The sequence below is a fragment of the Salvelinus alpinus genome, chromosome 7, assembly GCF_045679555.1.
Source record: "Salvelinus alpinus chromosome 7, SLU_Salpinus.1, whole genome shotgun sequence".
NCBI classification, from domain to species: Eukaryota; Metazoa; Chordata; class Actinopteri; order Salmoniformes; family Salmonidae; genus Salvelinus; species Salvelinus alpinus.
The window spans coordinates 35513466-35574413 of record NC_092092.1 but is presented as its reverse complement, the minus strand read 5'-3'; the positions used below and the strand labels follow the sequence as shown (position 1 = coordinate 35574413).

At 41.8% G+C, this 60948-nt stretch overlaps 3 protein-coding genes and 1 long non-coding RNA gene across 12 annotated transcripts; 1 reads left to right on the top strand and 3 right to left on the bottom strand.

Moving 5' to 3' along the window:
• Positions 1-1563: 1563 nt before the first annotated feature.
• Positions 1564-16091, bottom strand: LOC139580894 (phosphatidylinositol 3,4,5-trisphosphate 3-phosphatase and dual-specificity protein phosphatase PTEN-like). 8 transcript variants are annotated; one of them, XM_071410027.1, is made up of 10 exons: positions 13537-14261; positions 10674-10758; positions 7610-7654; positions 6204-6247; positions 5837-6075; positions 5360-5501; positions 3824-3892; positions 3249-3415; positions 2809-3024; positions 1564-2586 (listed from the first exon to the last, which is right to left on the bottom strand). In XM_071410027.1, the coding sequence occupies exons 1-10, from the start codon at positions 13613-13615 to the stop codon at positions 2401-2403; spliced, it is 1272 nt and encodes a 423-aa protein (XP_071266128.1). In that variant the 5' UTR covers positions 13616-14261; the 3' UTR covers positions 1564-2400. The 8 variants fall into 8 exon arrangements, with proteins under 8 accessions (XP_071266128.1, XP_071266127.1, XP_071266132.1 ...); XM_071410026.1 differs by having other exon boundaries at positions 2800-3024; positions 13537-14250; XM_071410031.1 differs by lacking the exons at positions 10674-10758; positions 13537-14261 and adding an exon at positions 15801-16091.
• LOC139580896 (outer mitochondrial transmembrane helix translocase) lies at positions 15324-24036 on the top strand. Its single transcript, XM_071410035.1, has 10 exons — positions 15324-15433; positions 19637-19822; positions 19954-20052; positions 20642-20762; positions 20887-21087; positions 21219-21325; positions 21415-21504; positions 21637-21687; positions 21774-21910; positions 22087-24036. Exons 2-10 carry the CDS (start codon positions 19649-19651, stop codon positions 22205-22207), a joined length of 1101 nt encoding a protein of 366 aa, XP_071266136.1. The 5' UTR covers positions 15324-15433; positions 19637-19648; the 3' UTR covers positions 22208-24036.
• Positions 24037-24944: 908 nt separating this feature from the next.
• Positions 24945-34538, bottom strand: LOC139580897 (uncharacterized). Of its 2 annotated transcripts, none has more exons than XR_011676114.1 (3): positions 34417-34538; positions 25222-25318; positions 24945-25082 (listed from the first exon to the last, which is right to left on the bottom strand). It is a non-coding gene; the product is annotated as an uncharacterized lncRNA (long non-coding RNA). The 2 variants fall into 2 exon arrangements; XR_011676113.1 differs by lacking the exon at positions 34417-34538 and adding an exon at positions 31708-31796.
• Positions 34539-36538: 2000 nt separating this feature from the next.
• Positions 36539-44234, bottom strand: LOC139580893 (multiple inositol polyphosphate phosphatase 1-like). The gene is made up of 5 exons (XM_071410025.1): positions 42887-44234; positions 39383-39577; positions 38875-38972; positions 38622-38752; positions 36539-38237 (listed from the first exon to the last, which is right to left on the bottom strand). The coding sequence occupies exons 1-5, from the start codon at positions 43476-43478 to the stop codon at positions 37862-37864; spliced, it is 1392 nt and encodes a 463-aa protein (XP_071266126.1). The 5' UTR covers positions 43479-44234; the 3' UTR covers positions 36539-37861.
• Between the last annotated feature and the right edge of the window lie 16714 nt (positions 44235-60948).

Below are 60948 nucleotides of genomic sequence, written 5' to 3'. Positions count from 1 at the left end.
ATCACTACCCACTGAAGAATCCTGCCCAAGAGATTTTTGGTCTGGCCTGTGGCATGCCACAGGTCAGGTGTTACATTTTTTTTTGGCATGCTTAAAAAGAAATTATGCATAATTAAATATGCTCATATAGTTTAGGGATTTTTATATATTTCTGAAGAAAGCACAAGACTTTCTGTAAAATCTGAAGCTGCACTATTCTCATTCCTCCACAAAATGAAACCTGTTTGTAAAAAGGAAAAGAACAGAACAAAAAACAGAAAAAGAACCCCAGCCAGTTATGGACAGCGACTGCAGAAGCGTGCACGTTAACAGTTCTCACACACAGAAGTAGTGTGTGCCACTGAAGTTACTTGCACCATATGATTGGAACAGATTCTTGACTCTGTTGTTATTATTGATCTTAAGTATGCAGTGTGGCAGTTTGTAAGCACCTTTTGTTGGATATACAAGTGCAATTCCACGGTAACAGAGTTTTCACTTAGAATGTCAAACAAAAACCAATGATTGCAAAGTTAAACAAACGATACAAGTCTATGGACAAGGACTACATAATTTCCACCGAATTTCACAAAAACACATTTACTTGAAGGAAAAGTTTGGTAACAGAATGATTTGTGATGTTGGTGCAATCATTCTGTTACCAAACTTTACATCTGCACTTGTCCTTCAAGTAAATGTGTTTTTGTAACATTGTCTGTGGAAATCGTTAAGTAGTCCTTGTGCATAGAGTTGTATGGTTTGTTGAACTTTGCAATCATTTGGTTTTTGTTTGACATATATTTTAAAGTGAACAATTTGAGTCTCAGCATCACTCGGTTTCCGTGGAATTGCCAAAAAGTGATCCGGATCTCATTGGACCAAGTACAATAAGGCTGCAAACAAGTCAGTCAAGGAACCAAAGATCTGATTTCACAAGAGAAAGATACCTAGAGTGCCTAAGTTCACATATTATCCACTCCTGGGTTGATCAAAACCTGCATTAACACCCGTGGTTCGGTTCAGAGACAACGCTTTACATTCAATACCTCTGCTCCCACAGTCTCTGACCAAGCATCAGCTCTAAGCCTATGGGCCATACTGAACTCAGAATAGGTCACCATCACCACCAGTTCTGGTGTGACCAGACACATACTAAGATGACAAAAGTGCAGTTTGTCAACAACAACAAAAAACAACACTTTCTAGAGACTGAGGAGAAACCGACACAATCACTAATGCAGGTTTTGATACATGTTCTAGTACGGCATGTTAAAAGGTACACATTTGAAACAGCTTACCTCTCTATAAGCACATGACACACTGAAGTAGTCACCAATTCAAAACATGAACCATCAAGTCAGTCAGCATTCTATACTATTGTCTTCTGTGATGATCCCCAAAACTATCTGGTTACCATTAAAATGAGGGGAAACGCCATGTACTGTATCATAAAAACACAAGGCCATTCTAAATGGCTTGCCAAAAGACTGAAATCATGCCTGCAGATACCATGAGAATAAAGTATGTCATTTTTGACCTCCTGGCTAAATACAATCAGATCTTAAATGACTTTAGAAATCGTAGTTTTTTGTTGTTGAAAAACATTGTATACAATTTATTAAACAAGATGGACATTGATTCCAATAACATGCACACTGTTTGTCGTTTAACTATAGTGTTAACGTTATTGCAACACTGGCTTCCCTGCAGTTCTCTGTTATATTATTTATCTTAACATAAAAACATCAACAATACACGGGATACTGCTTTTCTGCATACCTTGAACAGAAATGGTAGAAGGAATGGACATTGGTTAGATGTCATGTAGCTTAATAATAATGACAATAACAATAATCAAAATTCAACTGGAGAAATTCTAACATGCAGTTTATACTGCACAAACTCATGTGAGACAGCCTGCAAAAAGCACAAGAAGCATTCACAGTAGGTAGGATGAAAGGGGTGGTAAGGGCGTGGTGGAGGACAATGGATGAAGGGGGAGAAAGTGACAGAAGCACTGGCCTTGGTTTCCACAGGAGATGGAGCAGCCAAATGTAGATTTCCAATAAGCCTCTCCCATACCAGATCTCCCATCTCCTGATCGTGGAAATCTTCTCTAGTCTTTGACAAAAAAAAGGTATATTACATTACAGCTACTGAACCTTTTTCCACTCAACAACGGTGTCAATACTTTTCAGATGAAAGAGTGGGGTCGGGGAAAAAAAGTAAAAAAATAAAATAAAATTGGTCAGCATTATTGTTCTTAAATTGGTGGCATTTTCCATGACGCAAATGTCTTGCTGCCATAGGTTGGTGAGGAAAAAAGTACTTGCTTTTCAGTTTATATTCAAGTTCTCCTTTTTTCCCTCTGAAAGCAGTATTTTTTTCAATTTTTTCTTTTTCACTTCCCATAGAAATCTCTCACACTTTTGTTATTTGTGTGAGTTGCTCCTCGTCAAACGGTTCATTCTCTGGGTCAGAGTCTGTGGTGTCAGAGTATCGGTAATGGTCAGGCTCGTTGTCACTAACGTCTGGCGTTACCGAGGTGGAAGTGCTGGCCTCGGAGTTGAAGGGGTCCTCCACAGTCTTGGTAAAGTACAGCTTCACCTGTAATACCAGAGAAAACACAACATCATTATCCACATTCTGAAACATGGTAACAAGAGCTATACCAAGCGGAAACATGTTAATCTAATTACAATTATTTGCTCTTATGAACTGCGGCAAAAGTTCATGAGAGCAATTATCTTGGCACAGTCAAATTCTTTCCCAATTACTAATCAAAAGGGTATCCCCCCAATGAAATTAAGTCTCAATCACCTGACTGACCTTGAAGTTGGGGGAAAAGTATCTGTTTGCTTTATCCTTGTTGGCCTTGTCCAGGTCATTCTTTGTCAGTGAGAGGATCAGGCATTCCTTGTCGTTGTCTCCCGTTCCTCCTGTGGTTTGGATTCCTTCCTGCTCCTTCGGTAACGTCCCGTTCTCCACCTTCTCGTCTGGTCCAGGGATGAAGAAGGTGTTCACCCAGAAGTGAAACATCTTGTCCTGATGGAAAAATACACGGGGGAGGGAGGGGTGAATAAAGGCAAGACATGACTCCAAAAAGCAGTTACATCATCTCAACCTCAAAACAAATGTAGGCTATACTCCAATCCAAAATCAGAATGTGTTTTTCAGTTAAATCCTGACATTCCTCATAGTGAATCGGCTGCTAAAACACCTCATTTAATATGCACATAAAAATCAATCATACAAATCAGGAACCACACCTTCTTCATCATTTTGTTCTGTTTGTGGAAGAACTCCACCTTGATGTCTCCACACACAGGCAGCGGTTGGGGGAACTCGAAGAACACGTACTTCTCCTCCCGCCGTGTGTTCACCGGGTTGGACGTGTGGATCTTTACCTTGACCTGGTACACCACAAACTGAGGATCTGTGGGGGAGCACAACAAGTTAACGCCAGTCACTCTCCTGGTGGGTGGAGACCACATCACAGCAACTACAACCGGGTATCTATTATTTACATCTAGGCAAATTATGAAAAGAGGACAGCAGAGAAAGGGACAGAATTACATAGTACCACTGCCAGGAATATTAAATATAGAAAAGACTGTTACAGTAACATGCGATAAGGGCCCTACTCTGAGAAGAGTTGACCAAAACCAAGCTCATTTAAAGGAGCACTTCTAGTGCTTCTAGAATCAGTCCACTGAGTTGTGCGGGATGCAGAGTTGATTGTTACCATATTAAGTTCCACCTACTCCAACAAACACTGACTTCTAAATCTACAACAACCTCCTAGTCAACATGTAAACATTGGATGAAAGCTGCTTATTATTACCCCAGTGCCAATTCCCTTTTCTGAAACCATGTGGAATCTGCTCACTCTTGTTTTTAACGGAAGTGTCCCCTTAGAGAGAGAGAAAAAAAAATATGAGAGATTAACACAGAGTTCTGCTGCCTTGCCTGGGGAGGGAGTGGGTGGGTTATCACCAGGGCTATGTACAAACATACTGTATACAGGCTTACAACCACCCATAAACCGATCCTGACTCACCATTTCAACAGCAACTTCCTGTTGTCAAGTTATTAGGCGCTTAGCCAGTATAATAATAATTACATAATGGCCGTTAAAATCAATCCTAATATTCATATTAATGCATCTCCTAACATATAGGCCTAAATAAGCATCAGCTAAAAAAATTCTAAGACACTGACAGAAAACACAATCTTTACATTGCTGCTACTCACTAAGATTTTATAAAAAGGAGAGGGGCGGGTGATTGGGCGTTGATTAAATTAAACCACTTCAATATTTTGTGTGTTGTGCCATGGGAACTGACCACATAGGGTGAGGAGGGGGGGGGGGGGGGGGGGGTCACATCATGCTGTGTGTGTGTGTGTGTGTTCAGAATTGGGCCAGGGATTGACAAAGTCTGAAAGGCACTTGCCAATCGAGCAAAGTCAGGAGTATGTTTTGATTTGCCCGAAAATGTCAATTCATTATTTACAGGAAGAAGTGTCATATATTGCTTGCCTATCCCCTACACACAGTGGGGAGGAATCAGAAATATTATAACTGTAATTCTTTGTATTTTGGTTGTTATCAGTCAAATAAATCTCAGAGCAGGCTCAACTTGCCAGACTGCCGTAAGTTGTCCGTCTTTCGCTTAAAAAATGGGGAGGAACCAGAAAGATCAGTTTTAGGCTACTGGAATTCTTTGTTGCTTAGTCGTTTTCTCTTTTTTGAAAAAATATCACCAGCCCAAAGGTGGCTCAGAGCAGGCTCAACTTGAGCAACTGCTCAGTTCACTTGCCCCAGGCAATAGGTCATCCCTGTAGGGCCCGCTAAAGGGACAGGTGAAGTGTCAGAAAAATGTGGATAAAGGAAGTGAAGAGGTGAAATGCCAGACACAGCTGACAAGAGCAGCCACTGACGACAGACTCACGCAAAGGGGGTTGTTATATCATAGGTCCTTATAGGTCTGTAGTCGTCTTCTGGCTATCCAGCAAGGTATAAACCCCCTTATCTGATGATGCATGCAGCCAAGCCAAATGACCAGTGAGCCAAGCAAATAATAGCAGTGAAAATACACCATGCTGTTTTGACAAGCATAACCATAATTGCAAAACGATACACTCCACTGTGGTTAATGTCAGTGTTGCATGGAGAAAATTGTAAAACAAAATATTTAAAAAAATACAAAAAAATGCATTCAACATCAAGAACCAAAGCTGTGCAGAGCAAAGCAGAGGATAGGGGCAGGACAATCAACTGAAGATCACATTGTGAAAGCCAGTAGCACACAAGCCCAAGGTAAGACAGTATACAGGAAAGAAATAGGATTGAGACCAATGACAAGGGGAAAGCACTTACTACACGTTCCGCCACTGAACATGGGCACCGTCTCGAACACCATCTTGTGGAACAGCAGAGCCACTGGTTTGTACTCCAGCTGGTTCTTCAGAAGGTGGCTGTAGTAGTAGACATACCGCCTCTGACTGGGGATTGTTACACCCTGTGGAATGGGAAAGAGAATCACTTAGTGAAACTGAAGATTTTCACTGGCAGTAAAGGGGATGACGACAAGCCTTTATATGATCCTAAAAAATGTTAAAGCCTGCAACTATTCATCATGTAGCCTACAATTAAAACAAATATTAGCGATACTAGCGACACCCATGATGAACATTATCATTTTATCTGTTTAACCCTTATCTTACCAGCAAGGTAAGTTGAAAATGGCCTGGGGACGAGTTTGAGTGGAGATGAGAGGGGTTGAATAAGCCAACTAGAAAATTATCAGTTTCCATGACAGTAGGATGGCCAGATTGGAAAAATAAAAAATGTTACCTTCTTATCTCTGGTCCTGACTTCGCCGTAGAAGTCGAGAGCTTCTTGTGCTTTGAGGAACTTGCCCCGGTGTAACAGGTAAGCACAGATCATGACACCCGTACGTCCCTTTCCAGCTTTACAGTGAATCGCCGCCACATGATTGTCGTCTTCACTTAACCAAAGGTCAAGATCTTCGCAGAACGGTTTGATCAGCTCCAGCTGGGGCGGATTGTGATCCTCAAACGGATATTGTGCAACTGGAGAGAGATGGACAGAGACAGGGCTCAGTTAGTTATTGTCACACGTGGGTTTTTAGTGAAAGATTGATTCATTCACCGACTGCCTGAAAGACAGTGATAATGGTTTCACTGATGTAATATCTAACCTCTGCAATTGAATTTGGTTGCGTCATAATGTCGCTCATTGCACCTATAAAAAGGGACAAACAAAATACGTTGTTATAATACTGGAATTCAAACAGCAGCCTTCTTTCTTTTGTACAATCTGTCAGCATATTACATGTTGATGTAAGATCCCTCTGATGTATGCTGGAGTGTTACAGCAACCTCAACTTCCACACAGATTCATGAAAAACTGTTAAATATATATTTTGTGTCTACCTTACTTCCCCTCTGATTCTCATGAACACCAATAAGTGAAATGTGTTAACCAGTAGATATGTTTCCATCCAATTGCCAACAGATTTTCAGGAGAATATATATTTTTAATCTGCATAAAAACAATGAGAATTTTTCCACCAGAATTTAAATTGTTGCGGATAAAAGGCTGTGCATGATGATGTAGTGCACGTAAAAAATAACTTGCAGTTAAATTCCCATGTACCAAACAAAAAATACAAGTTAAATGGGTTTCAAATCATATTCAACACAACTGATGGTTGTCACAAAAAAAAAAAAATTGGTCTTGGCGTTTTAGCCAACAGCTCACAGATACAGTGCGAGTATAGCATACAAGATGAGATTATTATAGACAAAAATAGCAAGATGTTTTTGTCAAACAGCAGCCCAGCATCAATAATCATGTCGCCAGAATAAGACCTTCTATATTTATTGGAAAGGAGCATCAAGCTCATCAACATTCACTTTCACCACCCTGTGAAATTCATCTTAACTTATCTTATCCGTAGCATAGCATAATAAGCTGCAAGCTTGTTGTGGGAGGACCACATAATATATCATTGTGTGACTCCAAGTTTACTTCAATATGATGGTTATTTTATCAATATTTGTGCATTTAAAAAAATCCCACCTTGTCTAGCATATTTTGTTTTGTCGACATTTGGAAAGTTCCCCGATAGACTTGCTGTTTCATGACATTTTTTTTTATCCGGCATATACTTTACTACTCACATAAAAAAGTTGGATGGAAACCTGGTTAATGAGAAACCTGTGGTCTTTAGTATCTTTGTAGCGCGCAGTGAGTCATTCAGTTAATGCCAGTCTACTAACTAAACGACTTTATACTACTGAGTGAGTAAGATATTGTCGTAAATTCCCTTTCCAGGGTAAAACTATGCCAAAGGTTACCATGATATGATTGTTCTACCCCTTCATCACAATGCCTAGGCCTATCCATCAAGAACCACTGATGACTAAAGGCAAATAAGTGGCTACTGCGGTTTGCATTCTCAAAAACATGAGGACTTTTCTACCTCCAGGCCTATACTCCAGACATTTTCTGCATGCATCAGACATAACTTTGCAGCACAGCAACCGCTGCTGACCATACTGCATATGCACAAGCAAAATAGTCAGATACCAGGGTACTCACAGATTATATATCTTGTAATGATTTTTGTGTTTAGAGTCCAGAAACCTGAGGAGAGAAAGGGAGGAGAATTACTTTTCCATCCGGCACAATTTTTTTCACAGATTCTGGTCCGATCTAAACCTTTCAACACTAACTTACAGAGTGTAATGACAGCATGTCATAGGGGCAGACTGACAGGCTCTCAGACAAGCTAAATAACAGTGTTACAACATTGACTATCCAGGGTTGGCGACACTGGTGCTACCAACTTTTTCAGCTGGTGGCACTAGCGCATGATTTGGTCGCACTAGTTTAAAAGAAATGTTATATTTGATAAAGGCCTGGCCTGTCCCCCATAATGTGCCTGCATTCCTTCCAGAACCTGGCTAACAATGACTAGCCATCTTTTAACTTGCCCTTGTGTTCTTACATTGATTTGGATAGATTTACTGTAACAGCAAAGAAGAGCCTTCAAATAAAGTGCTAAATTAATTTATTGAAGATTTCAAAGTGCCATGTGTTCTTTTCTGTGAAATCCTCTAGAGGGCAGAATTTGACAAAATGATACTTAATGACTGCAAAAATAAAATAAGGGGGGGTGAGAACCAGTGTTTGGCTAGCAGTATTTCTTATAGCGTGAGAACCAGTGTTTGGCTAGCAGTATTTCTTATAGCGTGAGCACCAGTGTTTGGCTAGCAGTATTTCTTATAGCGTGAGCACCAGTGTTTGGCTAGCAGTATTTCTTATAGCGCACTTGTGCTACATAAATGGATACTGGATTGATGCGCATAATCATGATTCTGCCAGGTTGGCACAAAGGCTATTTTATAGTTACATTTTAATGTAACTATAATGTAATCTATCTGAAAACGGTTAGGCCATCATTAGCATCACTAACGGCTACACAAAGTGGTAATGTATAGGCCCAACATGCACCACACAGCAGGGCTTGACATTCAAGGTAAATTTGCCAGTGTCAACTTAAAGCTACTAGCCGAAATGGGAGAAAAAAATGGGAAAAAATGGGGGGAAAACTGGCCCGGGTCAAGACCTGACAGGAAAGCGAATGATGTGTGCATAATTTCAAAAGCAGGTGCTTTTCATATTTCATTTGCGGGCTGAGAAAGTAGCCTATACAGGGTTCATACAGACATTGGCAAGTCATATTCACGGGTTTTCCAAGGACTTTTCCAAGCACTTAATTGAAATCTTCACAGTCCTATATTTTATATTTCACTGTTGTAATAGCCTAAAGAAAAAAGCTCCCCCCAATGTATGCATTACCACTAAGAATAACGCATTTTTAATAGGCCTATCCAATGGCATTATGCATTGCCATTTTTACATTCTAAAATATGCCAGAATAATGTGGGCCTTGCCTGACGAAATAGAGCATGCTCCGAACACTCTAATTATATCTGTCCATGTGATAGCCAGTCAGTGTCGCCATTTGAGATGTTTAAGAGTTATTGAGGGGTTACTATATCATGTTTTAAAATGAGAAGGCAACAACAAAAATCTGGGAATGCTTTGTAATGGAACACTTTGTATGGAAAACCAAGTTGAAGCCAACATTTGTTGTGATGCTCATAATAACTGCACATGGATTTACCACAACAGACTAGAGCAACACCCTTCAATTGAAACGGCAGGAAACAAATGAAAGTGCCTACTACTCTCAGAAAAACTGATCTGAAATTAAATCACTGAATAAGTATATTGTAGCAGTAGAACTTCTAAAATCAGCTACCATAAATGACTTTAAGGACCAAAGAGCCTAGAGGAAATGTCTTATTTTGAAGGTGGGCTATTCTGTGATGACTAAATTGCACTTGGCAAATATTCTACCAAGACTTCAAACTTTTTAAATACCTTTGTTTGCATACCCATTCTTGCCTTATCATTTACTGGTAGATATCATAACTTGGAGCATCTTTCCTACCACTACCGCTGTTGGTCTTTGCTCCACGCAACAACCAGCTGTTGGAAAGCTGCGCGCTCTCTTTGCCTGACAGATTATCTATAGGCTGTGTGCGCGCATCAAGCGTGTGATAAATAAACAGACATAACGAACGCGTCGGGAATCCATCTGTTTTCTTAGCAATTATAGCCTAGATTAAAAATAGCATTATTACAATGTTCTTCTAACTGGCCCAAGCGGGCCTCTGACGGGGATGATCGACTGGCCCATAGGGTTTCCAAAATCTCCCCTGTATGTTGAGCCCTGACACACATCCAGACAGGGGAGATTTTGGAAACCCTATGGGCCAGTCGATCATCCCCGTCAGAGGCCCGCTTGGGCCAGTTAGAAAAATATTGTAATAATGCTATTAGTGCCGTTGTTGGTTTATTGTTGGTCAATTGAACACTACTGTTTGAATAAATCAAGATTAAAAAAAAGCTAATTGTGACCCGAAGACTAACCGTGACCAGGTAAAAAAATAAAAAAAAGAATACTGGCACCCTTGCGACCAATTAAAAATGCGTGTCGCTCGGCCAAGTCAAACGGTTACAAATGCGACTGTTTTGGTCGCAGTATTGAACCCTGCTATCAGTAGGGCGTGTTCGTTATGTCGGTTTATTTATTTAACAGATTGTTTAACACATCTAAAAACTACAGGGTCGGGGAAATGACGAAGGCTGCTTTTTCTGTTCACATTTCCATAAGCCCACAATTTTCTGTGTCTACATCAGCCTGCGTAAATCGAAGGAAATTGTTTGGACAATACAACAAGCAGGGTCAGGTTAAGTTCACAGGTGGCTTGCAGGTCACTCCTTTGGTTTCAGTTGACTAATCAGGTAAGCCTCTGCAGCTGGGATGACAGAATGCATTTCAAACATCCTATTCTGACCACTGTCGCCCATATAATGATAATCCGTGAGAAACAAGATGAGACCAAAGATAGGCCTAGATTACCAAAGGTTGTGCAAATTCTGTTATAGAATGGGTTTGGTTAAGGTAGTTAGGACATGTTAACTACCTGCTGTTTTCATTTACATGTAACCCTTTTCATTCCTTTACATTCTAAGAAACCCCTTCATTATTTTGACTGGGACATCCACATTTGGTTTTTTAAGTACTTACCGTACTACGTCATCGATGTTGTTTCTGTAGACACCCTCAAGTCTTTCAGCAGGAAAGCCCATAGCAATTATGTTTGGATAAATATCTGAATGCAGGAGTCAAAGAAACCAGGAGTTTGGCTGCTGAGGTCAGAGACTAAAGCGAAGAATCACACCTAGGCCAATATTAATCACCAACATACACATGCAATTATGATTGTCTAGCAATCGTCATTCAATTCACATATCTCGGCAACCGTCGCACACACAAACAACTCCCTGATTTGCCCAAACATAGATATCGTATATCACATCTTACACCATACTGTACATGCATTGCTTATTATGCCAGACCAATCATGACAGAGCTGTATGGAGAACAGGACAGAGCATGTGTAATATGGAACAGATGGGGCTCTCTCTACGAGACCCAATGACGGACATCTAACCTACCAGGCCCCACAAGGGCACCAAATAAATCACATTGTGCCACAGCCAACTGCCCCCGCCCTTCCCATCATCTCTCCGAAAGAGCATTACCTCACTCACATCATCACTTAGATATATGTATAATATAAACGCTCACGTCGGTCTAATTTCCTCAAGTCACTTGGGAAATATATCCATGCACAAAATAATTGAATTCTTCATACAAAAAAAATGACCTATTTTGTCAAACAATTCATCAGAAATAGGCTACTACTATATGAAATACAAAACGTGATCTCTAAATGATTATTCTATTACTGTTAATTTACTGAGATCCGGGCCGTCTCGTCACACGCTCAACTCCTCCGATAGCGTACTTTGCATTTGAACTGGCATAACATCACAATGACATCATGCTCAAAAAGTACCCGAGACTACCTCAATGACAAATGCAATGTCAGCATGAGCCTCACATTTAACTGTTCCTATCAAATAAATAGTCAATGGACTGAATGGGTTCAATTAAATTGTTCCAGAACATAGGTAGTCTATAGGCCTACTGCCATTTTCCAGCAACACCATTTAGGAAATGAATGTAGAATTTTCATAATCTTAAATAGCATAGCCCTAGGCCTATAAAAAATATTTTTAAAAACCTAACATATCATTACAAAAACCTCTTCTAGTCCCATGAAGACGAGGAGTTTCAAATGGCAGTTAAGGCATAAAGGCTAATCTTTAAGCCTCTGCTACTAGTGTGGTGGGAAAGGCATTGCTGCTGATGTGAAATCTCATCACAATTTTAAGGCCAATTCCTAGAACTGGATTCATTACATAACAACCACGGCTACATTGCCTTCCCAAACACTGACCAACAATGCCTGGCACTAAAGATATATCACATCAAAACAAAGTGATTTAGCTATAATACCATGTTTCACTCATACAATATCTAACTCACACATTATCATAGTTGCTAAGTTAGGAAAATCCTAAACCCTTGGTTCCAAAATTTGGGGTTGGGAAAATGTAAATGGGGTCCACTTAAGAAATCTGGCATTTTACAATATGTTGGGACGGCCTACAGGAACAACAATTTTGTGAATATAAACACAGGGCGTTTACTAGGGAATATAATGTTTCCAAACGGGGTCCCCTGCATTTTCTTACATAAATTTGCATTCGCGTGCAGAAAATATATGGGAACCCCTGCCCTAACCCTATTCCAGTTCTGGTTTTTGCACAGAGCTTTCTGAGACCACTGAACCAAGGGGCCACAGGCACAACAAAATGGCTTTGACCATTTCAAGTGCAAGACATGAAGACATGACAACTGAACATGCCAATATTGTACTACAGTAGTACGCGGCACTTCCTCCAATCACACTCATAACCTTTACCTGGTTTTTATTTGTGCATTCTACATGCACCTTTACTTTCACCATTTGATTGCATACCTTGGTTAGGTGACCCATTTCAGACAAATCTAGCATCTGAACACTTGTCTTTTAGAGAATGCTCTTCTCCGGTCATTCATAACTAAACACTTTATCCCTAACACTGCTCAAATCAATACAAACAAGCTGACCTCATTAAGACATCAAGACAAGCAAACCAAAGGTCTACTGATTACGTTCATTCTAGCACCATGAAATTGGTACATCCCACTAATGAGCAAGTACTATTACCATTTGCCCTCACGCTGATAATGATTCAATGCTTTTGGTCTTTGTGTGGCTAGCAGCAGCAACACTGATTGTGAATATAACGTTAATCCATGAACTATAGTTTGATAGATTATTTTGTAGGCCAGAGAACTGCAATAATGCGTCGCAAAAGGTTGATCTCTTTGTTCCCCATCCAGGAGTTAGCTGGCTATATTAGCTAACTAACCAGTTGACCAATTTAGTTGACAACCAAATAATTCATCAAGACTTCACATTATCAACATCAATTAACTAGACAACATTAACCACCACGGCATTAGCTAGCCTAGCTACATTTTCCTTATGTTATGATGTTGAATCTTTCATTCAATCGTGATGATGTGCAAACTACTAGCTAGCTAGCTAACGTTATGCAAGTTATGGGATATATTTAGCTATCAAGACTGCATTTAATTTAACAGGACAGACACCTTTATCAAATAGCAATTTAGCAAAGAGTATGTTAGTGTCATTAGCTCCCTAACGTTAGCTAGTTATTATTTCACTATATATTCAAAACGTTAGCTAGCTACCGTTATATATATTCGAAGTAATGTTCACCGACTACTAGTACGTTAGCCAGCTAATCATCTTATGGATAAAGGTTAAGTTATCAATATAGGCATTCATGTGTTAGCTACAGTAGCTAGCTAACTGGATACAGTAGCTAACAATTTAATATAGACAAAGATGAACATAGACAAATTACTGTAGCTAGCTAATATTACAGACATTGAACAAAAAGGATACAAGTCAAGTCCAAGTCAAACCCATCTTCCTGGTATCTCCTTTTGTTTCGGCTGACAATTTCCTTTATGATTGCAGCCATATCTGTGTCAGGAGTCTTTAACGTTTTTAAATTAAGAGAAAGTATCGTTGCCTTTGTATGAAATGTTGCCAATATTTTTCTCCCTCTCAATCCCGTTGGTGTCAAACGTTGACAGCTAGCTAAGCTAGCCGTGCTAGCTAGCTAGAATAGTTTCTGCTGCCGATAGGTCATAAAGGAGGGCCTCACTCCGTTCCACCACAGGCCCGGCTTCACAGGTCCCGCAATTTCACATAAAATCCCCCAGATGAATAGGTGATTAATTATCCAGCCCTCGGAGCGTTGTATTTCAAGAGAATACCAAGTATCTGATTTCGCCAAAAGCGCCGTGATTATGCCAGAAAAGCGGAGAGAAATCTCCCCGATGTTCCTTGCCCAGAAAAGTGACTGACACACTCGATCTCAGCACACACGTAGCTAGATATGGCTAGCGCATAGCATGTCAATTCTTAAACAAAACAAAAAAGAATCAGTCATCCGACAATTTTTTTTGAGTGAAAATTGACAGCCTCCAGTTCAAAGACTACAAATGTGTTCGATTTTATTTTCTAGCACGCCTGCCGTCCTTCCCTGAAACGTCCCTTTCCCAGTACTGACTCGTTTCTCCCAGCCCCAGGCTGCACTCGCGAACTTCCATCATGGCTTCCGTAAGTTCCGTTCCAATTGAAAAAGGCTACGATTGGACAGAACGTTATGCCGCAGTGTAAAATAGTTCATCAAAGACGTTTCTCCGACAAAACGTAAAATAGTGTAGAATACATTGACAAAGCTATCATTAAATGTCTCTAATCGAATAATTTAATTTAGAATGAATTGTTTTAATCGGTGTTGGAAGGACATGGGCACTGTAATTGGGGAAGTTACCAATATTTAATTTAGGATTCATGACATTGATATGTATACAATCAAATCAGAAACTTTGCGTTGTGAAACTATATACTCGATGTGCTGGATGCATTTGATGTAGCCTTTTTAAATAAGTAAATTCCATTTTCTCATGGCATTGTATAAACTAGATGTCTATGGAGCAAATTGCAGGTGTATTTGATGAGGAATAAATACATTGTCTGTTGCCTTTTCACTATGCATAGACTAGGAAATAAAAAATAAACAGTACGTGTCACTCACTATGGATTGCGCTTCTCACCATTTCAATGTTTTGATACTTGACAACTTGAGAGTTGTTGCACATTATGCATCTTTTTCACAATGCATTACAGACTAGGAAACAAAAATAAACACAGTTGTTGCAGTGTGAGTATCTTGACTTTTTCTAGTTCTCTACCCGGACAGGAGTTTGTAAACCAGTGTAGATGACAAGTACTGGTTGTGGTCACTGGACTTGCTGTGTTAGGGCGCCTCCTGTCAGATTTGCATGGAACATGATGTAAAGTACCTACATACACATTAAGTAACAATAAAAAATTACGTTTTATGAGAGGGGAGTACCTTCATTTGCACAATATGGGTTGTAGCCACCTCATTAAATCTAGTTTAACTTGTGTCGTTATTTACCTTAAATTGCATCGGTCTGTACTTTACTATTTATATTTTTGCCAACTTTTACTTTACTACATTCCTAAAGAAAATAATGTACTTTTTACTCCATACATTTTCCATGGCACCCAAAATTACTCGTTACATTTTGACAGGAAAATTGCCCAATTCATACACTTATTGAGTACTCTTTTCCATCAGTCCCATGCCACAGAAATATTGAGGAAATTATTTTTGTGTCTATTCCAAAACAGTAGGGGGCACCTACCACGCCGAGCCTCATGCTGACAACCCCCGGACAAGAGTAAGAGTCGGAAGCGCGAGGTGAGTGTCACACCAGTCCACATGAGCAAACTGTGATGGTTTATTTGTTTTTCTAAATATGTTAAATGTTCTTATTAGAAATAGATGGATTAATCCAACACATTTCACAAGGTGTCCGGGCTAGTAGTATTTATTTCCCTACAAAGTAACGACACATTTTTTGTCACGAGGCTGCATGCTAACTGGAAGGTCAAAGCTAGCTCTCGAAACCCCTTCTCCATTTGTAGGGTTTTCAGCGGTTACATTCGCCCACATGTGAACTACAATTCCGACGCTGTGTTTAACGTTTAGAAAAGGGGCATATCAGTAGATTTACTCATCTTTCATATCAGCAAGACAGAATCATTCAAATAAAAATTATACTTACTGTAGCAGTTTTGCACAGAGCCACAAGCTGTGTGTGCCTCCAGTTGACGAACTAACTTGGGTATACATAAAGGTGTTCGGATCACGGTAGATAGCTAATTAGCACAGGTGGCCGCCTATGTCTTCCTTAAACAAGCGATGTAACGTGAAGATATGACACATGGCCATGTGGGAATACGAATGCCGTGTTTACATGGTAGTAGGAGGTAGATGGTAAACCGGATGTCATTGTTTTCAATGAGAGCACGACTGTAAATGCCGGTATTGAATCCCATCAGCCGCAACCGTAGACTAGACTTGCCGCCAAAGTTCAAATATTTAACTTCTACCGATGTTGATTTGCTGATTGTTTACTGAAATCACTATGGCAACACGTGCCTTGTGTTGGCTTGGCTGTCACCCTCTTTCTTACTTGCTTATCCGCTATGCCAACAGGTATGATGGTTTTTGCGTCCCTCGTCTAAACGCAGCATAACACTAACCTAGCTTTCAAACTGAGTCATTCTGCTTTACAGTTTTCAGCCATTAGCTTCGCCCACTTCTACAGCTTGTAGAATTAATTACTTAAAAATCATACAATGTGATTTTCGTTTTAGATTCTGTCTCTCACAGTTGAAGTGTACCTATGATAACAATTACAGACCTCTACATGCTTTGTAAGTAGGAAAACCTGCAAAATCGGCAGTGTATCAAATACTTGTTCTCCCCACTGTATGTATATATATTTTAAGGCTCCCGAGTTGCACAGCGGTCTAAGGCACTGCATCTCAATGCTAGAGGCGTCACTATAGACACCCTGGTTCGAAATCAGACTATCACAACCGACCGTGATTGGGAGTCCCATAGGGCGGCTTACAATTGACCCAGCGTCGTCCGGGTTTGACCGGTGTAGGCCATCATTGTAAATAAGAATTTGTTCTTAACTGACTTAACTAGATAAATACAGGTTATTTTTAAAAATATATAGATTTTATTAATTTTGTAATATGTCATTGTTTTTATATTTGTTTTATTTATATATTTCTTATTTTTAACCTTTTATTTAATTAGGCAGGTCAGTTAAGAACTACCTCTTATTTACAATGACTGCCAAACCCGGACGACGTTGGGTCAATTGTGTTCCTCCCTATGGGACTCCCAATCGTGGCCGGATGTGATACAGCCTGGATTCGAACCAGGGACTGTAGTGACGCCTCTTGCACTGAGATGCAGTGCCTTAAACCGCTGCCCCGCTCGGGAGCTGTAATATATATATATTATTATTATTTTTACACACACAGTTGAAGTCGGAAGTTTACATACACTTAGGTTGGAGTCATTAAAACTCGCTTTTTAACCACTCCACACATTTCTTGTTAACAAACTATAGTTTTGGCAAGTCGGTTAGGACATCTACTTCGTGCATGACACTCATTTTTCCAACAATTGTTTACAGACCGATTATTTCACTTATAATTCACTGTATCACAATTCCAGTGGGTCAGAAGTTTACGTACACTAAGTTGACTGTGCCTTTAACCAGCTTGGAAAATTCCAGAAAAATGTCATTGCTTTAGAAGCTTCTGATAGGCTAATTGACATCATTTGAGTCAATTGGAGGTGTACCTATGGATGTATTTCAAGGACTACCTTCAAACTCAGTGCCTCTTTGCTTGACATCATGGAAAAATCGAAAGAAATCAGCCAAGACCTTAGGAAAAAAATTGTATGCCTCCACAAGTCTTGTTCATCCTTGGGAGCAATTTCCAAACGCCTGAAGGTACCGCGTTCATCTGTACAAACAATAGTACGCAAGTATGACCACCATGGGACCATGCAACCCTCATACCCCTCAGGAAGGAGATGCGTTCTGTCTCTTAGAGATGAACGTACTTTGGTGCGAAAAGTGCAAATCAATCCCAGAACAACAGCAAAGTACCTTGTGAAGATGCTGGAGGAAACGGGTACAGAAGTATCTATATCCACAGTAAAACGAGTCCTATATCGACATAACCTGAAAGGCCGCTCAGTAAGGAAGAAGCCACTGCTCCAAAACCGGCATATAAAAGCCAGACTACGGTTTGCAACTGCACATGGGGACAAAGATCGTACCTTTTGGAGAAATGTCCTCTGGTCTGATGAAACAAAAATAGAACTGTTTGGCCATAATGACCATCGTTATGTTTGGAGGAAAAAGGGGGAGGCTTGCAAGCCGAAGAACACCAAAACACCCAGAAGATACTATCATCAGTAGGCGAAAAGGTAGTTGGCGTCTATGAATGAGTTAGGTCAGGCCAAGCTTTCGATTTTGTAACACGCAAAGTGAAACTACGAGCTAGCAAGTCGTCTTTTCACAGTTTAGGTTATTGTCATTAGTCTGTATTGTAAAAAATAAAAATAAAATTGATAGACTTTTAAAGGCCCAGAGCAGTCAACCTTGATTTTCCTCTGAGCAAAAATCTAAACGCAACATGTAAAGTGTTGGTTCCATGTTTCATGAGGTGAAATAAAAGATTCCAGAAAATTTCCATACGCACAGAAAGCTTATTTTTCTCATATTTTGGGTAAACATTTGTTTACATCCCTGTTAGTGAGCATTTCTCCTTTGCCAAGATAATGCAACACCTGTCAGGTGGATGTATATCAAGAAGCTGATTAAACAGCATGATTACACAGGTGTACCTTGTGCTGGGGACACACACAAAAGTCAGCTCAAATGTGCAGTTTTGTTACACAATACCACAGATGTCTCAAGTTTTGAGGGAGCGTGCAATTGGCATGCTGACTGCCGGAATGTCCACCAAAGCTGTTTTCAGATAATTGAATGTTAATTTCTCTGCCATAAGGGGTTTTTCTGATGTTAATCTTGTGAACAGAGTGCCCCATGGTGGAGTTATGGTTTGGGTAAGCATAAGCTACGGACAACGAAGGCATTTGCATTTTATCGTTGGCAATTTGAATGCACAGAAATACCATGACGATATTAATTTAGTTTTAGTTTTTTTTAAGTTATCTTTGACCAACAGATGCATATCTGTATTCCCAGTCATGTGAAATTGAAAGATTAGAGCCTAATCAATTTATTTCAATTGACTGATTTCCCCATATGAACTGTAACTCAGCAAAATCTTTGACATTGCTGCATTTATATTTTTGTTCAGTATATATACACTGAGTATACCAAACATTAGGAACATCTTCCTAATATTGAGTTGCACCCGTCCCCGCCCTACAAAGTTTACTCTACAAGGTGTCGAAAGCGTTCCACAAGGATGCTGGCCCATGTTGACTCCAATGCGTCCCACAGTTGTGCCAAATTGGCTGGATGTCCTTTGGGTGGTGGACCATTCTTGATGCACACGGGAAACTGTTAAGCGTGAAAAACCCAGCAGCGTTGCAGTTCTTGACACACTCGAACCGGTGCGCCAGGCATCTACTACCATAACCTGTTCAAAGACACTTAAATATTTTGTCTTGCCCATTCACCCTCTGAATGGCACACATAGACAATCAATGTCTCACTTGTCTTTAGGCTTAAAAATACTCCTTAAACCAGTCTCCTCCCTTTCATCTACACTGTTTTGAAGTGGATTTTACAAGTGACATCAATAAGGGATCATAGCTTTCACCTGGTCAGTCTGTCATGGAAAGCACACGTGTTCTCAATATTCTGTACACCCAGTGTATTTCCACACTGAGGTTGGAATAATTCTGTGAAATTGTGAAAAGGATGCTAATGCCCTTTTAGTGTTTTGGTTGGATGGAGTTTTGGCCATAGTAGCTACTAGCCAAGCTTTATTGTTCAATTTCAACTGTAATTAAGTTGGGAGCGTGTATTTTTCCCCCCCCATCCTGCAGACATCTAAGAAGATGGTATTGAAGGAGATTCCAACTGAAAGTGTTGCCCGGCCCTTGGGCCGGAATGAAGTTATTGGTTTACTCTTCCGACTGACTATATTTGGTGCAGTCACCTACTTCACCATAAAGTGGATGGTTGATGCCATTGATCCCACAAGGAAACAGAAAATGGAAGCACAGAAACAGGTGAAGTTTTCAAATATAGACAAGTTTGACCTGTTTGATTCTGAGAATCTTCTGTGGATTATGTATCATGTTTGTTGGGACTGTATTGTAATGTGCAAAGGTAGATGGCTATTTACAGTTGGGGTTTTTAGGCAGAGAAACTCATGAAGCAGATCGGTGTGCAGAATGTCAAGCTCTCAGAGTATGAGATGAGCATCGCAGCACATCTGGTGGACCCACTGACCATGCAGGTAAGAGAGCTGCATCAATACACAATTTCTTGAACCCAAAACTTCATGACAATATTCTACAGAGTATACAAAACATTAAGAACACCTTCCTAATATTGAGTACCCCCGCAATTCGTTGATGCATGAACTCTATAAGGTGTCGAAAGCGTTCCACAAGGATGCTGGCCCATGTTGACTCCAATGTTTCCCACAGTTGTGTCAAGTTGGCTGGATGGGTGGTGGATTATCCTTGATACACATGGGAAACTGTTGAGTGTGTAAAACCCAGCAGCATTGCAGTTCTTGATAAAAACCGGTGCACCTGGCACCTACTACCATACCCCGTTCAAAGGCACTTAAATCTTTTTAAATTCAGCCTCTGAATGGCACACATACACAATCCATGTCACAAGGCATAAAAATCTTTCTTTAAGCTGTTTCCTCCCCTTCATCTACACTGATTGAAGTGGATTTAACAGGTGACATCAATCAAGGGATCATAGCATTCATCTGGTCAGTCTGTCATGGAATGAGCAGGTGTTCTTAATGTTTTGTACACTCAGTGTATGTTCATGCCTCACAACTAACCAATGTGATGCTCTCTCTACAGATCACATGGAGTGATATTGCTGGCCTAGATGAGGTCATCACTGAGCTGAAAGACACTGTCATACTTCCCATACAGAAGAGACACTTGTTTGAGGGATCCAGACTGCTTCAGCCACCAAAAGGTGAGTCTTGTTTCATAAAATATTAGCTTATTGAGACCGGTAATGATAGACACAATGCATATGAAGGTTCAACAGACCACCGTCTGTCTTTAACACTCCTCGTACCTATTCATTATGATAACAGGTGTGCTGCTGTATGGACCACCTGGCTGTGGAAAGACGCTGATTGCCAAAGCAACTGCCAAGGAAGCTGGCTTCCGCTTCATCAACCTGCAGCCTTCCACCCTCACAGACAAGTGGTATGGAGAGTCCCAGAAACTGGCTGCTGCCGTCTTCTCTTTAGCCATTAAGCTCCAGCCCTCAATCATCTTCATCGATGAAATTGGTAAATGCTTATTTTACCATTGCCCTTCAGATGGTATACAGTACTTTGAAATCTTGTCTGTGTACTTCAGTTAAGCCAGTTATATAGTGATCATAACCACCTCCTATTGATCTTGTAATTTTCTGTTCCAGACTCTTTCCTAAGAAGCCGTTCCAGCTCTGACCACGAGGCCACAGCCATGATGAAGGCTCAGTTCATGAGCTTGTGGGATGGGCTGGAAACTGACTACAACTGCCAGGTGGGTCTATCATGAATAAAATACAAGGATCACGTGACACCTGTATGGTTGAGTCTGTTTCTCACTTGCCTCACCTTTTCCACATGCAGGTCATCATTATGGGGGCCACTAACCGTCCACAGGATCTCGACTCTGCCATTCTGAGGAGAATGCCCACAAGATTTCACATTAATCAGCCTGTGAGTATATTCACAAACTGTACACATGTTTTATCAGTACAATGAATATGTTCTATGATATGATTATGCAGTACTATATGAGATTACCTGAAATGTATTTAATTCCTGCTAAAAAGTTTTGTTTTCTTGCAGAATGTCAGGCAGAGGGAAGAAATCTTGAAACTTATATTGGACAATGAAAATGTAAGTTCTACATGTAAGTCATGCTAATTAAGTTGTGCTTTTTTGGCAGTGTGTGTTTTCACTTAACTTCCCCATGCATTTCCCAGGTTGAGCCCACTGTTGACTTTGTTGAGATAGCGAAGGAGACTGATGGATTCTCAGGGAGTGACCTCAGAGAGTTGTGTAGGGACGCTGCTCTGCTCTGTGTGCGGGACTTTGTCCATAACACCCATGCCAATGACAGGTACCACGCCCCTTATTGAGCCCTTACTCGATGACCATTACCACGGTCTTACATTGGCTTTACATATGAGCATTCATAGTGATTAGAGATTTCACACAATTATAGTGCCTTCTGCAGTTACCAGCAATATACTGACCTTTTTTTTGTCTCCTGGCTCCCTCCCACCCCCCTTCTAGTCTAGAAGAGGATTGCATCCGGTCCATCCAGCAGCAAGACATGCAGAGGGCCATCCACAAGATGAGGAAGTCCAAGTCTGCAGGGGGACAGAGTGTACTGATGCATGCTGCTATGGATTGAGTCTTGATGTGCAAAAGAGAACTATTAAGCCTCTGGCTATGTTTTCCCTATGTATAAAGAGTACTGATAGAAATCATTAAGAGATACACACAATGTAAAGTCTATCATAATATCACTTAGTAACATTTTACTTCAACAATTAATTTAGAACAATTTGGTTCATTGCATTTACATTAAATATTTTGGTCAAAATGCAATTTATTTATCTTGAAGTTAGGTGTTACATGATACTTATGTTGGTATTAGTTTCTTATCCATGTCTGCTCAACCAAGGTCTCACCGAAGCATGCTCTCAGACTGCAAAAATATGAGCACAGCTTTGGATCCGTTCAGGTTTCACAGCACACATGCTCATCCTTATTACACACACAGCAATATTGATTTAGCCTTGGCCTTTCACCTTCCATTTTTTATCTGAACATCATTTCTTTTGGTACTGTATATTTTTGGGCTATTCAGATTATTATTTTTTATCAAACTAGCTAGTGTAACATCTGTAATAAAATGTGCTACTTTTAGAAGGCACCGTCATCCTTTGACTATTAGCTAAATGTTATACAATGAGTGGTTCTCGGATGTCTGAATTATGAGTTCGATCATGCATGATAAAAGTTTCTATATCAGACAGAGCAATTCAACTTTTCATCGAAAGTGAATTATCGCTGTGGATGTTGTGAAGAGAACACGATGCAAAGATGCTTGGGGTAAAGATTAGTGTCGTGGCCTTCCATTTCTTTCTAGTAAATACATAAGAGTAGGTTAAAGCTCTAATATCGTGAGCTGCTAATGTTAAGGTATTTATTATTCGAGTTTACTTTTGTTTTTAAAACTTCAATAGATCAGGAAACCTGTGTGACAGGTTGTGTGTGTGTGTGTCTGTGCTTTCAGGTCCTTTTTATGTTCCCTTGTCAGTCCAGGTTTCATTAACAGAATATAGAAACTGCTTGTGAATACTTCCTGTGCTGATTGTCGTGTCTCTTATGCTGCATTCATGTGCTAGTCGGAACTAGGAAACTCGGAAATGTCAGACTTGCTAACTGGTTGTAGTTATATACGTGCCGCCTTCAACCAGTTAGCAAGTCGGAAATGTCAAGAGTTTCCTAGTTCTGACTAGCACGTGAACACAGCATTATAGTTTCTGTTTATCTCTTATGATGACCAGGATGCTTAATTGTTGGGTGATTGATTATTTATTCATGACAAACTTCTAGTATCTCCCACAAGCAACAGCCATTGAAACTTGTAAATTTATTGAATGTGTGATTGCCAATTCATAGTTTACTTGAATGACAAGTTCTGTGGACATATAGTTTCGGGGATTGGTGGAAATAGTTTTGTTTATTTTTTAACTTTTGTTTCGATAAAATATGCTTGCTTTTGTTTTTAATTTTAAATAATGGTATTGTTGATAAGTTCCTGATTGTGACTAATATGTTAATTGAATAATGTTTTTTCAGTTAACAAATCGTCCGATGCGCTTCCTTTGTATTACCCTGCATTCTCGTGTCTGCTAAAATATATTACACAAATACATATTTTGATGTCATGTAATGTATTTGCTTGACATTTCCTATACTCTGAAAAGTATTCTGAAATATAAAAAGGTAAATAAGAACATGAGTTAATATGGCATCACTTGATATATACCCATTCCACTCACATATCACAAACTTCTTGGTCACTCATCTATGGAATTACATAATTTGTCTTCTCACAGCTTATTAAACATCTATCATAAATGTTTTTAGTTACTACCTTGGCTGTTCAGATGCAGTTAAAATGCATAGATAGGTAACAAAAGTGATCTGTTAATAAAATATTCATATTGATTTCTCCACAACTCTCAATGACTTCACCTAAGTACTTTACTGTGCTTACCGATTCCCTTTGACCCACTCATAAAACTAAATGATATAGTTATTTAAAAAATATATGTTTTTAAAGCTCTCAGGCATGTATTCCATTTATGCCTAGATTTCTACAGTACTTGTTTGAAGATGGGAATATAAAATAAGGAGTCATCCCTCTGTTCAAACCAGGATGTGCAGGTGTTCATTTGTCCTTCTGCAGGGAGCTGTAGTACTCTGTGAGGACCTTCCAGGCCTTATTGGCCACCCAGAGGGTTTTCCCCACTGTGCTTCCCCAATCCTCATCTTGGTCACAGAGATTAACTTAAATTCCTGGTGTCTGGAAAGGAAGGTAAGACAAAAAAAGTGAAGCAGCTTGACTCTCAGGGATAGAAACGTTTTTCGTGAGCCCTAGTTATTGCTTACAACTAGATCCCAGAGATTTTCCTGGTCAGGCCACATACAGTAGTCCGGAAAAACGTATGGCCCAAGAAAATGTCTATGTCAGTGAACCTCTGCTTATCATAGAAGTCCACAGCTCTGAGTCTTGTAGGCAGCCACTCTGAAGGGGATGATCTACACAGAAGTGAGGCCAGGGGCCATGGTAAGCTCCTGTTTGGTCTCTGGGTGAGGCATGAGCGATGGGGGCCGACCCACGATGTAGAAGTTGGCACCAGCTATCATCCGTGCCCGGCAGTGGGGCTGAACTGATGTGACCTGATTCTACTAAATAAAACAATGCTTAGAAATGCTTTAGAGATTAGTGTCCGGTAAGTACAAACAGTGTAAGTTCAAATATATTTAAGATGTAGTGCAGGTGGAAACCATTACTCTACTCAGTGGGTCCAGCGTACATCATGGGGGAGGGGAATATGGCCACGATGGTAATGGCTGGGACTAGTACAGGCAATATTACCATCCAGAAGAGTGTTAATGTGCAGAACCTGCAGGAACTCCCTCTCCCTCCAGAAGCCCTTGAGGGGGCTGGCCCAGCCCTCTGCCAGCACCTGCACCCACTGGAGGTCCAGCTACAGGAAATACAGAACAAAAACCTGCCATGAGGGTCAAATCAGGTGTTAACTACTCAACATGAAGGGTCAGCAGTTAAGTCTACTCAAGACTGTACGTATCAAACCCAAAAACATGCATACGAGAAGGATTTGTTACCTTGGTAATACTGACGGTGGGCAGCGTCTTGGCGTCGCTCAGTGCCAAGTCAAGCTTGTTCTCTGGCACAAAGAGCTCATTAACTTCCTCTGTCACACTAGTTGGCACAATACAAAACAAAGGGATCAATGTGTTAGTACATTAACAAGTTCACACTGTTCAAAGGAGCCTGAAAATACTAATTTGAATAATTTCGTCCAATGACTAGGACATTTTCGTCATGGTAGAGATAGGGTAGTGCCAGTAATTGGAAAATACTGAATTAGCTACACCACAGACAGACGAGGACCAACAAGGTCTCAGGGACCATAGATAGACAGTCCTGTTACTTCAGCAGCTCGACTACCTGCTGGATGCACTCATTCGCTGAGATCTCTCCGGCCTTCAGCACAAGCTCAGGTAACTCAGGCTTCTCCAAGGGTGAATCGATGCCCTTAAAGCCTCAGGGGAGAGGATTAGGATACATGTTCAGCACCTTGTCAATAATTGACACTACTTTAGTGCTGTAGCTGTACATTCTATGACGCACTCTCTTTGCTTGTTTAATAGCATAGCATGTAAAGTAGTAGACTTTGAAGCCATGTGATCTATACTGTTAAATGTAGCTCTGTAATGTAATGTAAAAGAGAACTGGAACACTAGAGGGCAGAGTCAGTCAATCACATTTATTTATAAAGCCCTATTTACATCAGCTGATGTCAAAGTGCTATACAGAAACCCAGCCTAAAACCCCAAACAGCAAGCAATGCAGATGTAGAAACACGGTGGCTAGGAAAAACTCCCTAGAAAGGCAGGAACCTAGAAAGAAACCTAGAGAGGAACCAGGCTCTGAGGGGTGGCCAGTCCTCTTCTGGCTGTGCCGGTTTGAGATTATAACAGTACATGGCCAAGATGTTCAAACGTTCATAGATGACCAGCAGGGTCAAATAATAATAATAATCACAGTGGTTGTAGGGGGTGCAACAGGTCAGCACCTCAGGAGTAAATGGCAGTTGGCTTTTCATAGCCGAGCATTCAGAGTTAGAGACAGCAGGTGCGGTAGAGAGAGAGAGTAGAAAACAGCAGGTAGCACATCCAGTGAACAGGTCAGGTTCCATAGCCGCAGGCAGAACAGTTGAAACTGGAGCAGCAGCATGACCAGGTGGACTGGGGACAGCAAGGAGTCATCAGGCCAGATAGTCCTGAGGTATGGTCCCAGGGCTCAGGTCCTCCGGGAGGGAAGGGAAAGGGAGAGAGAGAGAATTAGAGAGAGCATACATAAATTCACACAGGACACCGGATAAGACAGGAGAAATACTCCAGATATAACAAACTGACCCAAGCCCCTGGACACAAACCCATTGCAGCATAAATACTGGAGGCTGAGACAGGATGGATCGAGTGACACTGTGGCCACATCCGATAGATACCCCCGGACAGGGCCAACCAGGCAGGATAACCCCACCCACTTTGCCAAAGCACGGCCCCCACACAACTAGAGGGATATCTTCAACCACCAACTTACTATTCTGAGACAAGGCTGAGTATAGCCCACGAATATCTCCCCCACAGCACGAACCCGAGGGGGGCGCCAAACCTGGACAGGAAGATCACGTCAGTGACTCAACCCACTCAAGTGACGCACCACTCCTAGGGATGGGATGGAAGAGCACCAGTAAGCCAGTGACTCAGCCCCCGTAATAGGGTTAGAGGCAGAGAATCCCGGGTTGAGAGAGGGGAACCGGCCAGGCAGAGACAGAGAGGGTGGTTCATTGTGCCTTTCCGTTCACCTTCACACCCCTGGGCCAGACTACACTCAATCATAGGACCTACTGAAGAGATGTGTCTTCAATAAAGGTGTCTTCGATAAAGACTTAAAGGTCGAGACCGAGTCTGCGTCTCTCACATGGATAGGCAGACCATTCCATAAAAACTGAGCTCTATAGGAGAAAGCCCTGCCTCCAGCTGTTTGCTTAAAAATTCTAGGGACAATAAGGAGGTCTGCGTCTGGTGACCGTAGCGTACGTGTAGGTATGTACGGCAGGACCAAATCGGAGAGATAGGTAGGAGCAAGTCCATGTACTGCTTTGTAGGTTAGCAGGAAAACCTTGAAATCAGCCATAGCCTTAACAGGAAGCCAGTGTAGAGAGGCTAGCACTGAAGTAATATGATCACATTTTTTGGTTCTAGTCAAGAGTCTAGCAGCCGTGTTTAGCACTAACTGTATTTTATTTAGTGCTTTATCCGGGTAGCCAGAAAGTAGAGCATTGCAGTAGTCTAATCTAGAAGCGACAAAAGCATGGATTAACTTTTCTGCATCATTTTTGGACAGAAAGTTTCAGATTTTTGCAATGTTATGAAGTTGGAAAAAAGATGTCCTTGAAATAGTCTTGATATGTTCGTCAAACGAGAGACCGGGATCCAGAGTAATGCCGAACTCCGTATAACCATCAAGATTAATTGTCAGATCCAACATAAGATCTCTGTTTCTTGGAACCTAGAACTAGCATCTCTGTTTAGTCTGAGTTTAAAAGTAAAAAATGTGCCACCATCCACTTCCTTATGTCTGAAACGCAGGGCAATTTTGGGGCTTCACTATGTTTCATCAAAATGTACAGCTGTGTATCGTCCGCATAGCAGTGAAAGTTAACATTATGTTTCCGAATGACATCCCCAAGAGGTAAAATATATAGTGAAAACAATAGTGGTCCTAAAATGGAACCTTGAGGAACACTGAAACTTACAGTTGATTTGTCAGAGGACAAACCATCCACAGAGACAAACTGATATCTTTCTGACAGATAAGATCTAAACCAGGCCAGAACTTGTCCGTGTAGACCAATTTGGGTTTCCAATCTCTCCAAAAGAATGTGGTGATCGATGGTGTCAAAAGCAGCACTAAGGTCTAGGAGCACGAGGACAGATGTAGAGCCTCAGTCTGACACCATTAAAAGGTCATTTACCACCTTCACAAGTGCAGTCTCAGTGCTATGATGGGGTCTAAAACCAGACTGAAGCGTTCAATATACATTGTTTGTCTTCAGGAAGGCAGTGAGTTGCTGCACAACAGCTTTTTCTAAAGTTATTGAGAGGAATGGGAGATTCGATATAGGCAGATAGATTTTTATATTTTCTGGGTCAAGGTTTGGCTTTCTCAAGAGAGGCTTTATTACTGCCACTTTTAGTGAGTTTGGTACACATCCGGTGGATAGGGAGCCGTTTATTATGTTCAATATAGGGCCAAGCACAGGAAGAAGCTCTTTCAGTAGTTTAGTTGGAATAGGGTCCAGTATGCAGCTTGAAGGTTTAGAGCCCATTACTATTTTCATGAATGTGTCAAGAGATATAGTATTAATTAAAGAACTTGAGTGTCTCCCTTGATCCTAGGTCCTGGCAGTGTTGTGCAGACTCAGGACAACTGAGCTTTGGAGAAATACGCAGATTTAAAGAGTCCGTAATTTGCTTTCTAATGATCATGATGTTTATATCAAAGAAGTTAATGAATTCATCACTGCTGAAGTGAAAGCCATCCTCTCTTGGGGAATACATTTTAGTTAGCTTTTCGACAGTATCAAAAATACATTTTGGATTGTTCTTATTCTCCTCAATTAAGTTGGAAAAATAGGATGATCGAGCAGCAGTGAGGGCTCTTTGATATTGCACAGCACTGTCTTTCCAAGCTAGTCGGAAGACTTCCAGTTTGGTGGAGCGCAATTTCCGTTCCAATTTTCTGGAAGCTTGCTTCAGGGCTCGTGTATTTTCTGTACACCAGGGAGCTAGTTTCTCATGACATATGTTTTTAGTTTTCAGGGGTGCGACTGCATCTAGCGTATTATGCAAGGTTAAATTTAGTTCCTCAGTTAGGTGGTTAACCAATTTTTGTACTCCGATGTCCTTGGGTAGGTGAAGGGAGTCTGGAAGGGCATCTAGGAATCTTTGGGTTGTCCAGGAATTTATAGCACGACTTTTGATGCTCCTTTGTTGGGGTCTAAGGAGATTATTTGTTGCAATTGCAAATTTAATAAATTGGTGGTCCGATAGTCCAGGATTATGAGGAAAAACATTAAGATCCACAATATTTATTCCACAGGTCAAAACCGGAGCTGCCAAAGGTGCTTAGGTCCGGAGTATGACTGTGGCAGTGAGTAGGTCCAGGGACATGTTGTATAAAACCCACTGAGTCAATGATGGCTCTGAAAGCCTTTTGGAGTGGGTCTGTGGACTTTTCCATGTGAATGTTAAAGTCACCAAAAATGTGAATATTATCTGCCATGACTACAACGTCCGATAGGAATTCCGGGACCTCAGTGAGGAATGCTGTATATGACCCAAGAGGCCTGTACAGTAGCTATAAAAAGTGGTTGAGTAGGCTGCATAGATTTCATGACTAGAAGCGCAAAAGACAAAAACTCAGTCATTTTTTAAAATTGTATTGACATTTGTTATTGTAATTGTTAGCAACACCTCCGCCTTTGCGGGATGCGCGGGGGATATGGTCACTAGTATAACCAGGAGGAGAGGCCTCATAACACAGTAAATGACGCCACTCCTCATTTACGGCGATGTTTCAGTCAGGCCAATCACATCAAGATGATGATCAGTGATTAGTTAATTGACTATACTGCCTTGGAAGTGAGGGATCTAACATTAAGTAGCCCTATTTTGAGATGTGCGATATCACAATCTATTTCAATAATGACAGCGACAGGTCTTTATTCAAGTGAGATTGCTAAGGGGAACACCGCCATGTTAAGTTTTGCCCAACCTAGATCGAGGCACAGACACGGTCTCAACGGGGATAACGTTAGCTGAGCTGACTACACTGACTGTGCTAGTGGCAGACTCCACTAAGCTGGCAGGCTGGCTAACAGCCTGTAGCCTGGCCTCCACCCTGTCTCATTGTGGAGCTAGAGGAGTTAGAGCCCTGTCTATGTTGGTAGATAAGATGAGAGCACCCCTCCAGCTAGGATGGAGTCCGTCACTCCTCAGCAGGCCAGACGTGGTCCTGTTTGTGGGTGAGTCCCAGAAAGAGGGCCAATTATCTACAAATTCTATATTTTGGGAGGGGCAGAAAACAGTTTTCAACCAGCGATTGTTGTGAGACTGCTGTAAAGCTCATCACTTCCCCTAACTGGGAGGGGGCCAGAGACAATTACTCGATGCCGACATCTTTCTAGCTGATTTACACGCTGAAGCTATGTTGCACTTGGTGAGCTCTGACTGCTTCATCCTAACATCGTTGGTGCCAACGTGGATAACAATATCCCTATACCCTCTACACTCGCCAGTTTTAGCTTTAGCCAGCACCATCTTCAGGTGAGCCTTTACGTCGGTAGCCCTGCCCCCTGGTAAACAGTGTATGATCGCTGGATGATTCTTTTTAAGTCTAATACTGCGGGGCAATGGAGTCGCAAATGACTTGGGTTTTCAATTTGTCAGAGCTAATGGCGGGAGGCTTTGGCGGCTCAGACCCCGTAACGGGTGGAGGAGAGACCAGAGAAGGCTCGGCCTCAGACTCCGACTCGCTGCTTTAATGGGGAGAACCGGTTGAAAGTTTCTGTCGGCTGCATGAGCGACACAGATTAAGCATTCCGACAGCATTTCCTTCCAGAAGCCATGAGAAAATAGTCCGGCTGCGGGGACCGTGCGAGGGGATTTATACTACTATCTGTACTTATTGGTGGCACAGACGCTGTTTCATCCTTTCCTACACTTAAATTACCCTTGCCTAACGATTGCGTCTGAAGCTGGGCTTGCAGCACGGCTATCGTCACCATAAGGCGATAGTTCTCCTGTATATTATGAGTACAGCGACTGCAATTAGAAGGCATAATGTTAATGTTACTACATAGCTTCGGCTGGTGGATGTCCTGTAGAACCATGTCCAGATAAAACCTTCGATGTGGAAAAAGTTGAGGGAAAAATACAAATATAAACCGGTTATTAAAAATGTTGAAAGTAAAAACCGTAAAGTTGGCAACAAACCGCACAGCAGCACGTAAACAATTCCACAAGTTGTGACCGGAAGATCTGCCCTACGACACTGAGGACGCAGTCACCACCTGGATCAACAGGGTACTAAGACACACACAGTCAGTCTGATCCGGACCTTTAATCTCTCCAGCACAGGCTTTCTTGTAGAGGCCTTTGACATCCCTTCTCTAAAACACCCCCAGAGGAGCGCCAATGAACACCTCGAAGAACCACAGCCCAGAGCACCCATGGATTTTCCTAGCTTCATCTCGGTCCTACGCACAAGAGGAAGAGACTGGGTAGCAAAAATCAACAGGATTGGTATCTTGATTTTACTTCTATACCAAAAACAGGTTTTCAAAACCAGATAGTAACAGAAGTGAATGCAGATACACAGTATATCAGCTATACAAGCCAGAGCTCAGATCCATCACAATGGATGATTTAGAGATGGCCCTTTGATAAGTTTCCAACTAAGTATCTCATATCAAGTGCAAATTGAACAGTGTCTGTTTATCTGTTTCACTCACTCACCTTCGTGAATGGAGCAATGAAACTGGTGACGCAGATCAATCCTGCATCTGCAAACAGCTTGGCCACCTGAGCAATGCGCCTGATGTTCTCCCTGTCCACAGAGGTGAAGCCTATGTTACTATCCAGTCCCTGTCGGATGTTATCCCCGTCCAAGGAGTAGCGGGGAATACCAAGTACTCGTCCAGGGCAAAGCCAACGGTTTTCTTTCCAGCACCTGACAAACCCTTAGTACACAGTGACATAGTCAATATTGACAATACATCCATTATCCAACAAGGCTTATGTGAAACTCTGCAGTGTAGTATTGGAGAGAGGGTTTTCTTTGCTTACCTGTGCATTAAGTAATTCCCAACACAAGTATACCTTCACATATGTTTCATTTCCAAGCAGAACAATGTCTGTCTTTGTCTAGTTTTGATAAGAGAAACTAGAGAATAGCAATTCATTGTTCCTTTGGAGAGGGCCTTATGGATAAATGAGAAGGTGGTGGGAGAATGCAAGTGGTGAGTGACACCTGATGAATGTCATATGATCCATCTATAAGCTTATGTATGTGAAATAGCTGAAATAAGCCATGCTACAGTGAGCTGCACTACTCTGGACCTGTACAGCTGGCTACTATTACTCTGAATGCAATGGGAAGGATTGTAAAGAGTTCACAGCTCATCGGGTCCTTGTTAGAAGTTAAAAGGATACGACTACTGACCACCAGGCAGAGACTAGAATGACATAGATAACCCAAACCCAGGGAAGCTTTAATTGGATAGAATGGAAGTCTTTCAGATCTGGAAATAACAAGGTACACTAATGTCGCTCCAGCCTTTTATAGTTATTCTGTTCAGCCTCCCTAAGTGCATCTCTGTGGCTTCGCACGCTGTGTGCAGGCGGACCAGGTTGGTGGGGGGCTGCAGAGGGACAGGGGGGAAACAAAAAGGGCTATTCATTCATACATTCCTGCAGTGTGGCAGTCAGGCCCACTGTTCGCTGGCTGCAACCCCTCACACACAGGCCTGGATATGCTTCTCCCAGGTCTGCCCAGAATGAGCTTCATTCATTTGGCCCATGGGCTCAGTGACTCCCATAGTACATAGCGGCTCACTGATACTGTTAGACACAACTCGTCAATGAGCCTTTGTTAGGGACATGGATAAGCTTAATCAAAACTGGTCCAACTGGCACAACTTTGCACACTGTTTAGCAGCCATAACCCAGATCCAGGTGTGTAACCTAGATACCTGTCACTAAATATGCCACAACCTGTAATAGCACACATCTCAGCTATTTGAAACAGTTAAACACATCATACACTATCATATCATATAGTAAATCATAATACATTCTATATAATAACCTTCATTGTGTTGATATTATACAGAACAGTCTCAATTCGTCGGGGCATGGACTCTACAAGGTGTCGAAAGCGTTCCACAGTGATGCCGGCCCATGTTGACTCCAATGCTTCCCACAGTTGTGTCAAGTATGTCCTTTGGGTGGTGGACCATTCTTGATACACACGGGAAACTGTTGGGTGTGAAAAACAAAGCAGCGTTGCAGTTCTTGACACAAACTGGTGCTCCTGGTGCCTACTACCATACCCCATTCAAAGGCACTTAAATCTTGTGTCTTGCCTTTTTACCCTCTGAATGGCACACATACACAATCCATGTCTCAATTGTCTCAAGGCTTAAAAAACATTCTTTAACCTGTCTCCTCCCCTTCAATCCACTGTTTGAAGTGGATTTAAGAAGTGACAATATGGGATCATAGTTTTCATGTCATGGAACGCACAGGTCTTCTTAATGTTTTGTACACTCAGTGTATAACATGGGTGGCATATTATTTAATGTGGATGTTTAATATTCTTATTGTTATTGAAAAGGAATTTCTTTGCCAAGAATCAGTTTTGCATTGCAGTGATTTCCAGACAGGCAAGTGTTGAGTCAATCCACAGGTCTACTGAACCCCCAACACTGATTTGTGGCAGAAACTGGGTCACTTTCTTGTGTAGGCTACTGTTACTAAAATCTCAGAAACGCAGGGAAGAATTATTCTTCCATTATATTTTTTCCAAACAGCTGTGACAAGAAGCAACGCCAGAATCGACTCCAAAGTATCTCTGTGATTGACACACGAAGCCTACATGTTTTTGATACAGTGTAGCAGGAGAAAATGTTCTGTCTGTCTGCCCCAACCGCCACAGAGATCCAAATAAAATAATTAGGCTGCATCTTAAAAAGTAAAACAGAATGACACACCAATAGAACTGGCATAGCGGTGGGTCCAATAGGGAAGTAAATGAAAATACATGTATTGTAGCATCATACCCAAGAAGACTTGAGGTTGTAATTGCTGCCAAAGGTGCTTCAACAAAGTACTGAGTAAAGGGTCTGAATACTTATGTAAATATGATATTTCCATTTTTTTTTTTTATACATTAACAAAAATGTATAAAACCCTGTTTTTGCTTTGTCATTATGGGGTAGTGTGTGTAGATTTGAGGGGGGGAAGCGATTTAATACTTAGAATAAGGCTGTAACTTAACAAAATATGGAGAAGGTCTAGGGATCTGAATACTTCACGAAGGCACTGTGAAGAGAAGACGGGCTCAAACTGAATAACACGTTGTTCAGAGGCAAATCTCAGGTATTTTCAGAGTGCTGGCAGAATGGGGATATGGAAGTATGCGTCTTTCAGGTCCACTGTACTGACCTTTTTCTAGCTGGAAAGGTGGTGCTCGAGGAAACAGTGTTGTGCTAGCGAGTTAGTCCCATCGGGACAGAGGCTCTCTGCGTGATGTGATGCATAGGGGACACGGCCTGCATATGGTGCACCTCTGCCTCTTTGGGGATGCTGTGCTCCACCTCTTTGGTAGGGCCATGAGTGTCTGTTCCTCCACTCCTGAGCAGGTACAGTGTGAGTCTTTAAAAAAACATTTTTTTACCCCTTTTTCTCCCCAATTTCGTGGTATCCAATTGGTAGTTACAGTTTTGTCTCATCGCTGCAAATCCCGTATGGACTCGGGAGAAGCGAAGGTCGTCAAGCCACGCGTCCTCCGAAACACAACCCTACCAAGCTGCACTGTTTCTTGACACACCTATATGTCGGAGAAAACACCGTACAACTGGCGACCGTGTCGGCGTGCATGCGCCCGGGCCCACCACAGGAGTCGCTAGAGCGCGATGGGACAGGGACATCCCGGCCGGCCAAACCCTCCCCTAAACCGGACGACGCTGGGCCAATTGTGCACCGCCCCATGGGTCTCCTGGTCGTGGCCAGCTGCAACAGAGCCTGGACTCGAACCCAGAATCTCTAGTGGCACAGCTAACACTGCGACTCAGTGCCTTAGACCACTGCGCCACTCGGAAGGCCCTAGTACAGCGTGAGTCCGAGCCTGGTTTCTTGGCTTCCCAGTTGTGGCTCTGGGACGGGAGTAATGGTTTGCTGGCTGATGCATTCTAGGCTTTGGAATGAGGAGCTGAAGCTCCATCTGTGCTTCTCTGTCTTCCTTAGACACTTGGAGGAGGTGGGCCGCTGTTGGGCCAAATGTCTGGCCAGTTGATATGGGTACACCTAGGAGTGGAACCTTCTCTTTGTTAGAGAGCTTGGACTGCGCTAACCATAGGTGGTGCCATGCAACACAGTGTTGCTAAAGATTTCTCAACCATCTGAGTATTGCCCTGAAGGCATTGGATGAGCAAGTCTGTAACTAAAAGACAGTTATTTTATGGTCTCAGCATCGTAGTTTGCGGAGAGGCGTTCTTGCAGCTCTTTCTGATAGAAATTCAGCAGCGATACTGACCTAAGCCTGGCGGCTGAAGCAGTGCTGTCATTTTTCCTGCCTTGGAACCAGAGGAGGCTGGTGGGAGGAGCTATAGGAGGAAGTGCTCATTGTTATTGTATACTATACTACCACGCACGAAAGTCTTTGAACAATGGGATAGATGTCTCAGTCTTTGAAGAACTTAATCAAACTTGGATGTGGACAGCGTGGCAGTAGGTGCATGTTCCACGTTGAGGTTCCTGCACGCCATCGCAAAGATTTCAGAGAAGGGCCTCCCAAGTGGCGCGGCGGTCTAAGGCACTGCAGCGTCACTACAGAATGGTTGTATTTACCGTTGGCTCCGACCAGTCGTGCTTTGGGGTCGAGACTCCCTCCTAAATATGTATCAAGGTCCGGGTTCGAAACTCCCACTTATATGAAGCCATCTGACTGGCAGTCAAGCGTGGACTGTCTTTGTCAAGCAAGGACCGGTAGCCTACATCACTGCTGAGCTCCTTGATCACAGCAATACTCCAAGCGAGGGAGTGGTAATGCTGGATCAACGGGCTGGTGTGGCAGTCAAGAGGGGACTGGCACGACATCGCGGGTCTACAAGCGCCAACAACAGGTACAACAAGCTAACTAGCTATGGTTGCTATGTATGGCTAACTTAGCTAGCTACGAGCGAAATTCTGAGGTAATAGGATACTCGAAGCTAACTAGCTAGCCAACACACAAGGATGGAAATGCTAGACAAAAAGCAAAAAAGTTAGCTAGTATGGGCAGGCACAATAACGAGAGACGTGGGGAGATTGTAGATTAGATAACAAATAAACTTCAGCACCTCAGAGTAGTTAAAATCTGTAATTCTGTACGAAAGTAATCTAAAGACTATTAATAGCAGTCTCGTAATGTAAAACACAAACGTGCGAGTGAAGAAAAGGCTGAAGGTCACGTCACACTGCCTTTTGCAGTGACGGGTCACGTGGGTTCAGTAAGGGTGTGGCGTAACAGTAAACATATTGTAATGACCTGACTAGATCATAAAGGAACAATTGTCCAGACAGAGGGTTGAGTTTACGAATTGACGGTTTATTAACCCAACTTTACACAGGCTACTGTTTGGCAGTAGCCCACGCCAAATAAACGAAAGATACCCCACAAGCCAACCGTGACCTTCTCTTGTGAAGCCCAGACGTAAGAGAGAGAACAATGGCTAGACTTGGTCTTAACTTCCAATGCTCCATCCCCCTGCCCAACCCCCCTCCACACCACTCCGCCAACCACCAGGATGCCCGGCATCAGAACATTCCAGGCATCCCCGTGATTGGCAGATAGCAGGTTGATTGGCATGTCGGACCCCGCGAACACTGGTAAGTACAACACAACCCACTAATAGCCTACCACATAACACACCGCTGTCTGTGCGGGTCGCTACAATATTTAATATTAATCTCAATCGCATCGCGGGAAGGAGTTCCCATAGGTAATTTGCTGATCCGTTGCAAAATCGAAAGAAAACCATGTAATCAGAGAACCCATGAATGGCATTTACAAATAACCACTGTCATGGAACGTTTGAACCATATGACATCATTTACTGATTTTGAAATGGGTTGCTCAATTTGCATTTGATACAAAAGCAAATATGTCAAAATCTCAAGGCATTTACTTTAATCTGAAATATTTCACAAACAAATCAAATGACAATGTAGAAAATAATTAAATAAAGTAACTCAGCTAAGGTAACCCCAAATTAAAAGCTTATTGTTCAAAATGTATATTTTGTTCACAATGCAGTCCAATAATGTTCGAGTCCATATTTAAAAAAAGGCAAACTTTGGAGTAAATGTCTCTGAAAATGAGTGCAAATATAAAATCAGACCACACAAAATGACTCATTACAGAGCAAAAAAATATAACACAAACATTTGCAAAGAGTTTTTCAGCAAGGAAACCCAACCCACTGCATCTATCCAGTGGCAGACATTATATTCTACTCATTGTTTCTTTCTGCTTTTGGAAAATGCATACTGTATGAAAACACAAAAAGGCACATGGAAAATCTGCAATATAATATAAATCAATATGAAACCGTGAAATAGCATAAATATAAAGCTCTCCCTCCTCTAAAAAGAGTGAATTCAATTAAGACCCTGGATGACCCTAGAAAACAAAGCAAGCATCATGATAACTTGTGCTAAAGTGATGCCTGAAAAAAAAGGGGGCTCAGTAAAAGCTATCTGTAAAACCTGTTACTTCTAAAAAGATACCATAAAGAAAAAGGAACTGGTTCAGACAAAACCCTTAAAACCCCCTCTCTTGCATGACACAGACGTTTGAGTCTTCAAACCCTTGTATAGAAAGAGCCCTCCACCTTCACACGCCCCAAGCTCACAGCTCACAGTTTCTGTTGGGTCTGGACGGCTCGCACTCCTTCTCGAAATTGCAGCCCTGCAGCAACTCTCTGTAGGTCTCTCTGACCGTATTGTACAGTGGAGCCTGGTGGTTTATACCGGGGAATTTCAGAGGTGTCTCGTTGAGTAGGAACTGCAGCCGGAGGCCTTCACTGCAGTCATACAGCACAAAGACCAAGTTGGCTGCGTAAGGCACGATGCGGCTGGTGCGGAAGGTGCGGCCATGTTGCAGGTCAAAGTTGTCAGCGGTCAGGGGCGTCTCGTCTCTGAAAAAGCCCATGAGGGCCAACAGGGGCAGGAGGGTCTCGGCATGGCCCACCTGAATGGTCACAGCCTCAGATACATGCCCAAACCTGAACAGAAAAAAAGGGGACATAATCCACAATTCAAAAATCGTGATAATAACCAGCCACACTTAGTATGTTATTACAATGGTATAACTACTAAGGGAAGTGCTGTGAAATGCATCAGAGGGGAAAACAAAGGAGAAACAATCAATTGCCATGTAGCAGTTTACTTCAATGACTTTCCCCATTGTAGAGAGCCCATTTTTAAAACAGGTGTAACAACTAATGGGAGAGGAAGCGGTGGATATACCCTCAGGGACCCAATAGTTTTTCAATAACAAGCAAGGCGAGTGGCTTGATAACAATGATTGGCCTATTTAAGCACTTGTGTTTAAATGATATGATCACGGTAGTCAAAATGACTGTGGACTAACTTTACAACCGACTCACCTGATCTCATGAGCAGCCTTATCAAGGCGATTGAACAGGTCATGAAAAAGAGTGCAACTGGACTTGCGGTTGATGTCATGACCATAGCCCCTCTTCCAGTACTGTTTCAGGTCATTTTTGTACTCCAGCACCTGAAAAGGCACAGGTGATTGTGTTAATGATACTGTGAAAGACCGGTTTGAACTGTATGACTGAACTGGGTTCTTCATTGTTTATGGAGGCAGAGGCAATAGCTCTCCCGCTGTGTACATACTTGGGCGTCAGTCTCATCAAACAGGTTGCACCAGGGGGAGTTCAAAGATTTGATGGCAAACTCGTATGAGCACAGGAAGAATGCAGCCTCCACCAGATCTGGTGAGAAAAAGGGAGAATTATTGAATGAATTCAACTGGCATAAGAGGATTGGAAGTGTCAGCCGTAACATGATGAACTCCCTCAACTACACAAAGTGGCTACGATTTGGAACCAAGCAACAAGTCCTGTTGCACATCTTTCACTCCAGTGTTAATTTGCTAAATTGTAATTACATCACTATTACGGCCTATTTATTGCCTTACCTCCTTATGCCATTTGCACACACTGTATATAGACTTTTTCTATTGTGTTATTGACTGTACATTTCTTTATTCCTTGTGTAACTCTGTTGTTTGTGTCGCACTGCTCTGCTTTATCTTGGCCAGGTCGCAGTTGTAAATGAGAACTTGTTCTCAACTGGCCTACCTGGTGAAATAAAGGAGAAATAAAAAAATGTTTTAAAAAACCTGGTGTGATGTGATTGTATGGAACTTGCAGTTGGTCAGCCATCTTCATCTGCACTATTTTCATCTCTGCTGAGGCCTTGAAGCGGTGGACCTCTTCGAGGGCAGTTCTGTTGTTCTCCACATCGTCAACAAATTTTTTGCACCGGTCAAAGAATCTCATCAACTCATCATTGATTTCGTGGCTGGGTCCAACTTCTGTAACAAGACAAAAAGAGAGTCCAAACATTGTATATTATTGTTGCTGATCTCACCCCCACCAGACTGTACTAATGGTGATCAGCAGTGCTTCATTTGTAAATCGGGAGGTCCCGGAACACATAGTGAGTGTGAGAGAGGGGGGAGTTATGCGGGGGGCTCTGAGGTACCGGATTACATTGAGAGAAAAGGTTTCAAACACAATGTCGCAGCGAGGCAGACAGAGCAAACGTATAGCAGGCTACTGTTATATGGTGGTGAAATGGACAGCACTCTCCAAGGTGCTGATTAATTCAATGCATTTTAAGGCCACATACTTGAGTATATCTGCGGGGCTTACACAAGTCCGAATTTCTTATAGCCTACTTTTGTAGACATCAATGTACAGCAACATTTTTTGACGTCACTGTAGAACACCAGCCATATGCATACGCACACATACTCAGCTGTGGGGCTTACACGACCCGAATTTCATATCATTTTCAAGATATCAATGTAGCAGTAGAACAAATATCACAATATCGGAATATAACTTCAAATAAAATAAATCAATGTAGGCTACAGCAGAACACACATGAGAATATATAGGCCTCCTGCCTTTGTGTTAAAATTAAGCACATTCAGACTAAATTCACAGCACAGAACAAGTTTGTAAAGGAATTATTTTTTCCTACCTTAGTTTTCAAAACCTCCCACAATGATTCTCCCCATGTCAAGTCCATTTAACTACTGACAATCAACTTCTTCCTCAAAGCCATGAGCTGTGACGTTTAGACTCCTCTGGCTGTAGTGTCTATTTTTTCTTTGAGTGTTAACTATCACCTGGGTGTCCTCTTTAGCCTTGTCTACAAGGCTTGCTGCCACCATTAAATGCACCATGGGTCGGGCATGTTCAAAAACCTTTTTCAGAGGCAGAGAATGTTACGGTACATTCCACCCACTCTTTTGCTAGTTTAATCCCTCTAGTCGTTTCTAGGACCAACCCTTTTTGCATGGTGTACAGCCCAACTTTGAATTCTGCATGACAAGCAAGGGGTTATACGTTTGCGTATTCTTGAACTACAAATTGCACCTGCTCCGAGCACTTTGTCAGTGGATGCACTGCAGGATTAGCAGTGCTGCTAGCTAAGGCATTGCCATCAGGAACAGATTGCCCCTCACACCTCTCCTCCGGCACTGATAGTCCTCTGGCTGGTTCTGGGTTTGATTCACCATCTTTCTCTAGATTTTTGGGCTTGAAAAATGTCCTCAAACTCGATTAACCTTTTCTTATTAATTTTTTTTATTTGCCTTTCCCACTGCTTTGCTTTATCTTGGCCAGGTCGCAATTGTAAATGAGAACTTGTTCTCAACTTGCCCACCTGGTTAAATAAAGGTTAAATAAAAAAATACAAATATACTCATTAAGTATGTAGTATAAGTAAATTTGAGTATACTGTAAACGAACGGTATCCTTTCAGTTAAGTGTACTTACGCTCCGCCTGTCTACTGGAAGTTGATGCTGTTGCTATGCAACTTCTTGCCAGCATGTTAGCATAACAAATTACTAGCTAGACATCTTACGACTTCTTTAACAATCTCCATTGAGAACAAACAACGACTATACCACTTAGCTAAGCATGACGTGAATAATCAAGTCCATAAACGTTGGGTAGTTAGATAGCATATAGTTAATAAACTGTCAATAAACTGTCGATTTATTAGTAGCCAAGTAACGTTAGGTAGCTAGCTAACATACCGATACATACAAGCAACTGCTGTAATGATTTGCTATGCGGTTCGTAAGGCTAGCGTAGCAAAACAAATTGTCAGCCAACATCACATGTAACGTAACTTATTTGAAAAGTATTTACTTTTTTTATTACATTGCTCAACATTTTCTTAACATTTATCATAATTAGTTAACTAATTTAACTAATGAACTTTTTGTACTTACATTTGTATCCGCTCTCGTCAGACTTCGGCTGCATATTTTCCACCATTTCTTAAAATCTGAAATTGTTGTGAAGCCATGCTCATTTCTGAAGAATTGCATTATGGGCCCTAAAAGCACAGAAAGTGTCCACTGTTGTATACTTCGAATTTTGGCGACTGTAGTAAGACATCCAGGAACTTTTGGCATACTAACTTTATACAATGGGTGGGTCTAATCCTGAATGGTGATTGGTTAAAACCGGATTCCAGACGGTGTCTATTCCACAAGTTACCACCTGCTATGACATAAATGCCTATTTACTCTGTTCCATCTGCCTCATCAACCCAGCCAGGCAATTTATAAACTATAAAAAGCATCTAGATATTCTCACATTTCTTTTAGACTAACATTTACAGGGGCCTAACAACACCTTTGCCAATATATCCACCAAACACCGGCTTCTCGGGCATTATTACTTAAATGACCAATAAGCATACAACATACTAAATGTACGTCACAAATAGTAGTTTTCGAACACAGCTCAGGTCAGACGGGACACCTTTGCTTCTAGCTCCTAAGCAACTTTTAAGTATTTGGTTTTTGTGTGTGTATTATTTCTCAGAAGCATCCGTAATTACGTCTGCTAAATATGTGTATGTGACCAATAAAATTAGATTTAGAATCAGTGTGGCAGGATAGGATGAATACGCTGAATGATCACCGCGCTTTTACATTACCGTCTTTCTGGGAGCCGGAGGAGAGAAAAAAAGCACTGGTGATCAGTGTGAGTGACTGCGTGTGATACCCCCAGGCCTATTTATAATTCAGAGAATAGGAAAACGACTAAACTAGCTTTACTCTTGTTGATAAAACGTTTACTGGAGACAGGAGACCAAGTGGAGACATAGGACGAGGTGGATATTTGTATAATAAGGCCGTTTTATTCAAGTGTAAAGATATCAGGCAAAAGCGTGCACGGCCCCTTTCTGTCTGATTCTTATGGAATCGTCGGAGAAGAGAGCGCTCTAAGCAGTTCATACAGATTATATAGGCAACTAGCAAAGTAGGTTGATCTGGTAGTCTGGCCTTCCGATTGGTCGATCTGGGTCGTGGGTAATCCTGTTCGGCCTGATGTCGACGTTTCCATTGGCCCTTCCCACAGTTCATTGTCTTAAAGTCTCATCCTTGAGCAGAATGCATGTGCATCTGTTTTAACAGAGTCCTATTCATGGGGGAGGGTTGAGTATGTGGGTCTGTGGTTACTTAACAAGGTACAAAATGTGGGGGTATAGTGGGGGATGGGTGGATGTTGTGCCAAGTTATAGCTTATGTTGGGAAGTGGTTAAAACAAGTTACCAGTATCTTATACAATTTCTTACACTCTACAAACTCACCTGTTACTTTCCAAAGGTTGAGTAGGCCTTCTTGGAAAGCGACAATGCTGTCCACGCATCTGTGTTTGGAGCTAGTGATGAAACGGATACGATGGCTCCTGAGGTTTTCCTCTGACATCAAAGATGGAAAGAATGTTGCCAACCTGACAGCCAGATGTCGATGGTCATCTCTCCCCTTTTCCACAAGCTTCCCATCCATGTCTTCAGTGTACCACATTTCCCACTTGGTTTTTATTTCAGTCAGCCATTTATCGGTGTTCATTGCGTCGTTTAGAACAAGGTCGTAAAGCCGTTGCATCCTTTTGATATTTTTGGTCGTTGGATATCGTGTTCCATGCCGAATTATGGCGGTCACATGAATAGCAGTGCAATCGGTACATCCCGGTTTTAGAAGGGATTTGTTTACCGAGAGGATGTCATTAATGAGATAAGGGTTTATTTCCTCATATCTGCCTTTCGTTCCGAAATAATTTGCAATCGCAGGTATGCTTGAATTAACGTTAGCATTTGCAACTGAGCAGTATGAAAACCGGGTCAAAGCTAGACTAAATGTCGTGAACAACAACGTTTGTTTAGATAACGCAGATGTCATTTCGTCAAAATTAGTTGAGGTAGTAATAATTGATACTTACAAACTACTAAACTAAGTTAGCTAGTACATTGCCGTCTGCTTTGTTTGTTGTTTCGCTGCGAACTTTGAACTTGGCAACAACAATAAAAATGGAGCTCCACCAGCCGGCCAACCATATTATATCCCTGCGTTTTCGTGTGGCAAGGGACCCACACTAAACTGCATGACTTAGTTATAATCGGTGTAGAAATTGGACAGAAATCAAGATAATAAAACAAACCGTGTTCAGGGCTGTGGGATATCAAAATCAATCAAATATCCCAAACGTAGATAGAAACCAAATGATGTTGAATCCACTGGGTCTATCAGAAAAATATCACTTCTCCCCACCAGAGGGCGAATACAATAAAGGTTTATCACTGCTTTTTATGTGCCTGAGCATGAGACATATTTTCTTTTATATCCCGAGATTTGCGAAATTCCAGGATTGTATAGTTCCGTAGCTATTCATCAGCAGAGCAGTAAGAAAATGACAAAAGGGCTTTGCATTAGTGAAATTCCTGAAGGAATTTCAGGTGCCTGGCACATTCCATCTTTTGGAGGCAAGGACTTTCCTATCAGACGCCACACACGCGATTTCTTGGTCTGTTTGCTCAGTTGCAAGCTAAATTCCAAATGTTTCCAAATCTGTATTGCGTGCAGACGGCTTCGTTAATAGATGGTATAATGTTTAAGTACATTTACTGTCTATTTGAAAATGCTAGCATTATGCAGGAGCCTGTGGCTATTCATAGCCCATTAGAATTCTCCCAGGTGTTCTTGATAGAGAGGACCACTCTTTACCTTCATTTTCTAGGCAAAAAAATCCCCGGTGCAGCTGTGTCCATCTCCAGAGATAAATTGCACAGGTGCAGTGAAAAATTCTAATGGAAGATTGCACTTCTTTATTGTTCTTGTTTATAAAGAATGAATCATGCAATGATATGCATATCACATGAGATATATATTATTTAATAGTAAAGCTGTATGGTGTAGCCCTAGATATACATTACTTGCATTGCCTTTTTTTTTTTTCAAAACTTGTTTTTAAGAAAAAGCTTTTAACTGCCTAGAGTATAAATATTTATGGCCTATTCTACAGCATATGGGAATTGGTGAACAATTAATATCCATGATTTAAGTCCTTTTATGTAATTTTACATCTTAAAGTTAGTGTGGAAGAGGCAAAAAAAAAATTGTTGTCTATCAACAATGACAAGCCACCAGGGTCTGACAATTTGGATGGAAAATTTTACCTTGGACGTTGTTCAAATGGACACAGCATCGGTAGGCCAGGTAGGCTGTTGTCCTGTACTTGGTAGGTTTAGGCCTAACCATGTATATTTTTTCTTTCTCTTAGTGGTTAATCCCAGTTTGAATGGGTAAATGATACCTGCATATGTAAACGGCCTATTGTATTTCTAATTGTGCCAATAACACTTACCATTGGGTCTCTTAGGTTTGACTGATGGATAAACACAAGACCTGCATGACAGTGAAGGTTGAACTCAATGTCCCTGGTTGGGTACAGACTAACTGTAAATAGAGGTGGTGTCTGTGTCTGGCAGAAGTTCCCGTTGTGTTCCTGCATTATTCACAGGCCTCATTAGGAAAACCTCAGTGCCACTTTTGAGAGAGAGGTTATAAATTGTGGTCATTTATCCCTGTGTTGGATTGAGTAGACTGCACTCATGGGCGAAGGAGTTTCTCATTACCTGTGGCTGTTGTGCAATTAGTTTTTCTCAATGATAATGCCTACTAAGAGACTGGCTGAAAGGCAATGCCTTTGTTTGGTAGGTAGGCTACTATGCTTTGAAATGTATACACAGTGATGAGGGTTGGATTTGATTGTAGCTGTGTATGGCTTTCACTGACATCAGTAATAGTCTTAATTCCTTCCATTGGCTGAAAATGACCCGATCTTTTTCACAATTTAGCCTACAGTAAATGTAACCAAATAAGCTTGATATGTTTCATTTCCTCAACTCTCTCATCCACCACAGGCTGGTTTGTATTTCAGATGGATGTGGTTTGAGATGGAGATTCATGCATTCATTGAATTTAATTTCACAGTCAGTCAAAGGCCAAAGCACACACTGCTGTGTTGTAGGCATCAAGATTGTTTGTCATGACCAAATGAGCACTGATAAATTAGCTTGGCTGTTTAAGATAGAGGTCACACTTTTGGCCTTTAGATTTTGCAATCGTTAAGTTTTGTCCTGGCTCATCTAGCTGATATTTAACTGCTTTTGTTGCTGATGAAGCACTGGTTAGTGCAAATAGGGGGAATGGACTGAGAGAATTCCTGAAACACACGGTTCGTGTCTGTTGGTAGTTACCCATATGAATCACACTACCAGGAGCTGTCCTGGTTGAACCACAAAACAAATGAATTTGTAAAGTGGATGGAAATAAGTTGATATTGGTCCAGTTGAGTCATTGTTTTAATTTCCATCTGTGCAACAGTAGTGCCTAAAGCACCACGGTTTGTTGAAGAAATTAAGAGAAGTTTGAATTCACCCATTTGTATTGCAATAATGTCATGGCTCATTTGTGGCCTGAAACCAGGGGTCAAAACTGAGACAAGTGTGGACTGAAGTTGAGACAAGTTTGAACTAATCTCTATAATATATAAACAACTTTTGGAAAGCTCATATGCTATGCTAGCCATTAAAAAGGTGTGGTCCACAGATCTAATTGAATCTGAACAACCCTTTAACTGGAACAGAGTATGGAAAAATATGACCTTGGCATACTGAAATCCAATCCATCAATTTATACATTTGAAGTTTGTTCAGACTATATGTCACAATCGTTTGTAGAAACGGACCAAGGCGCAGCGTGATTAAAGTTCCACATAATTATTTAATAGTTTAACTTAACAAAAACAATAAATGAACAACGAACCGTTACTACAGCGGTGCTACATACACTTACTCAAAATACAATATCCCACAAACACAGGTGGGAACAAACACTACTTAAATATGATCCCCAATTAGAGACAACGATGACCAGCTGCCTCTAATTGGGAATCACACAAATCACCAACATAGAAACATGAAAACTAGAACACCCACATAGAAATAATAAACTAGACTAACACCCCCAGTCACACCTTGACCTACACCACCATAGAAAATAAAGGCTCTCTATGGTCAGGACGTGACACTATATTTTATACCAAGAAAACATTTTACGATGAAATTGGCCCTAACTCCCAACTGTTCACTGTGTCCCCTAAATCGGGTAGGCACATTCCTCCATATGATGTGTGAGTGACATTCAGTTAAATGCTTCTGGGGTAAAATTACGAAATTGCATGTATGTGCATGTATGCAAATATTCAATGGTTGCATCTATTACGTTAACTATGATAGCTCTTGAATCTCTCAATCAGAGACTATTACTGGCAGGCAGCACTGCCGCAAAAAAACGATGTCTCTTAGATAGCAATCATCTCACTCTCCCAATTTGCCAGTGGATACAGTTACTATTAGAAGTTTTAACGTTAGACTTTTCGAACAATTGAGGCATGGACAAATATACTTAACTCTGTAAAGCATATCAGTTAAGCCCAACACATACAATTGATAAAGCCCAACACATACATACAAACAATATACAGTATATGTACTTTACAGTGCCTTCAGAAAGTATTCACACCCCTTTTTCCACATTTTATTGTGTTACCGACCGAATTTAAAATGGATGAAGTTTAGATTTTTGTCACTGGCCTACACACAATACCCCATAATGTCAGTGGAATTATGTTTTTTGAAATGTTTAGATATTAATTAAAAATTAAAAGCTGAAGTGTCTTGAGTCAATAAGTATTCAACCCCTTTGTTATGGCAAGCCTAAATAACTTCAGGAGTAAAAATGTGCTTAACAAGTCATATAATAAGTTGCATGGACTCACTCTGTGTGCAATAATAGTGTTTAACGTGATATTTGAATGACTAACTCATCTCTGTACCCCACGCATACAATTATCTCTAAGTCGAGCAGTGAATTTCAAACATAGATTCAACCACAAAGACCAGGGAGGTTTTCTGGATAAAGACATTTTGGCTGGGTGGGGATGGGAGGTTGGGGGTGCAGGCCCATTTCTTTTTTTATATATTGAATTTACTACCAATTAAACTGTATTTCTCACTGTTTTTAATTTATTTTGAGTGGCAGCCTACTGGTACATGTTTTATAAACGTATAATGTGAAATGGATAATCCCCCCCCCCAACAAAAAAATAACAAAACAAACAAAAATGCGGTAAAAAAAAAGTGTGTCCCGAAGTCAAACGTTCAGTTGTTCGCTTACAAAGAAATGCCTGTGTGAAGTGCACTGGCAGCTTTCCACTGGCAGCTGTCTGAAAAGTATGCAATGGTCCTCCACCGTTCAACTGGAAAGGCCACTGCAGAGATAGGCAACTTGTTATGTCACAGCATACTTCATTCCCAATCCTAACGTTAGTAATGTACTGTATCAGAGAGAGCAGATCATTTGTAGACCTTGTGAAGTTGCGTAATTATTTTTACGGCTGCTCCACTTCTCTTCTTTAATATCTTCTCTGCGAAGAACATTGTCAATAATTATTTCTAGGTATTAGCCTATCTGTTCCGAAGTGTTAATGGGTTTAGATCCTCTACATCTGTGTCATATTCAAGTTCTTTAAAGCCAGTGTTTTGGTCCAAACCAGTCAACAACCTTTTGGCCTGAGCTATGGTTCTTCTCGCTCCAGCGTGGTTGCGGTGGTGTTATCAGATCAGTGGGGAATGAAGTTATCATCAAGCGATAAATGATGCCAGCTGGTCACCAGACCTAGACCGTACAAACCCATGTCCCCTGTTCTAATCCTTTCCTGCCGCCTCTCCTTCGACGTGGCTTTACTAAAGCCGACTCGTGTGGCTGTCTGACGGCAATGAGGTGCTGCTGTGGCCAAATTTAGAGGAATGGCCCACGTTGTCTTTCGTGAGTAAAAGAGGTCACAAGTCAGGTATGAGGGTAATTGAAGAGGGCAGTTTCTTGGTGAAAAGCTGAGTTTTTCAATTGCCGCAAAATGGTCTATTGCTCCTGTCTCAATGATCTTAGTATGTCTAATGGCTATTAGATTGAGTTGAGTCACCAGAAGCTGCTGTGAAATCAAATGTGCTGCTCTAATAGACACCACAGTGGAAACTTCTCATCACATTTCGAGGAGAAAATGACTCACTCTCTAAAGTAACGTGCTGTCTCTTTGTGGACTCAGTAGTCTGACTTTTTCCTCCAAAAATGATTTGGGCCAAGTGAGTAAATTTCACCTGTTGGGTGGCTAGAGGCAAATGCTTTGAATGCACATAGGCCTATTTCCATTGAATGTGAATAGAGAGGAGGGTTGAAATGTACATCTGAAGCCTACGTGTCATAGCGCTTTGTTTTCTTGGTCTTCTGACTGTATTCCTACTTCATTCGTACAAAGCAGTTGCTTATTACACATTCAGAAAGTATTCACATCCTCTGACTTTTTCCACATTTTGTTGTGTTACAGCCTGAATTAAAAATAGTTTGTCACTGGCCTCCACACAATACCCATTTTTAATGTCGAAGTGGAATTATGTTTTCAGAAAAGACCAGGCAGGTTTTCCAAAGTGAAGAGAAAAAAAGACATTGAATATCCCTTTTGAGCATGGTGAAGTTATTAATTACACTTTGGATGGTGTATCAATACACCCAGTTAGTACAAAGATACAGGCTTCTTTCCCAACTCTGTTGCCGGATGGGAAGTAAACCGCTCAGGGATTTCACCAGGACATGGTGACTTTAAAACAGTTACAGAGTTTAATGGCTGTGATAGGAGAACTGATGATGGACCAACAACATTGTAGTTACTCCACAATACTAACCTAATTGACAAAATGAAAAGAAGGAAGCCTGTACAAAATAAAAATATTCCAAAACATGCATCCTGTTTGCAACGAGGCACTAAAGTAATACTGCAAAAAATGTGGCAAAGCAATTCACTTTTTGGCCTGAATACAAAGGGTTATGTTTGGGGTAAATACGACACATTACTGAGTACCACTCTCCATATTTTCAAGCATAGTGGTGGCTGCATCATGTTATGGGTATGCATCATGTCATGGGTATGGAATGCAAATGCAAAATCGTAGAGGAAAACCTGGTTCAGACTGCTTTCCACCAGACACAGGGAGATTAATTCACATTTTCAGCAGGACAATAACGTTAAACACAAGGCTAAATCTACACTGGAGTTGCTTACGAAGGAGACAGTGAATGTTCCTGAGTGGCAGAGTTACAGTTTTGACTTAAATATACTTAAATCCATAGGAAGACCTGAAAATGGTTGTTTAGCAATGATCAACAACTAATGTGACAGAGCTAGAAGAGTTTTGAAAATAATAATGGGCAAATTTTAAACAATCCAGCTGTGGAATGTTCTTAGACGTACCCACAAAGACTCACAGCTGGAAACACACGGTTTTATGTAATGTTTTGGGTAAAAATCAAGTCTTTGTTAGATATACAGTACCAGTTAAACGTTTGGACACACCTACTCATTCCAGGGTTTTTCTTAATTTTTACTATTTTCTACGTTGTATAATAATAGTGAAGACATCAAAACTATGTAATAACACATGGAATCATGTAGTAACCAAAAAAAGAGTTAAACAAATCAAAATATATTTTATATTTGAGATTCTTTAAAGTAGCCACCCTTTGCCTTGACAGCTTTGCACACTCTTGTCATTCTCTCAACCAGGTTCAGGAGGTAGTCACCTGGAATGCATTTCAATTAACAGGTGTGCCTTTTCTTTCCTTCTTAATGCGTTTCAGGCCAATCAGTTGCATTGTGACAAGGTAGGGGTGGTATACAGAAGATGGCCCTATTTGGTATAAGACCAAGTCGATATTATGGCAAGAACAGCTCAAATAAGCAAAGAGAAACAACAGTCCATCATTACTTTAAGACATGAAGGTCAGTCAATCCGGAAAGGATAAGCTCATTAGAGTTAACTGCACCTCAGATTGCAGCCCAAATAAATGCTTCACAGAGTTCAAGTAACAGACACATCTCAACATCAACTGTTCAGAGGAGACTGCGTGAATCAGGCCTTCATGGTCAAATTTCTGCAAAAAAACACTACTAAAGGACACCAGTAAGAATAGACTTGCTTGGGCCAAGAAACACGAGCAATGGACATTAGACCGGTGGAAATCTGTCCTTTGGTCTGATGAGTCCAAATTTGAGATTTTTGGTTCCAACTGCCGTGTCTTTGTGAGACGCAGAGTAGGTGAACATATGATCTCCGCATGTTTGGTTTCTTTTTTTGATTGTGTCCATTATCTTATCTACATACTTTATATCTGGTTTTAGTTGTTTAAAGTTTACACTGAACTCTTTTTTTTGTTTGGACAAAGGTAACTTGAGAAAAAAAACTTCAACACTTAGGATGGTGACTGTTCGGCAAAAACACCCTAGTCCGCAGTGGATGGGCAGGACTCGCTGAAGTGCTCTGCTTAGCCTTGCAGGACACACAGCCAGGGGAAATTCAGGGGAGTGAGTGATTAACATTTTCTGGCTGGTGAGGACAGAGCTTTTTTTGCAGCGCCTCTGATAGAGATGGTGTGTGGGGGGGAAAAAGGCCATGGCAGGCAGAGCAAACCCTGGATATCACAAGTAGTGTTTTTATTACACACACACACACACACCTGTTTTAGTACGAAGGATGGATTCCCCACTGATTTTCCACTCTGTCATCAATAGTTGTCTGGCCATGTGAGGTTCTGAGAATACTCTGTATGCAATACACATGTTCAGTGTTTTTATTATGGTTTGAAGAGACCTGAGTAGGAAATAAACTGACGTTTGTACGGGGTAGTACTTTAACTTTGTTCTGAGTCTAGTTTTTAGTTTTATGGGTCAGACGCACTGAGAAATCTGACTGCCGATAGGTAGGCTACTTTGCACCTCTGCCCAGTGTCGGCAGTTAACGTTTTGTTGTTCACAAAGAACAGTTTAACCTCTTAATCTTAAGGCAAGGGTAATTTCAGTGTAGGAAAGGATGAAACAGCGTCTGTGCCACCAGTAAGTACAGATAGTAACGTTAGTATAAATCCCATCGCACGGTCCCCGCAGCCGGACAACATTCTCATGGCTTTTGGAGGGAAATGCTGTAGGAATGCTCAACCGGTGTCGCTCATTCAGCCGACAGAAACTTTCAACCGGTTTTCCCCATTAAGCAGCGAGTCGGAGTCTGAGGCCGAGCCTTCTCTTGTCTCTACTCCTCCCGTTACGGGGTCTGAGACTCCGAAGCTTCCCACCAGTAGCTCTGACAAATTGAAAACCCTAGTCATTGGCGACTCCATTACCCACAGTATTAGACTTAAAACGAATCATCCAGCGATCATACACTGTTTACCAGGGGGCAGGGCTACCGACGTTAAGGCTAATCTGAAGATGGTGCTGGCTAAAGCTAAAACTGGCGAGTATAGAGATATTGTTATCCACGTCGGCACCAAAGATGTTAGGATGAAACAGTCAGAGGTCACCAAGCGCAACATAGCTTCAGCGTGTAAATCAGCTAGAAAGATGTGTCGGCATCGAGTAATTGTCTCTGGCCCCCTCCCAGTTAGGGGGAGTGATGAGCTCTACAGCAGATTCTCACAACTCAATCGCTGGTTGAAAACTGTTTTCTGCCCCTCCCAAAATATAGAATTTGTAGATAATTGGCCCTCTTTCTGGGACTCACCCACAAACAGGACCAAGCCTGGCCTGCTGAGGAGTGACGGACTCCATCCTAGCTGGAGGGGTGCTCTCATCTTATCTACCAACATAGACAGGGCTCTAACTCCTCTAGCTCCACAATGAAATAGGGTGCAGGCCAGGCAGCAGGCTGTTAGCCAGCCTGCCAGCTTAGTGGAGTCTGCCACTAGCACAGTCAGTGTAGTCAGCTCAGCTATCCCCATTGAGACCGTGTCTGTGCCTCGACCTAGGTTGGGCAAAACTAAACATGGCGGTGTTCGCCTTAGCAATCTCACTAGGATAAAGACCTCCTCCATTCCTGCCATTTTTGAAAGAGATCGTGATACCTCACATCTCAAAATAGGGCTAATGAATGTTAGATCCCTCACTTCAAAGGCAGTTATAGTCAACGAACTAATCACTGATCATAAACTTGATGTGATTGGCCTGACTGAAACATGGCTTAACCCTGATGAATTGACTGTGTTAAATGAGGCCTCACCTCCTGGTTACACTAGTGACCATATCCCCCGTGCATCCCGCAAAGGCGGAGGTGTTGCTAACATTTACGATAGCAAATTTCAATTTACAAAAAAAAAAATGACGTTTTCGTCTTTTGAGCTTCTAGTCATGAAATCTATGCAGCCTACTCAATCACTTTTTATAGCTACTGTTTACAGGCCTCCTGGGCCATATACAGCGTTCCTCACTGAGTTCCCTGAATTCCTATCGGACCTTGTAGTCATAGCAGATAATATTCAAATTTTTGGTGATTTTAATATTCACATGGAAAATTCCACAGACCCACTCCAAAAGGCTTTCGGAGCCATCATCGACTCAGTGGGTTTTGTCCAACATGTCTCTGGACCTACTCACTGTCACAGTCATACTCTGGACCTAGTTTTGTCCCATGGAATAAATGTTGTGGATCTTAATGTTTTTCCTTATAACCCTGGACTATCGGACTATATTACGTTTGCAATCGCAACAAATAATCTGCTCAGACCCCAACCAAGGAGCATCAAAAGTCGTGCTATAAATTCTCAGACAACACAAAGATTCCTTGATGCCCTTCCAGACTCCCTCTGCCTACCCAAGGACACCAGAGGACAAAAAACAGTTAACCACCTAACTGAGGAACCCAATTTAACCTTGCGCAATATCCTAGATGCAGTTGCACCCCTAAAAACATTTGTCATAAGAAACTAGCTCCCTGGTATACAGAAAATACCCGAGCTCTGAAGCAAGCTTCCAGAAAACGGAAATGGCGCCACACCAGACTGGAAGTCTTCCGACTAGCTTGGAAAGACAGTACCGTGCAGTATCGAAGAGCCCTCACTGCTGCTCGATCATCCTATTTTTCCAACTTAATTGAGGAAAATAAGAACAATCCGAAATTTCTTTTTGATACTGTCGCAAAGCTTACTAAAAAGCAGCATTCCCCAAGTGAGGATGGCTTTCACTTAATAAATTCATGAACTTCTTTGAGGAAAAGATCATGATCATTAGAAAGCAAATTACGGACTCCTCTTTAAATCTGCGTATTCCTCCAAAGCTCAGTTGTCCTGAGTCTGCACAACTCTGCCAGGACCTAGGATCAAGAGAGACACTCAAGTGTTTTAGTACTATATCTCTTGATACAATGATGAAAATAATCATGGCCTCTAAACCTTCAAGCTGCATACTAGACCCTATTCCAACTAAACTACTGAAAGAACTGCTTCCTATGCTTGGCCCTCCTATGTTGAACATAATAAACGTCTCTCTATCCACCGGATGTGTACCAAACTCACTAAAAGTGGCAGTAATAAAGCCTCCCTTGAAAAAGCCAATCCTTGACCCAGAAAATCTAAAAACTATCGGCCTATATCGAATCTTCCATTCCTCTCAATTTTTTTTGAAAAAGCTGTTGTGCAGCAACTCACTGCCTTCCTGAAGACAAACAATGTATACGAAATGCTTCAGTCTGGTTTTAGACCCCATCATAGCACTGAGACTGCACTTGTGAAGGTGGTAAATTACCTTTTAATGGCGTCAGACCGAGGCTCTGCATCTGTCCTCGTGCTCCTAGACCTTAGTGCTGCCTTTGATACCATCGATCACCACATTCTTTTGGAGAGATTGGAAACCCAAATTGGTCTACACGGACAAGTTCTGGCCTGGTTTAGATCTTATCTGTCGGAAAGATATCAGTTTGTCTCTGTGAATGGTTTGTCCTCTGACAAATCAACTGTAAATTTCGGTGTTCCTCAAGGTTCCATTTTAGGACCACTATTGTTTTCACTATATATTTTACCTCTTGGGGATGTCATTCGAAAACATAATGTTAACTTTCACTGCTATGCGGATGACACACAGTACATTTCAATGAAATATGGTGAAGCCCCAAAATTGCCTTTGCTAGAAGCCTGTGTTTCAGACAAGGAAGTGGATGGCTGCAAACTTTCTACATTTAAACTCGGACAAAACAGAGATGCTTGTTCTAGGTCCCAAGAAACAAAGAGATCTTCTGTTGAATCTGACAATTAATCTTGATGGTTGTAAAGTCGTCTCAAATTAAACTGTGAAGGACCTCGGCGTTACTCTGGACCCTGATCTCTCTTTTGACGAACATATCAAGACTGTTTCAAGGACAGCTTTTTTTCCATCTACGTAACATTGCAAAAATCAGAAACTTTCTGTCCAAAAATGATGCAGAAAAATGAATCCATGCTTTTGTTACTTCTAGGTTAGACTACTGCAATGCTCTACTTTCCGGCTACCCGGATAAAGCACTAAATAAACTTCAGTTAGTGCTAAATACGGCTGCTAGAATCGTGACTAGATCCAAAATATTTGATCATATTACTCCAGTGCTAGCCTCCCTACACTGGTTTCCTGTTAAGGCTATGGCTGATTTCAAGGTTTTACTGCTAACGTACAAAGCATTACATGGGCTTGCTCCTACCTATCTTTCCGATTTGGTCCTGCCATACATACCTACACGTACGCTACGGTCACAAGACGCAGGCCTCCTAATTGTCCCTAGAATTTCTAAGCAAACAGCTGGAGGCAGGGTTTTCTCCTATAGAGCTCCATTTTTATGGAATGGTCTGCCTACCCATGTGAGAGACGCGGACTCGGTCTCAACCTTTAAGTCTTTACTGAAGACTCATCTCTTCAGTGGGTCATATGATTGAGTGTAGTCTGGCCCAGGAGTGTGAAAGTGAACGGAAAGGCTCTGGAGCAACGAACCGCCCTCTCTGTCTCTGCCTGGCCGGTTCCCCTCTCTCCACTGAGATTCTCTGCCTCTAACCCTATTTCAGGGTTTGAGTCACTGGCTTACTGGTGCTCTTTCATGCCGTCCTTAGGAGGGGTGCGTTACTTGAGTGGGTTTAGTCACTGACGTGATCTTCCTGTCTGGGTTGGCGCCCCCCCTTGGGTTGTGCCGTGGCGGAGATTTTTGTGGGCTATACTTGGCCTTGTCTCAGGATGGTAAGTTGGTGGTTGAAGATATCCCTCTAGTTGTGTGGGGTCTGTGCTTTGGCAAAGTGGGTGGGGTTATATCCTTCCTGTTTGGCCCTGTCCGGGGGTATCATCGGATGGGGCCACAGTGTCTCCTGACCCCTCCTGTCTCAGCCTCCAGTATTTATGTTGCAGTAGTTTAAGTGTCGGGGGGCTAGGGTCAGTTTGTTATATCTGGAGTACTTCTGTTTTATCCGGTGTCCTGTGTGAATTTAAGTATGTTCTCTCTAATTCTCTCTTTCTCTCTTTCTTTCTCTCTCTCGGAGGACCTGAGCCCTAGGACCATGCCTCAGGACTACCTGGCATGATGACTCCTTGCTGTCCCCAGTCCACCTGGCCGTGCTGCTGCTCCAGTTTCAACTGTTCTGGCTGCGGCTATGGAACTCTGACCTGTTCACCGGACGTGCTACCTGTCCCAGACCTGCTGTTTTCAACTCTCTAGAGACAGCAGGAGCGGTAGAGATACTATTAATGATCGGCTATGAAAAGCCAACTGACATTTACTCCTGAGGTGCTGACTTGCTGCACCCTCAACAACTACTGTGATTATTATTATTTGACCATGCTGGTCATTTATGAACATTTGAACATCTTGGCCATGTTCTGTTATAATCTCCACCCGGCACAGCCAGAAGAGGACTGGCCCCCCTCAGCCTGGTTCCTCTCTAGGTTTCTTCCTAGGTTTTGGCCTTTCTATGGAGTTTTTCCTAGCCACTGTGCTTCTACACCTGCATTACTTGCTGTTTGGGGTTTTAGGCTGGGTTTCTGTACAGCACTTTGAGATATCAGCTGATGTAAGAAGGGCTATATAAATAAAATTGATTTGATTCATTTAAATTCTCCAGGCCACAAGGTGGCAGCAGATTTTTTTTGGCATGTGCCTACTGTAGCTAATGTAAGCTAACTAGGAAGCTGTGCTAATGTTGTTGCTAGCTAGCTAGATACTAACCAGATGGCCACAACTAGATAACTAGCAACATAATTACATCACAATGGATTTGTTTTTGAATGAAGCAGCTGCATGTTACCTGTCAAGAGTCGTGGAGTAGCTAGCTACCCACTGGGCACACACTGGTTGAATCAATGTTGTTTCTACGTAATTTTAATGAAATGACGTTGAACCAACGTGCAATTGATGTTGAATTGACGTCTGTGCCCAGTGGGAAGCTATGTTGTCCCAAATGGCGACGCTAACCGTTTTGCTAACGATAGCTAGCAAGCAAACTGAACCTAACTCTGATTGTCTCAAAGTCAAGTTCTCGTCCACTGATGAGCATTGCGATTCTACAAGTAGAAACTACAGGTTTTTTCGGTACCAGGCCGGTTCACAGCAGGGACGTATTTTGTTCTAGCAAGAGAAGGAACGGCCTCTTACTGTGCTAAGTACCTATCGGCAGTCAGATTTCTCAGTGTCTGTACCATTAGGCTTAGGCTTCCTGTGACGACTGATTCATCATATGACGCAATCAGTGCTCATCATGTGATTTTTGACTGTTATCTTGAATGATGTTGTGAAACTGCTTGACCGTGTTAAATCTTTTAGATGTTCAATATAGACTGTGGCTCAGACTGATACTGTAATCACTAAGTTGCAAGAATTAGCCTCCTAGATATCCCAAATCAATCACTCTTGCCTCACATAACTATTCAACAAGGGGTGTGACTTCATTCTTTGATATCCTCATTTGTTGTACGGTCCAATGCACTGGCCTATGAGACCTACAGGGTTGATGACTTAACTGTCAATGGATGATGTTTAGAAAGATAACTACTTTCCCTGTTGTAGGCCTATATGTTATTACTGATTTCAATGGTGGTGGACATCGCTAAGTCAGACTCTTTTTTGGCATTCAGGTTTCTTTACCACGGTTCCTCTCTATGGCTCTGTCATTCACACTGATTTGAGAGCACTTCTACGTTGTGGCACGTACATTTTTAAATAGGCCACGTCATGGTCACAATAGGCCCACAATTTATATTCTGCTTTATAATGACGTTCTAAATTAGACTCATTTTGTTGATTCATGCTCTTGGCTACTCTTCTTCCCGGGGGACTTTAAGAGCTCCGATGTTCGGTCTGAACACTCATTGCTTGTGGTACGGCTTTGGAAACATAAGTACGGTATCTTTCATATCAGCGAGGGGGGGGGGGGGGGGGGTTTACATTACAACGCCTTTTTATAGGGTTGGGGTTTGTGTTCCCACACGGCCATATTTCCATGTTACAGCGCATGTTTACGAAAGATAGACAGAACCACCGAGGCAACCACCTGTGCTAATTAGCTATCTAGCATGCTCCAAACAACAATATGTAATGGAAGAAGGCCGCCAGAAACGTGTCGTAACTGTAAAATACTGTCGGCTGCAACTGTGACAAAGCCAGTTATAACAGTGTAAACAGTAAATGTACATTTTTCATTTGTGAAATGATTTTGATCTGATATGAAAGTAAATGGCTTTCTTTCTAGAACTGGATCCCAATTGAGAATCGATGTTTGAGGTATGTTTGTTGTTGAATGCTGTTGAGCGCTGAAACCTGAACTAGAGACCTCTGTTTAAAAGTTGACAGTGTTTTTATATACTTTTATTTCATTTTGGATCCTGCGGCTCTGTTTGGCTTACTTGCTGTGAGCACTGCTGTCTGTCCTGGGATCCTGCCAGATTCCGCATAGGGGGATAGACACTAAAGCCCAGCTAGCCTAGCTGGCTCGGCGGTCTCAAATGGAGGTCGCTATTGAACGTTTCCAGTGCTGCAGGAGCTGTGTTGACTTTGCTATGTTCCAGGACAATGAGGACCGCGCTGACTTTCAATGTAGGCTTGCTTTCGGAGGACTACAGGAGCGAAGTGGCTACTCTTAGCAAGCAAGTAGTGTAACAGTATAACTTTAAACCGTCCCCTCGCCCCGACACGGGCACACATCAACAACAGTCACCCACGAAGCGTCGTTACCCATCGCTCCACAAAAGCCGCGGCCCTTGCAGAACAAGGGGCAACACTACATCTAGGTTTCAGAGCAAGTGACGTAACTGATTGAAACGCTACTAGCGCGTACCCGCTAACTAGCTAGCCATTTCACATCCGTTACAGTAGCAAACCTACACAAGCTACTGGGGAATCCACGCCCACCTACTTTTTCTTTCACCCCAGTAGCCGGACGCCGCTCTGGTCTGGTGGAGGTTTTGCTGGCATGTCAGCTCTCCAGAGCCGACTGGCCGGTGCTAGGCAGGGTTCCATCCCTGAAGGGGTCTCCCCCTTCCCTGGAGAACAGAGCTGTTCTCGACCCAACTAACCAGCCATGGAGGTACGTCACTCGCCGAAGGAAGTCGAAGAAAGCATCCTCTGGCAACGGGGGTCTCCATGGAGATGTTGAGCTCGGATTTGACACAGACCAGAAACAGCTTTGCCGCCCTAGATCCAGAGGTTCCGGCACCTTCTTCCTTGAGGGCTTCCCATTCAAGATCGGATCCGGAGGTACCTGCGTCTTCGTCCTCTCTGGTGGCTTCTACCTCGGGTTCAAATTCTTGGAGCTCCCACCCTCATCAGACCGGAAGGCTGCCTGAGAGACCGGCCCATTCAACATCACCAGCTGTCATCATAGGTAGCTCTATGGTGAGAAACATCTCAATTCCTAAGGCAAAAACCCTGTGCTACCCAGGAGCACGAGTATATGACATCACAAGGCTGCTTCCGACTGTTCTACGACAGATGCCGGGAGCTGACACTGTTGTAGTCCATGTGGGGTCAAATGGCATCACGACGGCTAGCTCAGAACATTTGGAAATGGATTTTAAAGAACTGATTTTAGCATTAAAAGACAAAAAAAATACGGCCAATCGTTTCAGGTCCAGTACCATCGTTGGGCCGTGGGTGTGAAAGATTCAGAAGACTGTTGGCATTACACATCTGGCTAAAAGATTACTTTAGCTCTGCTGGATTCACTTTTGTAGATAACTTTGTCATCTTCTGGAAACCAAAGATACTCTACAGGAATGATGGAGTCCATCCAAATCATCTTGGCTCCTGGACTCTGTCCACGCATTTCAAGGCTGCGTTGTAACAATTACTTTTCAATGATTCAAGAACAGCTCAGTTAATCCCTACCATTGTGACAATGAGTCGTCATAATACTGCATCAAATGTACATGATCCTAGGGGCATTGGCAAACACAATGTAAGTAACTTAATTTATGTGCCCCTAATTGCACTGAATACCTCTGTTTATCCTACAGCTATTGTATGCAGTAATCATGAGCCTATGAACCAGAGTTACACTGTTAGCACTGAGGCAGTGTGACCTAGTAGGAAGACCACTTTGTGCAGCTCACTCACATGAGCAAGTCTACTTCTGATAAGCTTCTCAGTAAAGCATTAAAAACAATCAAGCAACCCATAAAAGTGCTAAAAATAGCTCATATTAACATATGCAGCCTGAGAAACAAGGTCCATGAAGTCAATAACTTGCTTGTAACAGATGACATTCATATTCTGACTATCTCTGAAACTCACTTAGATAATACCTTTGATGATGCAGTGGTAGCAATAGATGGTTATAACATCTACCGAAAATACAGAAATGCCAACGGGGGCGGTATTGCGGTCTATATTCAGAACCATATTCCTGTAAAGCTTAGAGACGATCTAATGTTAAAAACTGTTGAAGTAATATGGCTCCAGGTTTATCTGCCTCACCTAAAGCCCATTCTTGTGGGAAGCTGCTATAGACCACCATGTGTCAGTGTCTGGATAATATGTGTGAAATGCTTGATAATGTATGTGATATCAATAGAGGTATATTTTCTGGGTGATTTAAATATTGACTGGCCCTCATTAAGCTGCCCACTCAAGAAAAAACTTCAAACTGTAACCAATGCCTGCAACCTGGTTCAGGTTGTCAGTCAACCTACCAGGGTAGTTACAAACAGCACAGGAATTAAATAATCAACATGTATTGATCACATCTTTACTAATGCTGCAGAAATTTGCTTTAAAGCAGTATCCAAATCCATAGGATGTAGTGATCACAATATAATAGCCATATCTAGGAAAACCAAAGTTCCAAAGACTTGGCCTAATATAGTGTATAAGAGGTCATACAATACTTTTTGTAGTGTTTCATATGTTGATGTAAAGAATATTTGCTGGTGTGTAATGAGGAGCAACCATACGCTGCACTTGGCACATTTATGAAATTGCTTATTCCAGTT

Coding starts and splice junctions, on each gene's coding strand:
- LOC139580894 (XM_071410026.1), bottom strand. CDS start 13,615: ATGGCTGCAATCATAAAGGAAATTGTCAGCCGAAACAAAAGGAGATAC. Junction 7,655..10,673: donor AACATCGATGACGTAGTACG/GTAAGTACTTAA, acceptor TTCTCTCCTCAG/GTTTCTGGACTCTAAACACA. Junction 6,076..6,203: donor AACCAAATTCAATTGCAGAG/GTTAGATATTAC, acceptor ATCTCTCTCCAG/TTGCACAATATCCGTTTGAG.
- LOC139580893 (XM_071410025.1), bottom strand. CDS start 43,478: ATGACATCTGCGTTATCTAAACAAACGTTGTTGTTCACGACATTTAGT. Junction 38,973..39,382: donor ATACAATCACATCACACCAG/GTTTTTTAAAAC, acceptor TTTTCTCACCAG/ATCTGGTGGAGGCTGCATTC. Junction 38,238..38,621: donor AAGGCTGCTCATGAGATCAG/GTGAGTCGGTTG, acceptor TTTTCTGTTCAG/GTTTGGGCATGTATCTGAGG.
- LOC139580896 (XM_071410035.1), top strand. CDS start 19,649: ATGGTATTGAAGGAGATTCCAACTGAAAGTGTTGCCCGGCCCTTGGGC. Junction 19,823..19,953: donor AAATGGAAGCACAGAAACAG/GTGAAGTTTTCA, acceptor TGGGGTTTTTAG/GCAGAGAAACTCATGAAGCA. Junction 21,088..21,218: donor CATCTTCATCGATGAAATTG/GTAAATGCTTAT, acceptor TTTCTGTTCCAG/ACTCTTTCCTAAGAAGCCGT.